The following is a 72,089-nucleotide window of genomic DNA, read 5'->3' as shown; positions in this document are numbered from 1 at the left end:
ACCCACAGAAATATTAGGAGAAACTGACTAGCTAAAAGACTCTGGGCTTGATTACCAAGCTCTGTGGCCTTAATGTACCAAAACAACTAAACATGTGCTTAACTTTACGCATATGAGTAGTTCCATTTACTTAATTAGGACTATTCACATGCTTAAAGTTAAGCAGGGGCTTAACTGCTTTGATGGAGTAAGGTCAGACCACTCGGCACTTTGCAGGACTAAACCCCATAAGTGGAAACAGTTGAACTGACCATTCACAAAGTGGTGTCAAACACAGAAGATAGATAAACTGAAAATAAAATATTTTCTCTCTAATCATTTTCAGTTAAATAATCTAAGTAACTTGTAATTGTATTAGTAAAAAATATTCAGACAATCTTTTTAAGCCGTGTCACTTTAAACAGTTAAGCATACAATTGCATGTGAAAAATGTGCACATAATTTGCACATGCAGATCATTGGTTGTGTAAATTGGTAATTATGACAATACACAGGCAATTATGTCACAGGTAATTATGACAATACATAGTGTCAATAACTGTATGTCAGATTGGTCAAGCAATTCTCTGGCTAATGTTTAAAACCTAAAGTTTTGATATACATTTGCCTTAGACCTATTTTCCTGTCCCTAGAATTTTTTGTAGGCCCAAACAGTTTAGTTAAGTTCCTGAATAAAGTTATCGTAGATTTTTTTTCAGCTATATAAAGTGATGGAAGGAGAGGGCGGAGAGGAGCGAGTGGGAGGCGGGGTCTTGGGGGAAAGAGGTGGTGCAGGGTGGAACCTCTGGGGAAGTGGCAGTGCAAGGGCTGGGGCTTGGGGAGAAAGGGCGGCACAGGGGTATAGGGCCACAGTTCAGGTGCCAGTGGCCCCCCACTTTTAGGGAGTGTCCATTGCTCCTGCCCTGAGAGATGTAGCTATGCTGATATAAGTTCCCAGTGTAGACCAGCCCTCAGTCTAGAACACTCATATCCCAGGCAACCAAAGTTATGTGGCTTTGCCTAATAAGAAAATGTTCTATACCATGAGATGTCATATTCATGTCTACCTCATGCCCTTTATACAATTTGAACCCACATCTCCAGAGACATCTTGTCTTGTCCAGAACCTCAGGTGTGGCCATTTAGCAGAGCCTGGGGTCAGTTTGTAGGTGACCTTTGCAGACTTTTCATCCTCAGGCCAACAGACACTGGGCCAGTTGCAGGAAGAAACTTAGAGCCATCTCAGTACTGTTTGAAGTCAGACCAGATGCGATGGCAACTAAGGATCACCGGAGTGCAAGGGTGTTCCAGCCATGCCCCCTCGCCATGTCCACTACACCGTGATTGGGTGGAGGTCTAGCTCTACCATACCAGGGAATTATAGAAGGAGAATCCTCAGCTGGATGCTTAAGCCAGCTTTCAGTCTGTTTTGCTTTACTGGAGCGCACAATATAGACTTAACAGGCTAAAGGATCTGGCCCCGCTAAATCCAGTTTCCAACACCCAAACAGCTTGATTTGGCATCCTAGTGAAAGGAAATACTCTCAATCTGAGCTTCTCAAGAACACTACTGAAACAGCCTCATGTGACTCTTGTGGATTCACTGGACAGAAAATAACTCCTTGAAATTAGTGGGTCCAAAAGAGGAAAAACACTTTCTTTGCTGTTCCTGTTATGGAAAAAGTTTTGCCTGAGATGCAAGAGAAACCCTGAAGGTTATAGGGTAGCCAACATAGGATTTGGGGCCTATCCTCATTTAACTAGCACAGAAATGTTTAGCACAATGGATCTCAGATTTCTTAACCACCTCAAAGACAGAAAGTCCTCTTGTAAACATTACCGTCCCAAACTGTTGACCTTGAGGACACATAGCCTGCACTCCAAGGGAATTGGGGAAAGGGGATATAGGTAACAGGATAGCATGGATCCTGCAGGCACCTAATCACAGTAGCTCCTCCAAAATCCACATGGATCTTGGGAACCAATCACCCCTACATATTCCACTGGGAGTAGAGAGGGTTTGCAATCTCCTTGCAATGGAAAAATCAATAGAGAAATTCCTTTTCCAAGCCTACATGTGGGGGACAAGCATATGATATTGCACATGGAGTGAAATCCAGGCCCTACTGAAGTCAGTGGGAGTTTTGTCCTATGGAACCTCCCGTTGGGGCACATCCTCCGCTGGTGTAAATTGTCGTACTGCCTTTCAGTGGAGCTATGACATATTACATTGTCCTCAGCTGAGTACCTGCCCCAGATCTTTAAGACCTTGATCCTGAAGTCAGATCTCCTCACCAATGTTGCGCTCCATTGGAGGTGGATCCAGTTAGTGGAATGGGGCCTAAAATTAGGTTGGACAAAGCATTAGTAAATATATTGTAGCAAACAATCCTATATTGGCACAGGGCTGCATTAAATAGCACCTAATAGGTCTTTTCCATCTCTAACTTCAGTGATTCAGTCACTTTCATTTCTCCAAGAATAAGTAGGGAACTAAAGAGCCTCAAAAGACCCTGCTCTTTAGCTAATATCCAAAATGGTCTGTGTATATGTAGAAACAACGTAGAAAGATATAAAAATAGGTCTAAATTAGCATATTGCCAAATTGGCCTACTGTAACAGTGCTTTGAAGTCTAGCATGCTGACTGATTCCCCAAAGGAAGTTGAGCACTCTGAAAACAATTTAAAAAAAAGAAGAGTACTGTTGTTAAATTAAGCAGAGAGTGTCTTGGAATAGTCTAGGGACTAAACAAGCCATTGAATCACTTAATAACCGCTCTTCCTCAACACAGGACACAGCAAGTGCCAACCAGATTCCTCCAAACTGAGACAAGACTGGTTTAATAAAAAAAAAAGAAAAACAAAACCAGAATTATATAAAAGAAAATTATTTTTGGAATGTAATAGGAGATAACAAGGCACCAAAACTGTCAGTAGTTACTGTAGCTAACCCTGTATTTTAAGATTGATCCTAATGTAAAAGTACTGTGCAATTTAAGAAATAAACATAATAATCCCTGCCATTTTACACAATACTTTTTAACTATGCTCCCCATTTGTATAAAGCATTGTATTAAAGCAATTTTGGGTGGTGCAAAAATCAAAATGTTTGTTTCCCAAAGATGTTATTGTGATACTGAGAAATATATTTTAAGGGGGGTGTGTTAAAACATATTTTATGAGCAATACTGAGTAAACATAATTATATCCTGAATCTGTACGTACCACACAAAGAAAGACCTTCTGTATATTAAACAGTAGATATATTATATTGTGAAATGTATACTGTGTGGCATTTAAACCATAGTGAAATGCATACATTGTGTATTGACAAAGTGTCATTATTGCTATTTTATTAGTAGTATTATGGTAGTACCTAAGAGTACCATTGTGCTACATATACAGAAAGAGTAACTGTACCTGCCTCACAGATCTTATAATCTAAATAGACAAAAACAAACAAAGATGGTGGGAAAGAAGTATATTATCCCCATTTTACATAAGGGGAAGCGAGGCACATACAGATTAACCCCTAAATGAACGGGAGTCTTTCCATTCTCTTCGATGGGCTCTGGATCTGGCCTGCAGTCACTTGTCCAAGGTCACAAATGACCTTGCTGATGCTTGTTGTTTAAACACACACACCCCTATACAACAACAAAACACCCACACAGTTCAAAAAGAGGAAGCAAAACATAAGCAATCAAATAACTTTATTTTATATGCATTCCTGCTTGATATTAAGTGTCCCTCTCCTGGGTAGCAAGTGAAAATATAGGGGATTTTAAATGCTTTCTCCTCTCAAAAGAAAAAAAATGTCTCCTAAGCAATCAAGCCTAACTGTGAGAATTAAAAATATCTCTTCCATATGTTCAAGTCTCCAAGTAAAGTAATATTAAGTATGTATAAGAAAGTTCAGCTAGGAACAGCAAATGATTAAAACAAAATCCCTAGGGTTGAAACGCAACAGGAGTGGACATAGATAAAGTGCCAGGGAAAGGAGATGAAATACAAACAGGATGTGCTGTGGTGTCCAAATGAGACACATTACTTAAAAAAGGTTGCATCATTAACCACTCCATCAACCAGGTCTGCTAGGGCTGCAATGGACTTTCCATTGCCAACACCAAGTTCACTGGCAGCAGAGAGTCCTTGGAGAATGTGAGGATCTTAGTGCTACTGTCCAGCATGCTTGCTATTTCTCATGTTAATACTTTAAAACACTTGAGAGAAAAAGTTTATAGTTCTTACTTTAAAAGAAAAAAACCTGCTACATTAGCAGTTAAGAAACTACTTTATATCAAACATTTGGGCATGGGCCCCTTGTTATACAGATCCCATTAAAGGACACCTGAAAGGCAGTCAGATATTGCTCCAGAACAGAAGTGGCAGGGGGCGTTAAATTCTATGAAGAACCGGCAACAATTTGTGCACTGATTGTGCAGCTTTTGTCATTAGTACTTGTCTGGCCATTCTCTTCTACCCTTATTATTCCGTCTGCATGCTACCTCGCTAGCTTAGGGTCTGCGCTTTCAAAGTACCACTGTCGCAGGGTAGATACACCCCATCACGGGTGTCAGGTCATGGACGGTCAAAAACAAGGGATGTGCTGGTGCAAACTAGATTCTATACTGGTGACCCTGACTATAAAGCGGGTTATTATGGTCTAGTGGTCAGAGTCCCTTGGACTGCCCTCACTCTCAGGGCAGAGTGGTGTGACAGCCCAAGTCACTAGACGGCCCTTCCTTACAGGGCTGTGTGGCCTATTGGCCTCAGTCTATAAAGTTGCCCACCTGCATGGGGCTGTGTGGCCTATTGGCCAATCAGGGAAGTAGGACACCACCTAGGGGTGTGTGACATCCGGGATAGGAGGACTCGGGCCCTCCCTACTCCTCTGAGTCCCAGCCCAGGGCCCTGGCAGTGGCAATGGTGCTCACCACTGAGTCAGCAGAGATCCCCCAGAAATATGCTGACATGTTCCCAGGTTCTACAACCAGACAATCTCTAAGTCCCCAGGGCTGCTTCCTACCCTGTCTTCAGCTACGGTGATCCATGGTTCCCCTGGGTCTCTGGGGTCCTTGGCTTGCGCAACTCCTGATGGCTCGGTCCCCTCTGTGAGTTCCACAGGCAGCCTGGGATCCGTCTCAGGCTCAGCATGCCTTGGCACTGTCGTCAGGGCCTGTAGCAGCTCCCAGAAGAGAACTTCCAATCTGCATCCTTCCCCTTCAGCAGCCTGCCCAGACTGAGTTGGGCTGCTTTCCTTTATATCCTGTCTCCAGGCTGAGCATGCCCTGGAGGGGCAGAGGGGCGTGGCCTCCTCAGCCTGCAATGTGCAGTTAACCCTTTCTGGGCCACAGCAGCATAGGTAAACCCCATCACAACCGCCTATATTTAAGAAAAGAAAAGAGTCATCTGGAAAACTAGAGGCCTGTTAGTTTGACCTCAGTTGTATGCAACATCTTGAACAAAATTTTGAAAAGAGAGTAGTTAAGGATATAGAGGTAAATGGTAATTGGGATAAAATACAACATGGTTTTACAAAAGGTAGGTTGTGCCAGACCAACTTGATCTCTTTTTTTAGAAGACTTCTGCATTTCCTTAGTCTAGAAAATCAGCTGATCTAATCTATCTGGATTTCAGTAAAGCATTTGATACAGTTCCACATGGGAAATTATTAGTTACCTTTGAGAAGATGGGGATTAATACAAGAATCTAAAGGTATGTAAGGAACTGGTTAATGGGGAGATTGCAACAGATCACGCTGAAAGGTGAACTGTCTGGCTGGAGGGAGGTTACTAGTGAAGTTCCTCAAGGATCAGTCATTTTTCATTAATGAAATTAGCGCAAAAAGAGATGTGTGCTAATAAAATTTTCAGATGACACAAAGTTGGGAGGTATTGCCAATACAGAGGTGGACCAGAATATCATTTAAGAAAATTTCTTTGACCTTGAAAACTAGACTAATAGATATGGGATAAAATTTAATAGTGTAAGGTCATTCACTTAGGGACTTACTACATTATTTTTTGCTATAAGCTGGGAATTTGGAAATGACAGAGGAAAAGAAAGGCCTGGGTATAATTGTTGATCACAGGATGACCATGAGTTGCCATTGTGATGCAGCCATGAAAAAAAGACTACTGCAATCCTAGGATACAGTAGGAGAGGTATTTCCAGTAGAGATAAGGAAGTATTATTATCTTTATATAAGACACTGGTGAGACTTCATCTGGAATACTGTGTGCAGTTCTGGTCTCCCAGATTTAAGAAAGATGACTTCAAACTGGGACAGGTGCAGAGAAGGGCTACTAAGATGATTCAGAGGAGTGGAGAACCTACCTTATAAGGGGAGATTTAAGGAGCTTGGCTTGTTTAGCCTAACAAAATGAAGGCTGAGGGGAGATATGATTGCTCTCTATAAACATATCAGAGGGATAAATACCAAGGATAGAGAGGAGTTATTTAAGTTAAGGGCCAAAATTGTCACAAGAACAAATGGATATAAACTGGATCACAGGCTTCGGCTTCCAACTTTCCCCAAGGGTGTTCAACCCCTGCTCAGCCCCAGACTCTGCCTCATTCCATATCTTCCCTCAAACCCCCACCCCCACCCTGCTTCTTCCTGCCCTTGCTCCACCCCACCCTGCCTCCGTTTAGAACACTCATATCCCAGGCAACCAAAGTTATGTGGCTTTGCCTAATAAAAAATTAAGAACTCAGAGACCAGCTTCCATGATGAGCCCCAGTACAGATCTACAGTCTGACTCAAAATGGAGCTTGTAGAGCTACACCAAAGACCAGTTTTGAGTAATCTTGAATGCTTCTGGATGCACCCTGAGCTCCACTGCACATTAGAATGCACAGTTATCTACAGATCACAGTTTGGGAGCTGTTACAGGAGTTGTATATCTGAGAGACAGAGAGAGATGTAGAGATATGTGACTATATGTAGACAGTAGCGAGGTACGTATAGCACAATCAACTGTCATGTTCATAAGTTTGTAGGACCAATAAAGTCTTGGTTGTACAGTGCAAATGGCTTCCTGATTATATTGCTCCTTCCAGGAAACATCGGGTAACAGTAAACACATATAGGTAGGAGAGGTAATATGGAAGACTCATTAGAGCAGACTCCAAAACTTTTCCATCGTGTTGACCACCATTTAGTTCCAGTCTTTTCAATCTCTCTCCAAATGCATGTTTTTACATACCTCTATCTTCTTGCTCATCACTGAACCATCTTGCTAGACCAGCTCCTCTCCCAACCTCCAATCACAATCCAGTTTGCAACACCACAGTCCCCAGTAAACAAACCCATGCCCACCCTACACTCCATCACTTCACCAGCACACAAATTCAGTTCCCCCACAATCCATTCTCTCCCTACAAATCATTCTCTCCACACACCATTCCAGACAATTTAAACCCATGCAAGCTTCCCAATTCCCTGCCTTGTCCTACTTCTCCATCCCTCAAATCCTGTCTCTCCTGCTTCCAGACTCCTACTTCTTCCCCGCCCTACCCCATCTTACCCCTTCCCCAGCTCCACTGTCTACCTCCAGTTCACTCCTCAGTTTCTTCTCTAACTCCAGGTTCCCCAACTGCCTCACGTTAGTCCCTATCTCCCTACAGACATTATCTTCTCTCGCCAAGCCTCAAGCCAAGCTGTTCCTCCGATCCTCCCCTCAGTCCTCAGTGACACTGGTCCCTGCCTTTGTTCCACCCATCCACTCTTTTTTCACCTTTTCCCCTGCCCTGTCTTCCTGACTTCTCATGACAGCAGTCTCTCAATGGGAGGGGCTAGCCACCAGAGTATGTCCCTGTCCTAGCTATACTCAAGCAGCTCGCTCCTCCTGTGGCTTGCACCACTGCAGCTACATTCTATTTTTAGTGTGCTAGCTTGATCAGAGCTAGCATGGGTATGTCTACTTGAGCCAGGAATCACATCCTCAGTTTGAAGCATAGACATACCCTGTGTCTAATCAGATTCAATTTCGCCTCTCAGGTAAGTTAATTCACACAACACCTTAGTCTTCCAAGCATTGTAAATACTTCGGTCTAATTTCAGTTGGTGGGTTTAGTGTGTGGGTGGCTGGGTGGTGTGGTGGCCTGTGATACAAGAGGTCAGACTAGATGATCTGGTCTTAAACTCAACGATTCCACGAATGAGTTAGTCTCCCTTTTAGCACGGTTTGTTCTTGCACCTAAAAATAGAGGAGAGAAAGAAGCATTTAAAAAAAATTGAAGTATCTGATTGCAATCCCATAAAAATTGGCACAAGGACTCAGGGGTAGTACCTGAAACTACATTTGGCTTGTTGTTAATATCAAGTTGAGAGTGTCCCTGTAACATTGTACAGAACAAAACAGCTCCACATGACCAGAAGGGTACATTTTCAAGTGGCAATCTCTCCTGACCCCTGCTGAGATATGCCCCATCAGTAACATGAAGCCAAAGACCACTTGCTGAGATCAAAAATATGAAAATGGACTGGACATTTCTAGTAACAGCAATTAAAACACAGGTAAAGCTCAGAGGAGTGGAGACTCCATGACAGGTTTCAGCTGAGATTTCACAATATAATATCTTGTCCGTGCGATTGCTGTATGTGGTAAAGGTATTTTAGCATTATGTAAATAAAGGGAATACTGTACAGCCTAGAATGCTGGGCTAGATCCAAATCTCATTGAAATCAGTGGGAGTTTTTTCAATGAATTAACTGGTCTTTGAATCAGGTCCATGGCGAAAACGTCCATGGTGATGGGAACTTAGCTCAGTTTTGTATTTTTTCAGTGTATAACATATTTATCATGGTAAAATGTGTGATTTTTTTTTGCATGTAGTTATTTGCAGTGTTGTAGCTGTGTTGGTCACAGGTTATGAGCCAGACAAGGTGGGTGAGGTAAATAAAAAGTATTATTTCACCAAACTTGTCTCTTGCATAGAGTGACACATTTCTGGGGCACGCTTCTCTTCTTGAAAGCACATATGCATGGGGCTCAAAAAAAATACTACAATTTCAGCATGGATTCACCAAGGGCAAGTGATGCCTGACTAACCTAATTGCCTTCTATGATGAGATAACCGGCTCTGTGGATGAGGGGAAAGCAGTGGATGTGCTATTTCTGGACTTCAGCAAAGCTTTTGATACAGTCTCCCACACTATTCTTGCTAGCAAGTTAAAGAAGTATGGGCTGGATCAATGGACAGTAAGGTGGATAGAAAACTGGCTAGATGGTCGGGCTCAACGGGTAGTGATCAATGGTTCCATGTCTAGTTGGCAGCCGGTATCAAGTGGCGTGCCCCAAGGGTCGGTGCTGGGGCCGGTTTTGTTCAATATCTTCATTAACGATCTGAAGGATGGTGTGGACTGCACCCTTAGCAAGTTTGCAGATGACACTAAACTGGGAGGAGTGGTTGATACGCTGGAGGGTAGGGATAGGATACAGAGGGACCAAGACAAATTAGAGGATTGGGCCAAAAGAAATATGATGAGGTTCAACAAGGACAAGTGCAGAGTCCTGCACTTAGGACGGAAGAATCCCATGCACTGCTACAGACTAGGGACCGAATGGCTGGGCAGCAGTTCTGCAGAAAAGGACCTAGGGGTTACGGTGGACGAAAAGCTGAATATGAGTCAACAGTGTGCCCTTGTTGCCAAGAAGGCTAATGGCATTTTGGGTTGTATACGTAGGGGCATTTCCAGCAGATCGAGGGATGTGATCATTCCCCTCTATTCAGCACTGGTGAGGCCTCATTTGGAGTTCTGTGTCCAGTTTTGGGCCCCACATTACAAGAAGGATGTGGATAAATTGGAGAGAGTCCAGCGGAGGGCAACAAAAATTATTAGGGGGCTGGAGCACATGACTTATGAGGAGAGGCTGAGGGAACTGGGATTGTTTAGCCTGCAGAAGAGAAGAATGAGAGGGGATTTGATAGCTGGGCTGCCCCAAGGATATAACAATAGCTGCTTTCAACTACCTGAAAGGGGGTTCCAAAGAGGATGGATCTAGACTGTTCTCAGTGGTAGAAGATGACACAACAAGGAGTAATGGTCTCAAGTTGCAGAGGGGGAGGTTTAGGTTGGACATTAGGAAAAACTTTTTCACTAGTAGGGTGGTGAAGAACTGGAATGGGTTACCTAGGAAGGTGGTGGAATCTCCTTCCTTAGAGGTTTTTAAGGTCAGGCTTGACAAAGCCCTGGCTGGGATGATTTAGTTGGGTTTGGTCCTGCTTTGAGCAGGGGGTTGGACTAGATGACCTCCTGAGGTCCCTTCCAACCCTGAGATTCTATGAGAGCTGCATGAACTCAGGATGCTATTTCAAATGGGAAAGCTCTGTAGAATTTAATAGAAAATTACAACTAGTCTGTAGGTTGCTTTTTTAAAAATCTCCTCTAAAGAATTCTATTACGCCTATTGAATGGATGTCATTCTTTAGTAAATGTGTGTGTTTTTAGAATAGTATCCATAGACCCCTATCTGTTTCATTCTGTACATTCTATGGGACTTCCCCATGAGGTAGATCCATACTAGAGTTGGATGAACTGGTTCAGAGCGGGGGACGGGGGGGAAAAGCCCTCCATGATCCTTCTTCCCTTTCTAGAAGAACTAAAAATGAACCTTTGCACTTTTTTATTATAATTTTGTTCTCTTACAGCGAACAGGTAATTGTCCACGAAAAGTTCAAATCCATTAAATAAATAACTCAATTTTAGATATTTTCCCTCAATCCAGCCAGGTCCTATTCATTATCTTGACACTGTGCTGCACCCCTCTGCCAAGTAGCTCACTCAAAGATGCCCCCAGCCACTTTATTTGGCATTTGGTGTGACAGGTAAATCTGCTACACATACACTATATTAAAGGGCAGCTTCGTTTTACAAAGACTCAAGTCATTTTTTTTACATTATCTTTAAATTCTCCTGCTTGAACTCTGTGTATGGCCAGATTCTTCTAATGAAACCATTATAGAAAAGAGTTTTGCCTCCTAATCTGGCACTAAAAGCCAGGGAGAGGGAGGCAGAACTCCTGGGTTCTATTTCTGACTCTGACTTGCTGTTGGATTTTAGACAAGTCCTTTTTTCTCTATGTCCTTCACTTTACCCCACTGCTAAATATGTGCCATATTTATTTATCTCTCAGAGATATTGTGAGGCTTTTTACTTTTTTTTAATAAAGATTTGTACACTAAGAGCCTCAGATCAAAGAAGTTATACTTTTCAGTTACTTATTATTTCACTCATTTAACGGCAAATTTAAAAATTGGTCCAGAGCTTCAGCTGTAAATTAAAAATATTTTTCCATTTTTTCCCCACACAAAAGCCTTCTCCTAAGGTTCTTCGGTATAACGCTACTGTAGCCAGGCACCAATTTGCCTTGACGTCTGTTACGAATTTGTTCTTTGCAGCAAGCGAAATACTTGTTTCCTACAACCCAATCTGCCAGGACAGCAGAACAGCACTGTTTCGCTCTTTACAGATTGACTTCTGTTGCAATTCTGGTTTCCAAAAGAAAAGCCAAAGAGGGACATCTAGTGGCTATATAACATCAGCAATTGACACAAAAATAACCATGTAGGTAGCCAAGGGGAGAAAAATGGTTGTACCTATGGAACGGTGAGCAAGAAGAACTTCATTTGTCCCTAATAATAAGAAGAAGAAGGCAGGGAATTGCTGTAAGTTTTTTTTCAAAACAACTGCTTATTTTATTATTTTCTAATGGACACCTCAAGAGCCCAGGGGAAGTGGTTTGAAATTAGAACAATATGTCTCCTGCCAAAGGTGATGGCCCATAAAAAGTGAGCCAGCCTAATGAATTTAAAAACAATCATACAAGACAAAGAGGAGAGCTAGTGAAAAAAGATTAAATCTGGATAAAGGCAGACAAAATGGACAAAGATGAACTGATGCCAGGTAGAAAAGTCTTAAGCACAACTACTGGACGGGGGAACTCCAGCAGACGGTGAGGAAGGGATTCCACAGTACTTGAGATGTCTGCCCCCAGACTAATCCAGTGGAGGGAAGGCCAGCACAACTAATTTCATCTGCTTTGGAGCAACATAGGTGAGACACAGCCGCTCAAGTACCTCAAACCTAATTAACAGCTTTCTGGAATACCAGCAGGACCTTTGATTACATACCAGATTGACAGGACTTTCTAAAGCCACAGAGAGCGCAAAATCGAAAGCATGCCTTAAAATATGCACTATGAACCCTTCATCAGAGGATCACAAAGTGCTTGACCCATGTTAGTGAAAATCCTCACGACACACTGTGATCCTGGTAAGTATTATTAGATCCATTTCACAGATGGGGACATGGAGAGGTTAATTCCTACCTTTTCTTGCTGAAGACATACTGATCAGGGCTAGCTCCAGGATAACAGGGGAAATGCATAATGGGGTATGGATATTTTAAAGAGGAACAGCAGGCACCCCCAAGCTAACATATGATGTGCCACAGCATCTATGCTAACCCACTAGGTCCCACCTTTACCCCTTTGCAACAGAAAATAAACCTTGTGGGATTCTGCTGGGTCAGCAGCTCTACTAGCTGGTTTGCCTCCCAGCACTAGGTGGCCCTGCTGCCACATATGTATGCTTCTGAGGGCTGAGCGTGAGAGGAAAGGGGAGCCTATGCCCTCGTCAGCCTCTAGTGCATTTGCATCACATAAGGAAAATTGTGCCCCTAAATGACAAGTCCACATGGGAGCAGAACAAAATCCAGGATCCTGACTCTTAGTCCCCTGCTGTAACCACTAGCCACTGCTTGGCTTTCCATGGAACACCTTGAATAAGGGGACTGGGAGTAAGGAGAGTTTGGCTCTCTTCCAGACTCTGCTACTGACCCACTATGTAACCTTGGTCAAGTATCAACCTCTCTGTATCTCACTTCCCCCATTGTACAGATAGAGATCATACTTGGATTCCATCGAGAAACACTATGAGATGAAGGTATTCTACAAATATTAAGTATTATAAATTCTACAGAATTGCCTTTAAGATTTTAGGGCAGGGTCAAGCACACTGTCTGCACTTAACAAATAATAATTAATAATTAAGACTTGACACAAAGTAATCCACATTGCTGACCTGCGGATCTATGACCTATGATCCCACAGACAAGGATTCGATGAGGGTTAGTTCTTTGGTCATGCTACCTGGATTGGTCTGAAGTTGTAGCTAGAGCAGGATGATACTGACCAGATTAAAGTCTTAAGAAAGGGTAAGTGTAATGAAGGGTGCCTCCTCCTGGCTGCTCTGGGGATTAGCTCTTTCCAGGTCTGACACCATCTTCCACCACTTGTTGTGCACCCTGCCGCCTCTGGCCAGGTCACTATGTGTCTTCCCCCTTCCAGGGTATCAAAGTGATTCTGTAGAAACTGTCTGCGACAGTCTTCTCATTCACTGCCCAGATGATGCCACCTCCCCAGCAGCTGGTAGGGGAACCCTGGCTTGCCCTGTACTCTGAGTTCCAGCTCAGGGTCCCTCTAATCAGCAGTCAAAGTCTATATCACCTTACTCCTTGCTGCCATTTCTCTGAGCCTCTTCCTACATCCTCCCGCCACCCATGTTTCCCTCCTTCTCTCTCTCTCTAGTGTCCAGAGAGTGGCTACAGACTTCCTCACTGTAGCCCCTTTCTGCTGCCAGCTTCCTGGCTTTATACTAGCCCCACTGTTCCTTCTCAGTTGGGTTCCTTCTCAGTTGGGTTCCATCATCATTCGGGGGACTATTTAGGCCACCTATTTCCCCTCAACTGTGACCTATCCAGTTAATTGACTCCTTCTGAGCCTCATTAATCCCTTCTAGGGTAGTGTGGGTGAACACCCCATCACAGTGATGCTTTTTCCCAAATATGGTCCTGGCCCTCCATGGATTTCCACATGGCAAACACCTGCTATTGAAATCAATGGAACCACATGCAAGTGCAGGGATCCACCCATACAGAATCACTAACCTGCAGGATCAGAGCCCATGAGTACAGCAGCTGGGTTGAGGACTACAACGTTAGGTTTCATTGTTTACAGCTGGCTTTTCTGTGGGCAAAGCAAATGTGTGAATAAACTAAAGGAGAACTTAGATCAATGTGTAATAAACAATTCTGACTATGCATAGCCCCTACGGAGTCCATCATTTTACTATGAAAGTCATTGTGGTGCACTGGAATGAGCCCCAGGCTGGGAGACAGGAACTATGCTCTAATCCCAGCCCTGCCACACCGACTTGCTGTGTGTGGTCTTGGGCAAGTCACATCAATACCTGCCTCGGTTTCCCCATCTGTAAAAATGCAGACAATACTATTAACCATACCTGTGCATAACCCTGTTGTGAATGTAAACTAGTAAACGACTGCTCAGTATTTTGAACATCATAAGGAGTCAATATTATAATTATAGACAGTAAAGGAATGTATTAAAAACAGCTCCACAGCATGCTTCAGTTGCCAGAAAATGTGCACATTTTTATGCCCCTTTCCATCCTGATGCACGCTTAACAGTTATATATATATGGGAGTCATGGCATGCGCCTAGACTATAAGGAGATCTGCCTCATCTTAGATACTTATATGGCCTCTGTAACCATAGTACCTGAGCAGCTCTGCACAATATATTAGTCTTTACAAAGCCCCTGTGAGCTTGGAAAGGATTATCTTCTTTTTACAGACGGCCAACTGAGGCACAGAGAGACTTTGTCCACCATCCTTCAAGGAGTGTGGTCAAACGGGAATATGAACGTTGATCTCCCACATCCCCAGGTAGCATCCTAATGCCTGGGCCATCCTTCTTCTTTGAAGGCCTGTCATGTGTCACTTGAAAGGCAGTTTTCCATGAATTTGCAATAAAGTCTCCCATTCTAACAATATTCTAAATGTCCTGCATTAATGGTTACACTATACAATAATATGTCAGTGATCAGACTGGCGTGGCAAAAATATCTCTTTTAATTAAAAGGAATAAAATCATTTAGTAGAACTCTGCGTCTAAAACTTTGGTTTCTTTGTTTCTTTCTCAGATAAGTAACTCTACTAGTCTATAATTGCCATCTAGCACTTTATCAAATTGGCCATTTGCTTTTGGGCTGAGTTATCATTAATATGTTTTTTTTCCCTTCTTTTCTTAGTAGTTATGTTTTCTGAAGACCTGCCACTACCCTATGAATTAATTCCTTCTGAGCGGAGCCACAGTACCTACAGTAACAAGCAAAACTAGAGCTCATAGGATGCTTTTTTTCAAAGCAATGCTAACTTTATGAAACCTTTTCTACTTACATTTTCCCAAAAGCACATCAGCATGTCCAAGACACAAAATAAAGTGGCTACTAATTGACACTAGTGGTGATGCAAATTGGGATACGCCAGTATAGCTGGGCTAACAAGCTAAAGCATTAGCTTGTGATCCTATCCTGCCCATTGTTAGAATTGTTTCACCTTTAATGCAATAAAAATAAATGGCTCCCAAATCTGACAACCCTCAGAAAGGTAGATTGTGGCTGTAGAAGCAACTGCCATGTAAGGGGCTATGGCCCCACCCCAACACCAATTTTTGAAGGTGTTCTGCTGGGGAAGCTAGTTGTTAATCCTTTAAAAGGATCCAGCATGTACAGCCTCTAGCACACGAAGGCATGTCCTGCACCACTCACTACACAATTACTCGGGCAACACACGATATGGGATGCTGGTTGCCTCATGTGCAAAGAAAAACATAACATGGGCCTGTATGAGTGCGTAAATACCCACATATGCACTTCCAAATGCTGTACTGCATTAGCAATGTTAAAGGTTTAAAACTGAGATGGTATACCTGAAATTTCTCCTGTCTGCTCTTAAAGCAGAAGTGTATTATTTCTGCAAGTGTGGAAGATTCCTCAAAAATCTGTTCGGCTGGTTTTCATTTTTCCAACAGAGTGTGGGGAGGAAGGGACGCGCGGTAAGAGAAATGTGTCCATTTAAAATGTTACCGAGTTTTTCTTGCACTCAGACTTGTTTTTAAACGTCAAACCTGACACACATATACACCTGAAAGAGAGCTAGTGCCTTTGTCTCCTTGAAAGAAGTGGTGGATTCTCCATCTCGGCTGTCTTCAAACCAAGACCAGCAGCCTTTCTGGAACATATGCTTTAGTCAAACACAAGTTATTGGCTTATTACAGGGGTAAGCATGTAAAATTCTATGGCCAATGTTACACACACAACAGGTCAAACTAGATGATCTAATGGTCCCTTCTGGCCTTAAAATCTATTAAGTTTGGAAGTCACTAACAAAGTTTTGGACATCTGAAACAATTATTCAGAGTATATTCAGTGACATTGTACTCCCTAATTTAAATGGAAGTACGAAGGGGAGTTTTTCAAAGTGTTCATGCCTGAAGTTGTTTGATCATATGGTTATTTTAATGTGCAATCAGTAAAAGGTTGTACTGACAGCCTGTAGCACATGGAAAACCACCTCCTCAGACTGCACAATATTTGCACTGCAACAGATAATAGAAAACATCTTCTAAATGAGAAGCATTGACACATTTTTTACTTCAGCACTTCTTGTTGGAATTCTGTCTAGTTTTAAGAAATGCTAGAGTTGATGGGGGTATATTTGTGGAATCTCTTTTTCAAGTTATACTTTTCCATTTTCAGTTTGAGAAAGGCTTTGAAATTTCTACTGTGAAATAAAAAAATTTCTAGAAATTGTTAATGATGCAGGCGTAAGTTGCTACTGTGAGTAACTGGGCAAAAATATGGTAAATGCTGAATTATTCAAGAGCAGGTCTTTCCAGGAAAGAAAGCTGTGAGAATAATTGATTTTTTTCGGTTCACTTGTTGTATTAAAAAATAATTTTGGGTCAAGTAAAAACAAATGTTTTTCAGTTTTTTTCAGCAAAACATTCCCCTCCCCTCCACCCCCACCCCCACCCCCCCTCCCCCAAATTCAGGTCAACCAAAATGTTGTGTTCATCCCCAAATGAAATGCTTTGTTTAGCTTTCAGGTTTAACCCTTTTAAAATAAATTAGTTTTAGTCAAATTTCAAAATGAAATGTAATTTTGAAATGAAAAACCAAAATATTTTGTTAGAAAAAGTCGAAATGATTTGAGTTTTTCACATAAGTAACTTTTTTTTCAAGCTAAAACTAGTCACTAAAGGTAAGTCTACACTACAAGAGTAGTTCGATTTAACTTAGGTCGAATTTGTGGATTCGACCTGATGAATTCGAATTTGTGTATCCACACTAAGGACACTAATTCGACTTTGTGAGTCCACACTAACGGGGCAAGTGTCGACATTGGAAGCAGTGCATTCTGGGCAGCTATCCCACAGTTCCCGCCATCCCCGCTTCCCATTGGAATGCTGGGTAGAGCCCCCAATGCCTTCTGGGGGAAAAATGTGTCGAGGGTGGTTTTGGGTAACTGTCATCATTCAACCGTCACTCCCGCCCTCCCTCCCTGAAAGCGCCGGCGGGAAATCTGTTAGCGCATTTTTCTGGTCAGTGACAGCGCGGACGCCACAGCACTGCGAGCATGGAGCCTGCTGCGATCATCGCTGCACTTATGGCCGTTGTCAACTCCTCGCACCTTATCGTCCACCTCTTCCACAGTCAGCTGCTGAGAAATCGGGTGAGGAGGCTCCGGCAGCGCGTTGAGGACATGAAGTGTGAGAGTGGCACAGACCTCTCACAAAGCACGGGATCCCGCGCCGCGGAGATCATGGTGGCAATGGGTCACATTCATGCTGTGGGACAGCGATTCTGGGCCTGGGAAACAAGCACGGACTGGTGGGACCGCATAGTGCTGCAGGTCTGGGATGAATCACAGTGGCTGCGAAACTTCAGGATGCGTAAGGGCACTTTCCTTGAACTGTGTGACTTGCTGGCCCCTGCCCTGAAGCGCCAGGACACCCGGATGCGAGCAGCCCTGAGTGTGCAGAAGCGAGTGGCCATAGCCCTCTGGAAACTTGCAACGCCAGACAGCTACCGGTCAGTAGCGAACCACTTTGGTGTGGGCAAATCTACCGTGGGGGTTGCTGTGATGCAAGTAGCCCACGCAATCGTTGACCTACTGCTGTCAAAGGTAGTTAACAGGTAGTTAACGGCCGGGGAGGGTTGGTAGGGGATCTCTGTGAGGGTGATGAAGAGATCCTGGCTGTCGGGGAAATCAGTATTGTAAGCGCTGTCGCCTGCCTCGTCCTCCACAAACCCTTCCTCATCTTCCCCATCCGCGAACATCGCCGAGAAACCGCCCCTCGACACTATACCATCCTCAGAGTACACGGTCACTGGTGGGGCAGTGGTGGCAGACCCACCGAGAATGGCATGCAGTGCCTCGTAGAAGCGGCATGTCTGGGGCTGGGCTCCGGAGCGTCCGTTTGCCGCTTTGATTTTTTGGTAGCCTTGTCTCAGGTCCTTGATTTTCACGTGGCACTGCGTTACATCCCGGCTGTATCCTCTGAGTGCCATGGCTTTGGAGACCTTCTCGTAGGTCTTTGCATTCTGTTTTTTGGAGCGCAGCTCCGAAAGCACAGACTCATCGCCCCACACAGCGATCAGATCCAAGACTTCCCGGTCAGTCCATGCTGGGGTCCTCTTTCTACTCTGAGATTGCATGGACCCCTCTGCTGGAGAGCTCTGCATCGCTGCCGGTGCTGCTGAGCTCGCCCCGATGTCCAACCAGGAACTGAGATTCAAAATGGCCAGACAGGAAAAGGAATTCAAATTTTCCCGGGGCTTTTCCTGTATGGCTGATCAGAACATCTGAGCTCGGACTGCTGTCCAGAGTGTCAACACAGTGGTGCACTGTGGGATAGCTCCCGGAGCTACTAAGGTCGATTTCCATCCACACATAGGCTAACTCGACATAGCCATGTCGAATTTAGCGCTACTCCCCTCGTCGGGGTGGAATACCGAATTCGAACTAAAGAGCCCTCTAGGTCGAACTAATTAGCTTCCTGGTGTGGACGGGTGCACTGTTAAATCGAACTAACGCTGCTAAATTCGACATAAACTCCTAGTGTAGACCAGGCCTAAATTTGATTCAAATTCACAAATAGCATTGGTGGACCTGAAACTGCCTTTTTCAGCAAATAAAATTTGTCTGAAAAATTTCACTCAGCTCTGCTTCCAAGTTACTATGGGTAAAGTTTTCAAAAAATACTTAAGTCAATTGGAGTTTAAATCTGCCCTCTGTTGAGACTTATATGTCCTCACTGCACACTCCTTACAGTATCATATAGAGTACATACACTGCACCGCCACCTTGCACAGGTACATTTAGCAGTGTAGACAATAAGACACTCTTAGGTGAGCAAATGCACCCTTGAACCCTTAAGTGATCTACCACCCAAGTGGTGTCCCCTTCACCCATCTACACTAGCAATATAGTATCCTGCTATCTTTATCACAATGAAAGGCTCTGGCAGCTCCCTGTTGCAGAAGCCTTTCCCCCCCTCTGGGACCTGCCAGAGTTTCTCCCTGCCAAAGCCTTTCATTGCATCATGCAGTGTGGGAGCAGCCTGGTTTTCACTACAGCATGTAGCTATGTGTACATCACAAGCTGCTGCCAGTGCACTGTAGACATAGTCTTGGGTGCCTAAGGGCACATCTACACTACAAACTTTTGCCAATGCATGTTACTTCAGCATAAAGCTGACACAATTAGTATATCACTTGTGCGAGTTCATATTTGGCTCCTTGCATCGATGCTGTGCTTACTCACCAGGAATGCTTGTCAATGCACAGTACAGAGCACCAGGGGTAGGTGTCCCAGTGTGTATATTGCCACCAACCAGCACACTCTCTTTTGGGAAGTTTTGGTAATGCATGGTGGGGCAGAAATGAGTTACATAGGGGGTGACTGGGACTATGGGATCAAGTTCCCATCATGCAATGTTCTCCACCCCATAATGACATCTCTAGCCCATAATTTTCATGTCTATTTTGAAAATCCCATGAACCCACAATGGACTTGTCAGTGTCCACCATCTCTGACAGAAGCCTGGAGCCTGCAAAGCTCTGCACTATTGTCATGAGCACGGAAAGCGCAGGTCACAGGATCTTCCCATATTTGCAGAACTGCAAGAAGAGGTGTAGGAAACATGATGATTTCCAGGAGGTCAGATTGCAGTGGGACATAGTGAGAACCAATTCAAGATCATTAGTGGCATTCATGGAGCAGCTGTAAATAGTGGGCCATTTTCATGCAAGTGTGCAGGGCCATTAATCGGCTCCTGGTACTCAGGACTGCAGCTCTCAGTAATGTGCAAGATATAATGGATGGATTTGCAGCAATGGGGTTCCTGAATTGTGGTGGAGCACTAGATGGCAGAAATATCTGTGTGTTGGCACCAGAGCACCTTGCCACATTGTACAACAAAAAGGGCTATTTTCCAAGCACTGGTGGATCACTGAGTACCTTTCAATGACGTCAGTGTTGGCTGTCAGGGAAGGTGAGTGACACACATCTTTAAGAACACAGGACTGTTCAGAAAGCTACAAGGGATTTTCTTTTCTGACTGGTGAATTAAAATTAGTGATGTTGAAGTGCCAGTAATGATGCTGGGGGACCCAGTCTACCCCTTACTCCCCTGGCTCATGAAGCCATAGACTAGGCACCTGGACAGCACCAAGGAAAGCTGGCGCAGAATTACAGTTGAATAATGCTTTTGGTAGGTTGAAGAGGCGTTGTTCACTCACAAGATTGTATTTCAGGGAGAAAAGTATCCTAATGGTTATAGCTGCCTGTGTACATAAACAATCTTCTCCATGTGCCCCTCCCCCCCAGTTCTACATAAAGCAGATAACTCTACGTCTTTGTTGTACTAATACCTCTTCTAGTACAAGTAAATTAATGAAAAGGCAATAGCTGTGTCCTGCTATGTTGGGGGCACCATCACTGTAACAGGAAATACATTTATGCACTTGTTTGAGGTTTCTTCCCCTGCACTGGTCTTGCTGGTGCTCGAATGCTGGGACCGACTGGAGTCTCAAACAGGTCCTGCCTCACGGAATAACTGTTCCCTCCCATACACATTGCAAGTTCCCTATCCTCCTCTTCTTTCTCTTCCCCCTCTCCCTGGCTGTTTATGCCAGGTGCCTGTATCTCAGGCTCCTCTGAGGTATCCACTGTGGTCTGAAAGGTGGTGGTGGGATCTCCGCCAAGTATAGCATACAGATCTTTGTAAAGTGTCAAGTCTGCAGCTTGGCACCAGATCAACTTCTGGCCGCCCTGGCCTTCTGGTATGCCTGCTGCAGTTCCTTTGCTTTCATGCAGCACCGCTGTTCAGCCCTGTCAACCCCTTCTCCTGCATCCCCCAGTGCAATCTGTTCATAGATGTTCACATTTCTGTTGCTGGTCTGTAGATGTGCTGGCAAAGCCTCTTCTCCCTACAGGCACAGGATACCTGTGGGGGGGCCGGGGTCCTATCAGCTCCTCCACAGGCCCAGCTTCACGTCCTTCAATGTCTTTCTCTCCCCCCCCCCTCGGCCCCCAGCAGACACCCAAGGGGTTCTTGGAGCAAACAAACCAAAGAAAAGTCCTCTCCCCTCATTCTTCCCTGTTAGGAGAGGGGAGTCCATGGGAAATTGAAAAGAAACAAGATTGACCTGAACTCAGGCAGTCTTCCTGGGTCAGCTCTTAGGGCTTAGTCTACACAAGGTCCACCTTCAGCCCCTCCTCATGGGGCATGCTGCCCTGAGGCTGGGTAGTACAGCTTCGGAAACAGTGAGGCTTGTTGGTCTCTCTCTCTCTCAGGTCTAGTCTACACTGGCAATGTTAAAGCGCTGGCTTGGCTTGTGTAGTCACAGCAGAGAGCTAGGAGAGAGCTCTCCCAGTGCTCTGAAAAACCCACCTCCATGAGGGACCTAGCTAGTGCACTGTCTACACTGGTATTTTACAGTGCTGAAAATTGCTGCGCTCAGGGGGGTGTTTTTTCACACCCTCCCCCCGAGCAAGAAAGTTGCAGCACTGTAAAGTATCAGTGCAGACAAGCCCTTAGAGAGCCCCTATCAGCAGTCTGAGGCAGGGCAGCCTCCTCCCTGGTCATCACCCCTTCCTGTGGCAAGTTTTCCCTTTTAAGTTCCCCCGTCCAGGCAGAACAAGCTTTGAAAGTGTGCCTGGTTAGTGTTGAACTGGCCCAGAGGTGCTCATTAGTCTCTTCTCTGTCAGTGTGATGGTGTGCCCCAGCCCCTTCACAAGATCCCATGCATGTAGCCAGCATGGGCAGCTGTGCAAACAATGGAGAACTGCTAGATGTGCTTGTCAAACTGGACAATCAGGAAAAGGGATTTAAAAAATTCAGTGCTTTAAAGGTGGGGGTGCCTTCTAGTATCCATGACTCCTGGGCAGTGGAGTTCACAATTGTGGCCAGAGCGGTCAGTGTTGTTAGGCGTTGTGGGACAGCTGCTGGAGGACTGTTAGGGTCCAGTATAGGTAATGCAGTGTTTACATTCATGCTGAATCAACCTCAACACATCAACCATGGTTCAATGCCATTCAGGGAGGTGGACTGACTGCATCGCTGTAATGGGGTGCTTACATTGGTGGGAAACAAATTTAAGTGTAGACACAGGAACAACTATGTTGACACAAGATGGCTCATGTTGACCTAACTTTGTAATGTAGACCAGGGCTAAATTACTTGGGGTAAACATTTCAGAAATACCTAAGTGCTTGAGAAAACAGCCTGTGTCCAAAAGGAGGATTTAGGCACCTGAAGATGAAGACAGGTGCTGGTGTGATTTTCAAAAGCAAGAAGGCAGTCATGAAGACAGAAAAGAAATGACTTCCATGGAAGTTAGGCACTTAAGCCCTTTCAAAATCCCACCAGCCACCCATCTGTATCTGTAGGTGTCTAAATACCTTTAAAAATCTCACCCATTGTGACTGGACATCCTGTCACACCTTTATAGCAACTTTCTTGATTGCATTTTACAAACAAGGTAGGCATGTATCATCCCATTTTACAGATGTGGAAACCAAGACACAGAGGTTTAAGCAACCTTGTTTGAGGTCACAAAGGGGGTCATCACTGAAGCTGAGATCAGAGTGCAGGAGTTTCCAGCTCTCTGGTCGTGAGCTCAGGCTACTAGTCCACACTTTTAAAATCTGTGCAGCATAGCAGCTTCAGTGGGAGTTGCACAGCTCAAGTAAATAAGACTTTTACTTTTATTCCATACCTGAGCATGAAGCAGGGCTACACCTCAAGGATTTGCCCAAGCTCTAAGCAAAGGCAAGTGCCTAAGATGCCATGAGAAATTTGCACAGAAGAGACTTCTGGGGTCCATCATGGCCCTTAGAGACTGGCAGGGGTTTGGGGCAGCAAGAAACTTTCAATGAGAATTGGCTTTTTTAAGCCAGCCAAATGGGTGAGCAGTTAGCTGCACCTTTTTCCATGCAAACCCAAGAACTGCATTCCAAGAACAAGAGTATGTTTAGGCCAGCCAGCCCTAGCCACTCCCATGAGCTCTATGCTTATCTGGCTGCACAAAATGGCTAGCCTTGCAATCAGAGATGCAGGTATTTCATGAGAAGACAAGAGTGATAACCACAGTGCCCTGTCTCGCTTCCAATACAGGAAGTTGCATTGTCTACCTCAATCCTAGTATAGTGCAAACCCTAGCAGCACCAACCTCAAAAGCCATCTCTGCTAGATCCCCAGACCCACAAGCCCCACTCCTTCCATATTTTCAGATGTTGCAACTTTTTGCACATTTGGCTGACCAAAGAGAGGCAAATGATCTAAGCCAGAAGCAAGCCTGAATTAGTTTTATCCTTCTTGCTTTATTGTCTAATAAATTGGTACAGGAGCTAGTCATGTTGCTTAAAAGTAATGGATAACTTCAAATGGAGTCCTTCCCAGATGTCTTGCATCTTGCACTGAAAGACACTTGTCTGATATTTGAATACATTAATAGAAACTTAAATAACAGAATCAGCTAAGATCTGACCTATCTTACAAGTGACCAGTTATACGAACCATTTTTCGCTGCAATTGTGGGAGTAGGAGGAGTTACATCAATGAAGAACTCAACATCCCAATGCCTTCAGTGCACTAGAAGTCACTGCAATGTGGTTTTAAGGACATAAAAACAATGCAATATACCATATGGCAACTTATGCACCTTATCTACTGTGATTTAAAGATGTATGGTTTTATGAACTCCTCGGTCCCCAATAAGTCAGTAAAATAGATTGTATCCCAAAAGGGTTAAAATTAGCTCACCCAATTACTACATTTGTCTATCATAGCTTGTGATCTCTTATCTTTAAAGGGATCCATATTGTTTTAATATCTTCCCAGTGAAAGTGACATGGGCACATCACATATCCTAAAGCAGAGACCTTCCCAGAAAATCTACTCAAGGTCCTCCCATTGAGTTGGAAATAGGAGTTTCTTTGAAACTGATACAGCAGTAAGTAGGTTTTGTAGGTTAATCATGGCTTCCAACTATGTGTACACAGATTTTTGTTTTGCTTTTTATGGGGAGAAAGGGGGAGAGGAAGACAAAATATACTTTTTTTAGTAATCAATTTTAAGAGAAAAAGAATATTGTACAACCATAAGTATCTAGTTTCTCTTATTTCTTAGCTAAGAAGCATGTGTTCAGAGCTTTGATGCTGATTAGCAAAATGGAAAGGACTCAAAACTAGTTTTTTTGTTTCAAATGTAGGATCACAGAAATAAAGTTGGCCCTAAGTATTTATCTTCAGAATGTTTCACCTCGGTACAGGAATTTGATGCAGATGCAGTTAAAGATCATATTCCTGAATACGATATTGTTGCTTTTTTTCTCCTTGCCAAAGTGTAACAAAATGAGACTAGCTCAATAGCCTGGAAGCTGTAGGATACACCGCAGCAAGGAACACTCCAATTCAGAAGCAATGCTGCAACTCTGTCACTTTGCAACTAAAAGAACACAAGATAGGGCGGGGACATGGGAAAATGTCAATTGGCTGCAAGAGTCACTCCTGCCTGCCAAGCTATTGATTTTCTTGAGCATCCATAATTAACATGCCTTACAGCACTGCAACCTCACCCATGCAGAAGGGAGGGGAAATAACAGTCTCTGGAAAGGGGAAGCAGAGAGAATGTTCTCAGGACACTGCCTGGACTGCCTTTCATAGAATCGTAGGCCTGGTCTACACTGGGGGGGGGGGGGGGGAGAGAAATCGATCTAAGATAGGCAACTTCATCTACAAGAATAGCATAGCTGAAGTCGATGCATCTTAGATTGTCGCGGCTCCCCACTTGACTTTGCTTCCGCCTCTCGCCGAGCTGGAGTTCAGCAGTTGATGGGAGAGCGATCGGGGATTGATTTATCGTGTCTACACTACACGCGATAAATCAAGCCCTGACAGATCAATTGCTACCCACTGATCTGGCGGGTAGTGTAGACATACCCAAAGAATATCAGGGTTGGAAGGGACCTGAGGAGGTCATCTAGTCCAACCCCCTGCTCAAAGCAGGACCAATCCCTAGACAGATTTTTGCCCCAGATCCCTAAATGGCCCTGTAACCGGGTCCTTTCCTGGGCCGCCCCCCCTTTCTGAGCTCTGTGCTCCCTCAATAAAGCACTGTGAGGCTTTTCTTGCTGCAGCACCCGTGGCTTTTATTTACATACAGTTCCCACCACCAGCGATACTATTTACAAATACACACAGGTCTTCCTATCTCCTCTGTTACAGGGAGTCTCCCTTCAGCCTGGAGACTGTCCCTTCCCTGGCCATTCCCCCTTTGCACTGGCTGCCAGCCAGCCTTTATAGCTCTTCCCCTAGCAGGCCCACAGGTGCAGCCAGTTCCAGAGGCCAGGCACCAGACTTCTCCCCAGCCCCAATCTATTTCTCCTGATTGGGGCTGGCTGAGCAGGGGCTAATTAGGTGCCTTTGCACCAGCACCCTGCTACAGGCCCCCTCTCTAGTGGGAGAGAGACCATATTTTGGGGGCAAAGCAGCAGCAAGATTAACTAATGTAACTATTAAAGAGCAGTTACATAGTAGGCATTGGCTTCTGATGCTGGAACTTATGCTCATTCTTGGTAATGACCTATGCACCACACACCATAGGTTAAAAAAAGTAGCCACTTCTTCAAACACATCTGAATGTGAACCCAGTGATCTTAATTGAGTAAGACTGACAGAGAATAGACATGAAAGATTCAAGCACTGCTTTGGTATTTTATGAAACATCTGTGACATTCACACATTCAAATTAACATCAGCAGCAAGATCTTCCATTATTGATCTATTTTTGAAACACACAACATATGCATTCAGTAGTCACCTATGTATCTTCTGGGAATACACATAAGCGAAGTCTAGCTCTTTCTCTTATGTGGTTCTTTCCCATCATGAAGAAGCCCCTCCTCAAAAGGGCTGCTACACAGCCATAAAACTGGAGTAACTCCAAAAAGTTAATTAAAATTTTCACCTGTGTAACAAAACAGAATCTAGCCCAGAAAAAAAATATATATATATATACACACACACAATATATATATTAAATATGCTATTAGCCTGAGAAAATTGATCTGCTGGAATTTCATTTTGTAATCCCATAGTGGATTACACCAATAACAATTTCATCAAAAATTCTTTGCAAGGCCTGGCATTACTTGCTATATCTTATTATTAAGGTAAACGTTCCTCAAAAGAACAGTCTGATTTGAATCGCTCTCTGATTCATTGTGACATCCTATTTGCTGGCTGCAGTTAGAGGAGTCAAAACAAAAACAAAAATTCAAACACACTTATTTTTTTTTTCTTGTCTTTATTGATTTAGGCTTCGGAGATACAGCCCAAAAGAGTGCATCTGTAGAAAATCACCATACATGCTATAGATACAGCACTGTCGTATGTTCAGAATCTTAAGCCTTCAACAAATCACAGAGAGAACATTCAAACTAATGTTTTTTGGCAGAGCAGACTGTGAATAGAGAGGACATGGGGAAGGAACTTTTTTGCTTTGAAGAGAAACATTTCAAACAGGAATGAAGAGCCTCTGCAGCCCTAGTCACCAAGTAAAAATTGTTACAAAGATTTGACAGTTCATTTAAGATAGCCATGTTTAATCTAGTGTACTATTGGAAACTTCATGTGGAATGTCGAGGGGGTGATGAGGCTGTGTTCTAGTTACAGGTACAATCCTGTTGTCAGCACCCTGTATGCCATTGAGATGGTAACTGCATACCCAGCTGCCCAAGACAAGCCTCTGCTGGGCTGGGGGAGAGGTGTCAAATACGCAATAGTGTGAAAGATTCTAGCCCCAACGAAGATCCTGAAGTGCAGCAAGGCTGTGGACAGAGCAGGGCCACTCAGGGCATAGAGCAGACCAATGCCAATAAACGGGACAATGTTTTCAAGGTCATTCAGGTGGCCTCTGGGGAAAGAAAGTTGTACAGAATAAAGCATTGGTTTAAAAAAAGACTTAAAGTTCTACTGCATCTTCAAAGCAGTGCTAACAATTAAGGACCAGATTAACACACATTTATCTTTATGTACCATCAGTGGTTCTCAAGCTTTTGTACTGGTGATCCCTTTCACATAGCAACCTTTGAGTATGACCCCCCCTTATAAATTAAAAACACTTTTTTATAAATTTAACACCATTATAAATACTGGATGCAAAGCAGGGTTTGGGGTGGAGGCTGACAGCTCATGACCCCCCCATATAATAACCTCGCGACCCCCTGAGGGGTCCCAATCCCCAGTTTGAGAACCCCTTATGTACAATCAATAAAGTGTTAATATGAAAAACATTTTCTACCATTGCATGTCCCTCAATTCCCTTCCCTTTCTCCTGGCTTTAATTTTGTATTTTAAATTTTATAACTGTCTAATTCCTGGAGTGCATTGGAGGTACAATTTAACTGAAAAGCACTCCAAAATATTAAAGCTGTATTGGATAGTCAGTCTAATGAATTCTTTAGAAAGTACTGTAATATGCATTATTTCAGCTATCCTTGATAGTCTGCAGCATTGCTTTTATGAATTCATTTTCATGACAAACTTCAACGCACAAATAGTTTTATTCCTTCCAATCAAAGTGCCTGACGGTCAGCCATCTTGCAGAACATTCTTTTTGAGCACTCTGGCCTAATGAGTGTCCCATTTGTTCCTCTGGTTTTTTCTTCTCCACTGGTAGGCCACACAGTTTTCAGCTATTGTTATTTTGATGCCATAAATCAAATTATCTGAAATGGGCCCAAACCAAAACCCCAGATCTGAAAATGCTCTTCCACACCTCCCGTAGAACTCTTCCTCTGCTTCCACAACTTTGGGAAAATTTAATTCAAGCAAGAGCTTTGCTGTTTGGCACAACCATTAATTATTTTAGGTTTCCCTGCTAGCCAGTAACAGATTAGGAACTGTTTGCATTGCTTTTTATCATAAAAGCAGAAACGCACTAAAAATATACATTAAACATAGAAATGTCATTATGCCTCTTCTTACACTAATAAATCCAACTGAAACTAAATCACTCTTACAGTAATGCTTCATTCTTCACAGTTGTCATGAAGTTTGCAAAAAAACAACCACCCATAATAACTATTTGCCAACACCATATAAAGTTAACCACTGCTGTAAAAAGAATGTGTGTTGCAATGTTAATTGAGTAAGTTGAACTGGGCTGAGTTAACTGTTCTGTGGAAGCATCAACACTGGAATCAATGGCCAGGACCATAACCAGGGTGGGGCGAGCGGGGCAGCCACCCAGGGTGCAAAGCTGCCGGGGTGGAAAAATAATGGGGAAAAAAACAGTAGGGGGCATAAATATGCTTGCTCACCCCGGGTGCTAACATGCCTAGTTATGGCTCTGTCTATGGCTTTAGGGGAGGAGGGCTTAGAACAGAATCTTAACACTGATTTGTGTGTGTAATTCTAGTAGGTTGTTTGTGGGGTTTTTTTTTTGTTTTTTTTGTTTTTAAACAACAGTGTATCCTACATGGACAATTTACTATGGTAGCAAAGTTAATACTCTACTTTCACATGGCCCTTTTCATCTTTTTGAAGCTATACACGTACAGGAATGACTTCTCACTGAAATGCAGCCACTTTGGTGAACATAATCCAAGTGGACACTAGCAAACAACTCACTGCACAACAGGGGGGGAGATGGGGAACTTTTGGCCAGTATCCTCAGGGAAAGCCCTCAGGCTTATAAAGAAGTGCCCTGGACTCCTTGATAGCCACTCAGAACAAACTTCAGGGAACTACAGTAGATTCCACTTATCAAAAATCTCTACGTGGCCAGCAAAAAATTGCTACCATCCAGCAGTTGCTAATAAGTGGACAGTGAGTTTGCGAGGCTGCAGCCAGAGAAGGTAGTGCTAGGACATGCCTTTCCTGGCTGCAGCTCTGCAGGCCGGACAGTGGTAAGAAGAAAGGCTGCAGCCCAGATGTCAGGGCTTTGTACATGGAGCAGAGGTACTGGGGCTGCACCGTACTTCTCCCTGAGCTCTCTCTTAGGGCTCAGCATATCACAGCACTTCCTTCCCTGCATGCAGCTCCCTGCAGCAGGGCGCAGCTCGAAGAATTCAGGCACTCTGCATCTCTGGCATCCAGGCTGCAGCCCCTCTCCCCACTACTGATCTGCCCACAGCCTCACTTCCCAGCCTGCAGCATTTTACTGCCTCTGTGCAGGCAGGTTTGCAGGAGGAGGAGCTGGGACAGCTGAGCACCAGCCACAAGTTTGCAGGGCTGCAATGAGGGAAGATGTCCCAGCACTTCCTTCCTTGGCTGCTGCCTCACAAACCTTCCCTCACCTGGGGGCTTTCTTCCCAAAAGAGTTGGTAGTAAACCGGTGCCAATATCCAAATCCTATTCACAGTGATGTTAATGGGATGGGATTGGTTCCCACCAATATGTTTCCATTAACTGGAAATCAGGATATATGGAATCCTCTCTACATAACTCTACCTTTGCAAGGATGCATTTGATTCCTAGCGATGGCTCCAAAGAGTCTTGTTGCTTATGTTAAAAGAGTCTTCCCCATCACTGACATTTGGTAGCTTGCTCCCCAGCAGCGGGAATAAAGATATAACTTCATATTAAAGCCATTAGGAGAAAGAGTTGTGGGCCATGTTTATTAGCCATTTTTATATTGATAAAATCCCTTTTGCTTTACTTTTTTTTTTTTTTTTTTACTATATCACATTAATGAAGACTAGTGACTTAAGTTGAATGAAATGAAAAATTTCCTTTTTCGGGGGGACAGCAGAGGGATTAGTAATGGTTTGTCAAAAAGTATCTGTAAGTAATATTTTTGTGAGAGTATAGATGAATGTCACTGCAAGCTAAATAAAAGCAAAAAAGAGTTTCAAACCAATATTCAGCCCTTAGAGAAAGGCTCATGGCAGAATGGAAACACTTAAATTCTAATACACTGCTAAGTGACACATCACCATTTTTTTTTTAAACAGAATATAGGATTACATCTTCCTGTATGCATCTTCCTGTATAACTAGCACAACAGTAGGGAACCTGTGGATTCCATTATGCAAAGAGAGAAGAGGCCTCAACTCCCACTCAGTACAACACCTTGCCAGACTGGGCCCTGTGATACTATCTTGAATTCCATGATTTGAATAGGTAATACACCTATTCCTCTTCCCCACCATTTCCTTTGCATTAGCAAGCGTTGAAAAGGAAAGGTCAGTAATCACAGCTGTTCGTGTGCAAGTTGCATAAGAAGCTTATTTATACTTACTATCACCCACTGAAGTTCAGTCCAGTTTTTAAGCTTGGTTTACAATCTTCCCCACGCCCCCAAGTCACACACACATTGGATATTGCTCAGGATCAGGCTTTTATTCACAGTCGGTCCTTGCCCACTCAGATAAATAATATTTAAATACATATATAAAATTAACTAATACATATGCTGATCAGACTGTGTTCTTTTTAGACACTTGTTCCATTAGATTACCACATAAACAAAATAAATTATATATGGGACCTAGAGAAAATGGGCTGTAATTCATTCTCTAAAATAGCTTTATTCTGTTACCCAAGAATCGTTCCGATAGACTTCTGTGGTATTACCTGCGCACACGTTCAACGTCTGGGTCAGTCCGCAGGTACTTCTTAGCATTCTCACCTTTGCCAAACGCTGCTGTATCTTCTGGGTTACTAAACGCCTGTTCAAACAAACACACACCCCAACCAAATGCATTAGAAGAAATGCAGCTCTTCTTGCTAAGATATAAAAGCTTCCTGCAGCTTGGTGCAACTGTTCTCTTAAAGAACATCCCTAACATCCCAGTAATCCTAACCGATGTTACATACGTGCACCAAAGCCTTGTAAAATGCCAAAACTGAAAAAAATCAAGCCTACGCTACATAACAGCTTTTGTTCTAGTAGAACTACGTGAGTGAGGGGTGGGATTTTTTTTCCTATGTAGTTATAATGTTACATGTTCTAGTGTGGAAGCAGATATACTGGTAAAAAAGGTGCCTTATATCAGCATAGCTTATTCCCATTCGGGAATAGTCATATTGGTATAAAGGTGCTTTGTATCAGTAGATCTGTGTCCACACTAGTAGAGCTGTACTGCTCTAACTATAACAGTATAGCTTAATGCAATACAATCTGCGTGTGTGGACGAGGCCTCAGTTATAGTGAGGGCTGGAAGCAAGTGGAAGCTGACTGAAACTCAACCTTGCCAAGATAGAAGTGGTATGGTTGGTCTGGGAAGCCATCTAGAAGAGATGGTAGGTATAATTGCTGCCAGCTTGCTTGCTTTCTTCCCTCAGATTCCCATGTGGCAGCAGTAGCCAGGTGGGCTTCTCCCCTCCCATCTGCCTTTAAACTAGTTAGGAGGCCGTTACCTCTCCTCTCACATAGCTATATAGTCCTTTGTTACTTCCAGACTGAAAACTGCAATACACACTGCTTGGAAATCTGTGCATTTCCTCCCCACCCTCCCACCCCCAATTATTATTTGGTTAGTTTGACACAAAAAAAATCACACAACATCTGCTTTATAAGATGTGTGCTCAAGAGACAGCGCGTTCTGCGCAACAAGAGAGAATCCACCAGTGAGAAAGGATTTCTATATAGAAGAATGGAATAGTTTCAGGAGCAGAAAGATACAGTAACTCAAATGTGTGTGTAAAAGAGACAGCCTTGTAATTACGGTGGTAGGCATTTTCTATTAGTGACATTAAATGAAGCACCACCAGACTAAGGAAAGGAACCGAATATTATTAGAATAATAATAATCATCAGTATTTAAAGCAGAAAAGGGAAGAGATACTTTTGTATTTTAATGTGAATCTCAATCGGTTCTGCCACATTACATCCCTGGTTTTTTACCTTTCTTGTCATTCTGAAGAATGCTGTTGTAACACTCATTAGCATCATTTTTAAAAGGACAATGGTTGTGTAGGTAGCATAAGCCAGGAACACCTCGCTGTCAATTAGCTGGGCAAGTTCAGCCATTTCTGCGTATCTCACTGAAGACCTACAAGAGAAAATTTAGGCCAAGAGTGTAACAAATGGAAGTATGATAATACATTCACTAGAACAGCTTTCCTTAGCAGCGCTGTAGCAACGCCATAATTAAGGCTGAGACTTAATAACTCTATGCCTAAACCCTCTATCTTCACTAGGCTGCAACTCTAAAAAGTCCTCTTGGTGCCCTATAGTTCTCCTTTTCAAGGAATTGTTCATTGAGTCATGAAAATATGCAGCCAAAACATTTAACAAACAACCACACAAAGAAAAACAGTTTAAATTACAGAACATAATACACCTTCAGTCATCAGCACTATAAACATAGTCAAGACTTTCCCCTAGCATGAAGTTAGACTGACTTCTTCAACGTCTTTTCCCTAACAAGTTCGGTGGGTACGATGAGACAGTCCTAGGTTTATCTTTCCACTTAATATCATATAATGAACTTTTATTACTAGCAGCATAATTAAAGTTGCATGCATTTGAGCCTGCTCAGGATATAGATATGGGTTATCAAAAGTCTCCACCAGACTATCACTGGAAGAAAAAAAGACAGGAGAAAAAATGTATCTAATCTGTCTTGTTTTCATCAAGAACACACCATAGAGACTTATGTCTACTTCAATTGGAGGCACTGAAGAACACTCTTATGTGTTGGGGATTCAGTAGGTGGTACTTGAGTCCGAACAAAACAGATACCCCAACAAGGCATTACAGGGCACTGTAGTGGCAGATCGGGACTAAGCCACTCTCTTACAGAAGTTATATAGTACTAAATTCTAACCACTTCTTGTCAGAGATTCCATGCTATTTTGTGTGTTTAGATTTTTTTTAAGACTAGGAGTGGTAAACCAAGTATCCCAGGCAAAAAATCAGAACTATATCAAAGCTATATATTTTCTGGTGGAATATTTGACACTTTAGCCACTTCTGTTTTGTTCACAAACAGGATGATTGAATTTATTTGTTATTCAAGATTATTCACCAAACAATTTCTGGAAATAAATCAAAATATTTTGGTTTGCTATGGCTGGTTACATGGTACTATCTGTTACCTGACTGAGTGAGTGTAACTTATTGCATGATTTTTCTGGGACAAGTTCTTACATCCACAAGTTCAAAATATGCTTCCCAAAAACACTCATTTACAACTTGTTTTCCCCATAAATATCCACAAGATCATAAGAATGGCTGTAGAGGGTCAGGCTCATAATCCATATAACCCAGCGAGGCGTGCCAGATGCTTAAGAGGGAATGAACAGAACAGGGCAATTATCAAGTGACCCATCTCCCTGTTGTCCACTCTCAGGTTTTGGCAGTCAGATGTTTAGGGCTACCCAGAGCATAGGGTTGCATCCCTGACCATCTTGGCCAATAGCCATTGATGGACCTATCCTCTATGAACTTATCTAATTCTTTTTTTGAACTCAGTTACACTTTTGGCCTTCACAACATCCCTGGCAATGAATTCCACAGGCTGACTACGCACTGTGTGAAGCAGTACTTTCTTATGTTGGTTTAAATCTGCTGTCTACTAACTTCATTGGGCGACCTCTGGTTCTTGTGTTCTGTGAAGGGGTAAATAACACTTTCCTATTCACTTTCTCCACATCATTCATGACTATATAGACCTCTGTCATAGCCGATCTCTTTTCTAAGCTCAACAGTCCGAATCTTTTTAATCTCTCCTTGTATGGAAGCTGTTCCATACCCATAATCATTCTTGTGGCCCTTCTCTGTACTTTTTCCAATTCAAATATATCTTTTTTGAGATGGGGCAACCAGAACTGCATGCAGTATTCAAGGTTTGGGTGTATCATAGCTATATACACAGCAGCATTATCATATTATCTGTCTTATTATTTATCCCTTTCCGAATGGTTCTTAACATTCTGTTTACAGCATTGTTACAGCCATGTAAGTATCTTTTAATGGACCAGTTTCTATTCGTGAAAGAGACAAGCTTTGAAGCTACACAGAGCTCTTCTCCAGGTTTGAGCATTCTGTAGTTTTGCTGACTGGTGCTGCAAATTGAGCAGATATTTTAAGTAAACTTGCTTGCTAGTACAGTCAGGGCCGGCTTTAAGAACTGCGGGGCCCGATTTGAATACCCGGCGGTCCAGGTCTTTGGCAGCACTTCGGTGGCGGGGAGTCCTTCACTCGCTCCAGGTCTTCTGCGGCACTGAAGGACCGCTCCCGATGCCGAAATGCCGCTGAAGAACTGGAGCGAGTGAAGGACCCCCCGCCAAAGTCCTATACCACCGCTGGGTATGTAAAAAGAATTACAAAATTTAAAAGGTGCCTAAGGCATGGGGCACAATTCCGGGGAATCGGCCTAAAGCTGGCCCTGAGTACAGTCATTACATTACAAAAAGCAAAGGTAAAGAGTGTGAACACTGGAAGACGAGGCCTAAAGGAAAGCGAAGAGGGGACATAATATTTTTCAAATATGTGAAAGGTCATTACAAAGAGGACAGTGATCAATTGTTCTCCATGTTCACTGAAGGCAGGACAAGAAGTAATCAGCTTAGTTTGCAGTAAGAAAATGTAGGTTAAATACCAGGAAAAACTATAAAATTAGTGAAGTACTAGAACAGGTTAGACTAGGGAGGTTGTGGAATCCCCATAATTGGAGATTTTAAAGAACAGGTTAGACAAACACTTGTCAGGGATGGTCTAAGTATATTGAATCCTGCCTCAGATGAGTGGGATGGACTAGATGACCTCTTGAGATTCCTTCCAGCCCTTCATTTCTGTGATTCTATTTATATTTTTTTTGTTTGTTTTTGTTTTTTAAAAGGGCACTAAAGCAGTCCCCCCCCCCCCCACCCAAAAAAAAAAAAAAAAAAGAATTGCAGTCTTTGGTATATATTGCAAAGCAGGGTGCTAATCCATTCCTCCCACTTGGCTTTGTTGGTGACCTTTAAGTGTGAGCAGGGAAGGCATGGGTAGCTGCCAATACACTCTTAAAACACTTATACATACAAATGAACATTTATACTAAAAAACAAGTATTAGTGCTTTTAGTGATTCACTGTCGTGTGTGTGTCTCTCTCTCACTCACACACACCCTTCCTCTCCCCACGTATAAATTGCTTGTACCCTGTAAAGAACAGAAGCATTAGATTTGGTATTTTTGTTTATTTTAAATTATTTAGGAATCAGAACTGGTTACAGGGTACATGATGGTAGCCAGAAATACCATATATACTCGATCATAAGCCGGTTCATTTATAAATCGACCCCCCCCTCCCAAGATGGATAAATAAAATGGAAATTTTTTATAACCCTTTCATAAGCCGACTCTATAATTCAGGGGTCAGCAAACTTTGGCTCCCGGGCCATCAGGATAAGCCGCTGGCGAGCTGAAATGGTTTGTTTACCTCGAGTGCCCGCAGGCACGGAGGTAAACCTAAGTAAACAAAGTGTCCCGGTGCGCCAGCTGCTTACCCTGATGGGCTGGGACAGCAACTGGTGGGGAAATTTTTTAGGGGGGAGAAGCTGGGAGCCAGGGGAGTAATCCCTGTGACCACCCCGACCCCTACCCTGGCACCCCCCCACTCTCCCCATCCCATTCCTTCCCACCTTATCTGCGGAGGGCCAGGGGAGGATGTCTCTGGCCCGACTGCAGTTGCTCCAGTGGATGGTGTGGCCACAGCATGTTCCAGCGGGCTGGGTCAGGTGGCACGGCTGCAGCGTGCTCCAGCGGCGTGGCTACAGCCTGCTCTGGGGGTGAGGCCAAGCGGCACGGCTGCAACCTGCCAGCCCCGGAGCTGCAGCTGCTTCGGAGGCTGGGGGGAGAGCAGTGTGGCCAGAAGGGGAGAGACCCTGGCCCCGCCTCTTCCCTTCTGGCTGTGGTGCCTCTCCTTGCTCCCTCTGTTGGGGAGAGGGGCTGTGTCCCACCTCTCCCCCTCTATACCTGTTCATAAGCTGACCCCCTTCTCTGGTGCTTCCCTTTTTTACTAAAAAAAATTCGGCTTATGAACTAGTATATATGGTAGGTCTCTTCTGGGTTGAAGAATGATTTTATTTTTACTTAAAAGTATCAGCAACATACTATATGTATTAGTATGATATTTAAATAATAGACATGAGTATCTCATTTTTTGCAATAAAGCTATTCACATATTTGAGTGCATTATCAGTATTTGAAGGTAACCGCTACATTTTCATCTACTCAGGGACACAGTGACCCTGCTTTGTAATCAAAGCAAAACTTGCCTAAGTATTTTACCCCTTTAGAAAGAATTTTTAAGAACAGGGTTTACCACCATTTGCAGGAAAAGATTACACTAAAAGAAAAAAAAAAGTTGGTTAATGAGAAAAGAATAGGCAACTGTTAATTCTTTTCCCAAGGCTTTTTAAAGGAGTTCCAAGGAGACTGTTCTCAACAGCATAATGCTCTGGAGAGGATGGAACTTTATGTCAGAGCTATATGTTACATAAAATAATCAAGACTAAATAAAACATTTGTATTGCAGTAGTGCCTAGGCTCCTCGGATGAGATCAAAGCCCCACTGTGCTAGACACTGTACAAGTATTCTGTAAAAGACAGTCCCTGCCCCAAAGAATAATTTGAAGAGTTAATTTGCTGTAGGTTTTCTGTTCATAAGTCACAAGAGCAAAGTCAGGTGGCTTATAATATCAGGGGGACCCTGGATCGACCTATAAACCAAACCAAAAACAAAACAAAAAAAACCCACCACCAACAAAAACCTACATTAAGGCCACCGTTATTTGGGTTGCAAAGTCATGCACTTGAAAGTTAGTAAAGGTTAAATTTGTGGTTGCCCATGCAGCCATAATTCCGACCCCTCATGCAACCAATCTATGCATTGAAGGAGGCAGGGGTCCCGTAGAAAAAATAGTATGTGATCCTGTAATTAGAGACTTTATCATAAAACACACACATAAGGGGGTCGAATTAAGGTTGCTCGGGCAACCGTAAATCTGGCATTTCCTAACTTTCAAGTGTTTGACTCTGCAATTATTATTTTTTAACACAGCTCTTTTGTAGGTGATTTCAGAGGGTCGGACTTTCTTTTTACAAAAGAGAGAAAAACAAGTTCTATCATGCGTAACCATCTTGACCTGACCCTTCAGCATTGCAGCATAGACTGCTTCTACTTGAACTACAGGACTGCATTAGCTAGAAGCAGAAGGCGGTTGTTATCCCCAGTTTTGTGGGACATGAGCAGCTGTGTCCAAGGGATAGTCGGTGGATCCAGATCAGCCAATGTCTGTCCATTGTCCCACACATTCACTAGGTGGTGGTAGGGCCTCTACTCCATGCAGTGCTCCCAGACTGGGGCACAGATCACTGGGGCCAAGTGCTAGACGTGGAGGTGAAGGAACCAAGCCCATTCCAGCTCCCTTCCCCAACATGCCACTACAGCCACTCTCAGATGTGCCCAAGGCAATGTGGCACACTCGCAACAGTCGCTTGAGAAACGTTGGTGAGAGAAAGGAAACAGTGATTCTTTAACCATTTCTCTCAGCAAAGATTAACAGAATTTCATGGGACCATACAAAAAAAAAAAAAAAAAAAAAAAGGGGGCACTTCTGCAGCCTGAGAGAGTCTGCCTGCTGAACAGCCAAGGCCTGTCAGAGAAAGGGTCATAATAGTCCTAAATATAGGAGTCACAACCAATGCTCACTATAACATTGTATTTACCTATTTTCCGTATTTGTGAAAACTGATCTCAGAAGCTCCAAGCTTCTATTAAGTTTAGGCCTTGTCTTCATGGGGGGGTTGGGAGAGATGGAAGGAAAGGTGAATTCTTATGTGTTAAAATCCTAGTGAAGACAAGGCAGTTTTCAGTTTTCACATGTGTTATCAGATCAAAGAAAACACTATGGAGGAGTTTAGGGTTGACCTGCTAACTTGTGGTAAAACTCCAACTGCCTTGTCTTTACTAGGATCTTAACACCTTTTTTTCCTACTGTGGACATAATCTTAGGGTACATCTGCACTGTGATAGAAGACTCACAGCACAGCCATCACCAGCTCATGTCAGCTGACTTGGGCTGCATGACTATAAAACTGCAGGGCAGATGTTCAGGCTTGGACTGGAGCCTGGGTTCTTGGACCTTCCCCCTTCACAGGATCTCAGAGCCCAGGCTCCAGCCTGAGCATCTACCCTGCAGTTTTACAGCCCCACAGCCTGAACCCTAGTCAGCCGACATGGGCCAGTCGCAGGTGTTTTATCACAGTGTAAACATACCCGAAGAATTGGTTGGATTCCACAAAGCTCAAGTGAGAAGATCTCAGAGATCTTGTCCACGCATGTAGCAGAACCATGTTAACTCATGCCAGTCTGTCACAGTTCCACAACAATTGTGATAAACAACCTATTGCCCATATTGTTGCAGCCAGAGGCTTTAGCATCAGTATGTCCAGTTTTTGTTTGGTTTAAATCTTGCTCTCTGCAATTCTGCTTTTCTCTGCTGTGCATAGATGCAAACTGCGGGCCTGATGCTTCAAGCCTGCCATGCATAGCACTCCTGTTAAAGTCCAGTGGGGTTCAGTACAGGGAGAAGCTACAAGAGGAGGCCACTCTCTGTAGAAAATGGTTTCAAGTGCTTTGTGGAATGGCCTTGTCTATACTCTACAGGCATGTTAATACTACAGACTTGAGTTGACCTTTGTTAGGTCAACTTAATGCCACTGCAGTAATTACTGCAGTGGCTGATGTCCACGCTACCCTCCTTCTGGTGGTGGTGCATGTTCTCACCAGGAGCGCTTCACCAACTCAAGAGGGGCAGTGTGCTGAGAGCCAGGGCTCTCAGCTCCATGCAGCACACTGCCAGGAACCCAGCTGCCCCCCCAGGCTCTCACCTCTCTGTTCCCCGTGGGGAGCAGGGAGCAGCCACCTGGGCTTCTCGCTTTCCTGAGCAGAGAGCCCGGGGCTGAAGCCCTGAAATTGACAAGATAACCAAGAGCCAATGTAACTAACGCAGTGTCAACACTGTGACTACACAGACACAGCATCGCTGTAACTAAATTGACACGAGCCCTACGCCTCTCGCGGAGGTGGAGTTACTATGTCGGAGTCATAGGGCACTTATATCAGCAGGAACAATGCTGTAGTGTGTATACTAACATAGCTAGGTCCATGTAAGCTGTGTCATGTAGATCAGGCCCAAATTGCACTAGTTTAACTATGTGTGTTCTTTTAAAGATCATTTAGTTCAGTGGTTCTCAAACTTCTATACTGGTGACCCCTTTCACATAGCAAACCTCTGAGTGTGATCCCCCCCCAATTAAAAACACTTTTATATATTTAACACCATTATAAATGCTGGATGCAAAGCAGGGTTTGGGGTGCAGGCTGACAGCTCGTGACCCCCCCATAATAACCTCATGATCCCCCAAGGGGTCCCGACCCCCAGTTTGAGAACTCCTGATTTAGTTAAACTAGGGCAAAACCACAGTGTGGACACATTTAAATTGGTTTAAAACTGGCTTATATCAACTGATCTTGAATTAATAAAGAATCAGTTAAAACTAGATTGAGATAAACAAATTTATTGATTTAAGAGTATCCGCATGCGGGTTTTATATCTAAATCAATTTAAAAAACATTTTAACATGTAATATCAACATGTCCTCAGCATCTCAAGAGCAGTGGTTCAACCTTTTCCCCTCTTGCAAACATGGATAAAGATCTTGTGGTCTCCCTCAACCCCGCAGTTCCTCATACCACCTATTTTGATTCTCAATCTTTTTTCATTCTGTGGACCCACAAAAAGGACTTTGCATACCTCACTACAATTACCATCTGTCTAAAGAATTTCACAACTCTAGCACAGTACTCCTGCTCTGACAAGTTCCTCTTATCTCCAAAGGGGCCAGTTCACCTGCTCAGGGCCATGACTCTGCAATTTCATCCTTATCAGCCTTTTCCTTGCATCACCCCTGTACACAAGGGGCACAAGGATAGGTCAATTTACTCACAATCATGCTGACTTGGTTGATTTTTTTTTTAAATACACAAGTAATTCATTCATGGCAAAAAGCATTGAGAAGAATTACTGCCTTACCCTGCACCTTGACAATATCCTAAGCACTGAGTTCTTCCTCAGGTCAAAGTTTTACATGTAATTACACTAACTTTCAAAGTTAGTTTAATTAATTTGGGGGTGGGGCAGGGGAGTAATGAATCCTCAGTGGAGGGTTTTGTTTTTTAAGTAATTTAAATCATTTGGGGCCCTGTTTATTTCAGAGCTGAATATTTGTAAGTAGCTTGCAATCGCCTTAAAATATTTCAGGTTTGTCCACACAACCTTAGGTGTTTGTTATGTTTTGAAATATACAAACATGAGTCCCAATCCTGCAAATACCTAGGGAAGGAAGCAATTTTGCCCATGCAAAACAGCCTCATTAAAATTATCGGACAAATGGGTGGGGAGAGTTCCTTCCGTCTCAGGGGGAGTCCCCTTCATCTGGATGGGAGTGCGTGCACAGGGAAATAAAGCATTACTGGCAGTCACAAGAACAACACGATCATCCCTTAAGAAAACAGCAGCCTGGTTTGCGGAACACAAAGCCAATCAGTGTCTCGCGACGGCACAATTCACTGATCGCTGCTCCCTGGCCCCTTCTCTTACAAACCTCAGCCAAAAAGGATCCACTTTGGGGATCCACTCGCGCCGGGCCGGCGGGAGCCCGAGCCGACGCCCCGCCGCGCCCGAAGGAAGTTGCGCTCCGGAGCTGAACTTTGCGCCTGGGGCCCAGCTCTGCCTCTCGGGCGGGAGCGCGGAGCCATGCGGGGAAGCCGCGTTGCTGGGCTTCCGTGAGCCCTGTAGCCCCCGCGGCACACAAGTGGCAACGGGGAGACACCCCGCACCCCACAGCGTCTGCCCGCCCCGGCCCAGGGGGCGCACTGAACGCACCTGGTTTCCGACCGGCTGGGCAGGCGAAAGGTTCACACGCACCGGTCCCGCTCTGGCTCTGCGCTCCCAGCTGCCGGCCGGCCCCCTGGAGCAGCTCGCCCTCCTTCCTGGCACGCCCCTAGCTAAATTCCCCGCCCCTTCTGCCTGGCCCTTCCTGCCTGGCTTGTTCCCTTCACTCCAGCCCACTTTTCTTCCCCCCCGCGGATACTTTCCTCGGGCGGCTCCCTCCTACCTACCTCTTTCCCCACCACTCTGATCCGATCTTTCCCTACTCTCCTGCTATCACCTTCTCTCCTTCCCTTCCACCCACCTTCATTCTCCTGCTGCCCTCCACCCCGCTCCCTCACTTTGGAGCATGATCACCCCTTAGCTCTGAGGATCACACTCCCCTACAAGTGTAGGAGTGTGTTGCAAGTAGGGAAGAGGCAGGGTTTGGATCTTTTGTAACAGCTCCAGTGTTTCAAGGTTAGGAAGGAACCTTGAGGCGGGCACTTGGCCAATAGCATGCAGTGCACCCTTCCTCTCTGGGAGTTTGTTAATGGTGTTTTGAGTTTTCCTTGCATTTTAACAGGCCTTGGGAATGTTTCCATTATGCTTGGGTTACAAGTCCATGCCATATGGTGAACGAACCCCTTACTCCCACTGGTGGGCAGGTGCCTACACAAGCAGTCTCACTGACTTCAGTGTAACTATACCAGCTAGTGACATCTTTGCAGTGTGAAGAAAGGGGTTCACAGTTTGTTTCCTGAGAGCGATGCCTGAATCATACCCTCTGAACACCAGTCTAAACCCCCCTGGATTTTGGGAGAGTGTTGAAATCGAAAAGGTGCAATTTGGGCTCACCTCCATTACAAATACACAATGGACAATGTTTTCAAAAGACCCTGAGTGAGTGAGGAGCCTAATTACCATTTTCAAAAGTGACTTAGGCTCCTAAGTGACTTAGGTGCTTTTGAAAATTTAGCCCAGTAGCAAAAGTTTCCTTTACAAAACTGTGAGCAGGTTGCTCACAATTAACTTTTGCAGGAAGTGAAAGGCTTGTACTAAAAGAGAGAAGAGAGATTCAGTACGTGCCATGGATTTTATCAGCCAGCGCACGACTAAGACTTGAAGAAGAAAGAGAGAAACTGGACTTGGAAACTTCATTTCCGTTTCTCCCTCAGCATCAGTGACAATGATCCTGTGACTGTGTCATTCTGATCATCATTATGCCAAAGCGATCAGACTAACCAGGTCAGAACAAGGAATCAAAACTGCAGTCTATCCAGCTATCAAGAACTAAAAAAAGAAAGAAGAACTAACTCTGGGAGAAAAAGATTTCAGAAGCAGCCTCACCACCATGTGGCAGATCAGAAATAGGTACAAAATGGATACATTACATAAAATGCCAACACTGCTGTCAAACTTGTCCTAGGCTCATAGGGGCTGATTTTAAAGGGATTTAGGTGTTGCTGGGCTGAGCAGACCAATGCTTACCTCCTAGGAAGCTTGCCACCTAGTGAATTTTCAGCCCCGAGTTAGGCATCTCCATGCCACCAAGGCTCCTTATAAAGTTCATGGGAGTAGTTAAGCGCCTAGCAAAGGGATCCTCAGAAGTCAGCCTGATGAGCCGGGAGCTGTGCAAGCTAGCCAGGAGTGAAATGCCATGGAAAGGGGCTTATGCCTGGTGCGCCTGTCTAATGGACCAGAGATAGGCACCTCCCCCTTCTTGTGACCCTCAGCCACAAACCAGCCTAAACTAGGTAAGTATCAGAGGGGTAGCCGTGTTAGTTTGGATCTAACGAATCCGACGCATCCGATGAAGTTAGTATTTACCCACGAAAGCTCATGCTCCAATACGTCTGTTAGTCTATAAGGTGCCACAGGACTCTTTGCTGCTAAATTAGGTAAGTCACTTAGGTAGCTCATGCCCTAGCAGCCAATCCCTCCACTCCCATATTTATCTCCACCTCCTGCTCAAACTTGACTCCCCTCTCACACTCACTCTATATTTCCCTGAGCCCTGGTTGTCTTTTGTGGGGATGCTATGTTGCCCCAGCACCTATCAGTAGCCTGCATCTGGCCCCGGTGCTGCGAGGTCCGACAGATAACAGAGCATGCCTACAGGACAGAGTCCTGCTGGCAAGATAAGCCACCCTGTCTAGTTTGAGAATTCTGTTTCTGGGCCTCCGGGCTTTGGCTTCTGAGCAGTTCATTAGTTGCGCGCTTAAGTTGCTTTGAAAATGCGGACAGAGGGAAATCTTGGGAGGGTAGGCAGCACCTGAGCTACAACTTTGAAAATGCTAGTGGTGCCTATGTAGTGGATTTAGGCATCTACCTACCTGTTTAGGTGCCTAAAGACCTTTAAAAGCTGGTCTATGTTTTCAGTGATTCACTGACCTTGCAACACATGTATACCTCATTACACCAATAAAATACCTGCCCTTGCAGCCCTAATGTGACTACCCAATCAGGGAACTATTCACTTGAGAAAAGACTGCAGAGTCAGCAGTCCTGTTGTTAAAGTTGATACGCAAGGGTGAGTTTTGCCATCTTCATTTACATTGAGTAGCACCTACTCTGTCAAGTACTCCCTTTTGAAGTCAGTGGAAATACTCAAGCCAGTAAGTGTCACTCAGCAATAAGTAAAGGTAGCAGAACTGGGCCCACAGATCTAAGAGTTCCCGCCCCACCCCCCAAGAATGGAGAAACAAAAATACATAGAATTATTTTCACATTCTTAGAATTAAATTTGAATGGAACATTTTCTATGCTGGCAGAAGTCTCAGAGTGTAGACATAGCCAATGTTTCCTACATTTTAAAACAAATAGTTTACAAAATAATATGAATCATGAAAACTGTATGGTTCAGTATTTCAGATCTGAAGTCAAAATATTTACTAACTGTAATTCCAAATGAGTATAAAACTGTTGCAAAAATATTTGATAATGGACCAAATTCATCCCTGGCACAACTCCATTTACTTGAGTGCACAGTCCTACTCCCTCTAGTTAAAAAATACTTCCATCACATAAGATGTTGAAAACTATGTAATTTCACTGTGGTTCACACACCCCTATTTCAGAGGCTCTCAATCTGCCATCCAGGTACTCTGTGGAGTTGCTTCTGAAACATTGCTGATGTATCTGTCTTCAATTAATGATGCTTCTTATTAGTCATAGTCTGGTCCAGGCCTGTTCTTGAGTCGAGAGGCTTTTTGGATCAGTTTATAGCTCAAAAACAGCCAAGTGACTCTCTACTCCATATGTGGATGCTTGATGTATTTGTTCAGGGGTTTCTTTTCTTGTAAGTTCAATTATGATAAAATTTGAGAACAACATCGAAACTGAAGAAATCACCAATACACTGGAGAACAGAACCAAACTGCAAAGAGCCCAGTAGAGATGAGAACAGTGAGACCTGCCCACAATGAAGGCGAAGCTCGGTACAAATAAATGTAAAGCCAGTCAGACAGGAAACTCAGGAAGAGGAAACACCAATACAAGATGAGAGAACATCACCAAGAAGCTGCACTAATATTAAAGCATGTTCATATTCAGTCTGTCCTATTCATTTTCCATGTCGCCACACAGCAGGGGGAGTGAATACTGCAAAACGGTATTACGTAGATTGTAAGCCCTTTGTGGCAAGGACCAGCTGTTTGTACAGCACCTAGCACAATGGAGACCTGCTCCATGCCCAGAGCTTCTAGACACTACCGTAATGCAAAAATAAACAATAATATTCACAAATGTTTCTTCTGATCCCTAATAGGCATTCAGTTTGACCACGTTTGTGCCCTTGTTTGCTTTTCAGCAAACATTCATTCATTCAGCTGTTTAGAGAACCTCTCGCCTTATGATATTCACAGATGAATATGGATATTTTCTATTTACACTTCTCAGCTGGCTTATAAAGTTTCACTCATCCGACCATGGAGCAGAAACAATACTCTGATTTAGGTGAACAATCACACACTGCACATAATGAACAGCAAATTGTAGAAGACAGAATGATAGCAAATAGTTTGCAAAAAAACACAAAAGCTGAAATATGTTCACAAACTGTTTATCTGTTCAATTATGAGTAATGAATACATTCATAAAAAATCAAAGCCTGTTCACTAATCGTTTGAAAACTGAAAAGGGGCTAAACTGAAAAAGAAATATTCACTACAAATAGTTTGCTCACTTCTAGCAAGCTCTATAGTTGCTGTAAGGAATGTCTGGAATTGAGATCAAGAACCTGGACAGGCAGGTATCCAGAAGAACATGGCTATCGTAAGAAGCAGTCCACCATATGAAAACATCTGTGAACCATTTCCCTATAGTACTTGACCCTTGTAGTCTTGATTGAGCAATAATTCAGAAGGCAGCTTCAGCTTGGTTAGTGCAGAACATTTCCAGATAGAAGATCCTTTGGTTCATGTTTCTCCTTGCCACAGCACTCACATTCCTACCTTTCAATTGCTATTCTCTCCAGGAATTCCCAATTTCATTGCAAAATGGGGGGAGGAGGGGCCATCAGCGGTGCTGTGCGTGATTGTGGCGAGTGGGAGGATGAGCCTTCTCTGTATGTATGCATGTTTAGGATGCTGTTTGACTTGTTTAGTGGCTTGCAGAGTGCACATTCTGCAGTCATTGTGTCAATTCGGAAAAAATGCATGTGGTCTAATGTTATCTTTGCAGCTGACAGTAGCATTCATGGAAAGATATATTACAGGCCCCAGAAGACCCAAATTACATTGGGGGGTATCAACCACAGCTGTCTGCAACATTATTCCAACGGAGCAGTCACTTTTAGTTGGAGTGTGAGAGTTCTGGGAATATATTTAAGAATATTGAAGGCCATTGGAAAGTCAATTTAGGCCAAATTGTTAATAAAACAGGTTTTACACACACTGAGATTATAAGACGTTTCCTTTTTTAAAAAAAAAAATCCAATGAAAAAACCTTTTTTAAAAAGTTTAAATACACAGTGCTTGCAGGCCAAAATGCTGCCACACCGTGATAATGCATACCAGGCCGAAAGCAAAACAAAGCAGACGCTTAAGCATTTCAGTGCCTAGAAAACCATAGGAACACACTGCAATCCACAAAGCCTGAGTTAGGTGTCTAGGTTTCCTATACAATAAATGGGGAGACACAGGTCCCTTAGTCTGCAATCCATAAAGCCTACACACCAGGTGGGGAGCTGCCTCAGCTAGCCAATGGAAGGTGCCCCACTGGACGGATGTGTGCTAAGCCATCAACCCCCCTGAGATCAGGGTGGCTCTAGGCACCAGCAAAGCAAGCACCTGCTTGGGGCAGCCCATTTGCAGGGGCGTCAGGGATCTAGCATGGGAGCTGAATACCAACAGGGGGCTCTGGGAGCTGTAGTTCCTTGGTTAGCTCCCTGCCTACAGAGCCAGCCCTGGAGCAGGGAAAGAACTACATTTCCCAGCATTCCCTTGGCTAATACCAACTGGAAAGGAAGGAGGGGGACCTCATGCGGCAGCGTGCTGTGAGTGGGGAGTTGCACTGTGGATGGTAGGGAGACCATATTTTAACATTAAAAAAAAGAGGACACTCCATGGGAGGGAAGCTCCACCCTGCCACCATCCACTCCCTTCGACTGCCCCCCACAGAAACCCCAACCCATCCAACCCCCCCTGCTCCCTGATCACCCCCTCCTGGGACCCCTGCCCCTAACTGCCCCCCAGCACCCCACCCCCTATCTAAGCACCGCTGCTCCTTGTCCCCAACTGTCCCCTCCTGAGACCCTCCCCCCCCCCCAAGTTCCCCCCTAGGACCCCACCCCCTAAATGTCCCCTGACAAACCCCTGGGACTCCCATGCATATCCAACTGCTGCCTGTCTCCTGACCCATCTAACCCCCCCCTTCTCCCTGCCTGACTGCCCCCCCGAACCTCCGCCCAATCCAACCCCCTCTGCTCCCTGTCCCTTGACTGCCCCCCCCAAACCCGCTACCCCTTCTCCAACCCCCTAGCCCCCTTACTGTGCCACTCAGACCAGCGTGTCTGGCTCCGTGCAGCGCCAGACACGCTGCTGCATACATGCTGCCGTGCTTCCCCCTCTCCCCCCCACACACACACCCAGCACCTGCCTTCCAGATTTGAACACCTCAAAATTCAGAAGTGCTCAAGTTCAGTTTGGGCAGCTGTTACTTCATTTCTCCCAAATCAAATATATGATCCACTGTAACTTGCTGTAGAAAAAGTAGGATAAAATTGAGCAAGAAATGCTTCCCAGTGGTTATTAGGACTGGAATTGCTATTTTCAACAGCCATTGCCTTTTGTTTGTTTGTTTAAAAGGAAGACAGTGATATTGCATTGGCAAATTCCCCATAGAAACAAAGAGTGGAACAAAAGAATAACAAAGGCACCTCAACTTTTCCTCATTTATGGAGGACAGTCTTATAATATGCATCCAGATATCCTCCAATCACACAAGCTGAAAATTGTTCCACTTTACTGCAGCTCTGTAACCATATGGGAACCAATCCTGTCTGTGTTTTGTGCACATCCAAAATTCCTGCTGAATGACCTGCCCTGGGAGCAAGTTACCAGTGACCCAGGGCTGCGGCGGAAGGAGGGTGCCGGTGGGGAGGGGAGTGCCCCCAGTGCTGGGGCAGCAGGGGGTGCGGGTCAGGGTGGGGGGGGGAGCGCCCAGGGCTGGGGCAGCAGGAGGGTGCAGGGGGGAGCCCAGGGCTGGGACGAGGGGCAGACAAAATTTTTTTTGCTTGGGGCAGCAAAAAATCTAGAGCCGGCCCTGCCTAAGATAGACATCTAAGTCTAGGGTGACCAGATGTCCTGATTTTATAGGGACAGTCCTGATTTTTGGGTCTTTTTCTTATATAGGCTCCTATTACCCCCCACCCCCATCCCAATTTTTCACACTTGCTCTCTGGTTACCCTATCTAAGTCTAGGCTACAGGGAGGCACCTAGTTCAAGGGGAACAGAGGTGTTTGGTTGTGTAAGTCACAAGTGGTGCCCAGAACAAAATAGCTGGGGGGCAGAACGAGGGAGATTCCCAGTTCAAGTCTCTCCTCCTGGGGAACTGATCAGTCTGTTTTCATTGTTCAGACTGAAAGAACTGCAAAAACTAAACAAAATGGTAAAAAGTAAAGGAGATTTAAAAAAAAAACAACTTTCAATTTTAATCATCTAAGATTGACCCCAACAAGGAATCGTTTGCCCTGTTGCTGTTCTGTTGCTCCATTCCAGTGGCACAAAGAAGCCACAGAGCCCATTTCACTGATTTCATGAGGATTGTTTCAAACAGTTTCATGGACTCCCCAGGTGCCCTGGAGCGGGCCCAGCAGCTGGGGAATTACTAGGGGAAGGAAGCATGGTCAGAGAAAACCCATGCCTTGGGGATTCCTGGGGGCCATAAGCCATATGGCCTTGTGGCTGCTGGGAGAGGTTTACCTGCCTGAGAAATGGCTGCCTCCTCCCCTTTCTCAGGTGGGTCATTAGCATATTCACTGACACCAGGGCTATTGAAAAGGCTTTTATCCTGCCTTAAAGAGAAAGTTAGTTTTCACAAGTACAGCAGGAACAACATTTTGCAAAAGTGGAACCTGGATTGGGGCACCTCTCTCTGTTGCAAAGGGGTCAGCTGTATGGTTGGTCCCTTTTGGGAGAACAGTTACACAGTTTCCTCTTAAAACCTGAGCCACAGGTTGGGTGCCTGGGAGCACAGATGCCATTCCAGTAAAATCCTCCGGGGCAAACCCTTCCCTGTAATTAGTGAGCAGACATTCCTGTACTCCCCCCACATTCCTCCTTAGCTTCCTCTAAGGCACACACCTCTGTGCTCCCTAGAGAGGAATCTATCCCCTGTTCAGCTGTGGTCTCACAGCTAACAGCCAGAGCAGACCCTTCACTGGTAAGCATTTTACCCTTCTTCTTTGAATTGGGTTTGCCTCCAGTTACAGAGCTCATGGAATCCACACCCACTGCAGAACTTCATCACTTTTTTCTGGGCTTTCCTCTAGGACACATTTTTCAATGCATTTTAGAGTGAGTTCTGTTCCTTGCTTAACTGCAACTTCCTGGCAGCCAGCAACCTGAGCAGTCTTCCTACTAGCAGGCAAAACATTCCCATCCTCTGAGGGAAAAGCCCCAGGACAGGAGCAGTTCTCAACCATCCCAGCAAACTCCTTTGCGCGGCTGCAGAGGAAATAAAGAGAGACTCTCCCATTTCCTCAGCAGTTTTTGTAGTTTAATCTTTCCCACTGGGGCTTCAGCATAAGATTCCTCCTTGCTGCTGACAGACCCCTGGACAGCCAGAGCCACATTAAAAAAAGTCATTACCCAAAATAATTTTTGTAGGATTATGAGCGAGCCACAATGATTAATTCAGCTCGCAAATCCTGAGCTTCCCTGTGCACTTTAGCCAAAAGCACAAGGATTTTGTGACCTCGTCCTAACAAAAGCTCTACCATCTGTCCTGGAAGTATATCTTTCTCCTGAACCAGGTCTCTTCTGACCATAAAAATTTCTGCACCAGTATGTCTCCATGCAGGGAGCTCTTTGTCATTTACTCTGATTGTCTTTAAGTGCTTCTTGCCAGGTTCTGCAGTAGCAAACTTTACAAACCCCTTAAAATAAGTGGCAATGACCTGAGGATCCTCTGTGCTCTGGGAAGCAGCATTTCTATGAGTTACCTGCTGCCTGTTCCTACTCAGCGCAGGGCATTTATTCCTCAGGTGCTCAGTGGAATTACAATGATAGCACCTTATGGGCTGTTCTGCTTTTACAGATTTGAGATGAGGACAGGAGAAGTGAACTTGGGGAAGTGAGTGTTCAGCCTCGTATCCATCCTCCTTCTCCCCAGCGGTAAAACATGGACCTTGCATCTCACCAAATTTAAACCCCTCTGCCTGTGATTTATTCCTAATAGATGCTTGGGATTGTTCAAATTTATCTGCAAAAGTTGCAAGTTCTTCAACCATCTCTACCTCTTTATCCCATAAACACTGTTTTACATCATCATTAGACATATTCAGGAACTGTTCCTGAGCAAACAAATCACACATTGCTTTAAAGCTTGTAATACCTTTTCCTGTTACCCACTTATCCAGTAGGTCTCTAATTTGGTTCACATAAGCCACATTACTTAATCCAGCCCCTCTCTTAAGGCTTCTAAATTTTATTCTATAAATTTCAGGTGTAATCCAAAACTGTTTTAAAACCAATTCCTTAAATTTACCATAATTGGAAGCATCATCAATTGACATCCTATTGAATATCCAGAGCTCTCCCAGTCAACTTTGCAAACAAAGTGGTCATCTTTTGATCCTCATGAATCATATTGAGCATACACAGCCTCTCAAAGGTGATGAAATATTCAGTAATGTCCCCAGACTCACTGTATGCTGAGAACAACCGCTCCCATTTGTGGATTTTTGGAGAGGTGGAGCCCCAGTGTGGGGTTCGGTCTATTTCACTCCATTACAGCCCGTTGATGCTTCCTCTCTTTTTCCTCCAGTTCTTTGTCTGTCAGTTCCAGGGCTAACTTCTGTTTCCTTATCAGCCTCTAGTTTTCTCCATTCTTGGGCTTCTTCAGCCTCTAGCTGCCTCAGTTGCATGGCTCTCTGATGTGCAGCCTTTTGTTCATCAAACAAAGTGGTCATCTTTTGATCCTCATGAATCATATTGAGCATACACAGCCTCTCAAAGGTGATGAAATATTCAGTAATGTCCCCAGACTCACTGTATGCTGAGAACAACCGCTCCCATTTGTGGATTTTTGGAGAGGTGGAGCCCCAGTGTGGGGTTCATCAATTTCCATCTGTTTTAATTCTGTCTGTCTCTGGTGCATCAATTCACTCTCCTCTACTTGTAACCTGGTAGAGCTCCAGCTTTTTGGTAGCTTCACTTTCACTCATTTTCCTGCTTTCCCTGTCCCTACTTCTCTTACCCAAAATAAGCAAACAGAAAATAACAAACTAGTAACCACTTTGTCTGTTCTCTAGCCACCACACTTAAAACTCACTTAAAATCACCATCAGTGTTTAAGAGCAAAAAGCTGTGCATATTATCCTGCCGACTATGCCACTGTGATGGGTTGGACCCTTCCTTTTGGGATGCCACTTGATGTATGGGATTTCTCTGAGCCCACCTGCTCTACTAGGCTGATCCCCCTTTCCCTGTTTTGCTGAATCAGGCTCTCTGGCTGCACACACCCACAGGTAGGGACGCACCAGCTGTAGAATCACACAGTCTGCAAGCAGCTCTCTATGGGAAGATTCAGCTAGGAAATTGCCCAGCACTCAAGTGCAGCTCCCCTCTGGAAAGTACATCCAAAATAATATTGTCTTGCGCTATGGAAAAAATCTATATAACTTAAGCTCATAATTTTTTCCCCTCGCTCAATGTGGAGAAAGATATGCACAACCACTTCCCCACCTCCCCCACTTATAAATTGCACAAATTGGATTTTATAACAAACAAAAACAAGTTTGTTAACTATAAAAGGTAGATTTGAAGTGATTATAAGACAGGGTTTCTCAAACAGGGGTCGCCGCTTGTGTAGGGAAAGCCTCTGGCGGGGCGGGCCGAGCCGGTGTGTTTACCTGCCCCGTCCCGCAAGTCCAGCCAGTCACGGCTCCCACTGGCCACGGATCACTTCTCCGGGCCAATGGGGGCTACTGGAAGTGGTGGCCAGTTCATCCCTCAGCGAAGCAGCGACCTCTGTTTGAAAAACCCTGTTATAAGGGATAGCAAACAGAACAAAGCAGGTTACTGAGCAAATAAAACAAAACATGCAAACTAGGCCTAATACACTCAAAAAACAGCTTACAAAATGTAATTTCTCACCCTAAATGTTGTTTTAGGCAAGTTGCAGAGTGTGTGTAGCTTAGAGTTCCAGTTATTTCCTTTTATAGACTAGACTCCTTTGTTTCCAGTGGAAAAGTACCAGCAGTGTCCAAGGTGGACTTTTTACCAGGTGACATTATTACCTGATCTTGTAGTGTCAAAGCAACCATGAAACCAGGTTTATTTGCAATGTTTACAGGAAGGAACTCCCAGAAGATGCGGGATCCACATCTTCTCATTGTCTTTTTCCCAATGGCCCACTAAGGCTGGCCCATTACTGTCTGGTGAGCATCTCCAAGTATAATCACAGTTGTAATTGTTACATAGTCAATATTCCTAACTCCAGATACAGAAAACATACATGCATAAAAATTAGACGATCACATTCAGTAAATTATAACCTTTCTAGTGATATCTTACACAAGCCTTCTTACATAAAATATATCTTAGTTATGATATAATCATAGCATAAGCATATTTCTATAAAGAATATGGAGCATCACATCATACCAGAAACCAATGGACATCTTTCTTTGACTGAGGACGTGCATCATTTCAATGACTGAAATCTTCCTCTTATCAGGTTTTACATGTTCATTGGAAATAATGTCCCCAACAAAAGTCAGTTCTGTAACCCCTAGAACATATTTCCCCCTATTAGTTTGAGGATTGCAGCTCTAGTTTTATCCAGGACTTCCCAAAGTCTACGATCTTGCTCCTTTTTAACTGAGCCCCAGATGATGTCATCCACTGAGGTATCAACATCATTAATATGTTCATAGATCATATGTATGGTGCTTTAGCTATGCCAAAGAGTAAGCATAAGAATCTGTATCTTCCAAATGGGGGTATTAAATGTGCATAGTTTTGAGTTTTCTTCAGTTAATTTTGGCTGCCAAAAACCTGAGGATGCATCCAATTTACTGAAATATTGAGCATTTGCAAACTGGGCCATAATCTATTCTCTGGTAGCAGTGCACCTTCCCTTCACCAATATATTTGTTCCAGAATAACCAGTTACCTTTATTTTTGTTGGTCCCAGTTTTGGTCCTATTTTCAGTCTCTCATAATCTTGTACAGACAGAATATTAACCTGAGCTCCTGTGTCCAGTTCAGTGGAGTAATTGTTCCATTCACTGTCATAGGCAGTATCCAGTCCCTCTCATCAGGCTTGGTAGAACCCAGTACAGCTATGAAACCAGATTGTCTTTAACTGCTGAATGCACTTGACTTTGCTTGCTGCATTTGGGATCTGCAGCATTTTGCAACATGATTATTTCCCACACATTTATGAGAGAGTTTCCAAAGTCACCACAGTGTTTGAGTCCATGCTGTGATCCACACCTTCCACATAACTGTTTGTACCCAATTTTCCTCCTAGCAGTGGTTTTCATACCAAGTGGTTCCACTTTCTGATTTGACCTATTCTGGCTATATTCTTTAATACTTATTACATGGCTAACCACTTCTGGTTTCTGAATTCAGCTCTTTGGCTTGAGTTTTCACAGTTTCTGCTGCCCTGAATACTTGGAGAACTTTTTCTAAAGTTAAGTCTCCTTCACAGAGCGGTCTCTCTCTTACCACATTGTCTTTAATACCACAACTGATTCTATCTCTGACCAGAGACTCTGTCAACTCACCAAAGTCACAGGTTTCACTGAGTTTCCTTAATTCTGTGACATATTACTCTATGGGATCATCAGTTTTTTGCATGCATGTAAAAAATGTGTCTCTCTCAAAGGTGTAATTCCATTTTGCATGCAACGTTTCTCACATGTAGTCAGTATTTTATTTAACTTCATGCTTTCACTGTCTTCAAACTGAAAGTTGTTATAAACATCCAATGCTTCCTCCCGAACAACAGGCAAAAAGATTGATGATTTCACTTTATAATTTTTTTTCCTTCTACCCCTATGGCTGCTAACTACAATTCAAATCTGTTTGAATTTTTTAAATTCTCTGCAACATTGCCTGACAATTGCAGACTGGAAGGAGGTTGCAACACACCAATTCCTGCCCCACCTCCATCCCCCTTAAGGTAGTCAAGCTACTATTGTGCTCACCAAATACATGCAAAAGCTTCTGTGCTTGGTGCTCTATGTGCTTTTAAGGGGTTTACCTTAGTGTCTGCGTTCAATTGCAAACACAGGAGTTAACTTCAAAATGACTGCACTTTCCTTTCCAGTCAGCACTTCTGACACCATGTAACGATTTTGGGATTCATTAAATAACCCACCATATGAATGAGAAAGGAATAAAACTTTTAATAAAACAAACTGGAGAGCTTCTGTCATGATTTGCTGCACACAGCCATACTGTATTCCTAACCCCCACCTACAGGCACATCTCCAAATTCCTATGTTCATAATGCTGTCCCTTATGAGGGTGTGTCTCAAGGGAGTGTCTCTAAATTATAATCTTCTACAAACATATCTCTACAGACCCCAAAATACATTCTAGATTATATCAAAAATATCACTTCTCTATTGCATCACTGAAATCGAGTCAATAGAGAATTGAGAAAACATCAATCATTCTGCACCTCTAACATTATAACATAGTTTCTAGATGGAGAAATTGAGAATATTCTAATGTCTCCAGATGAATAATAAGTAGAATTTCAGGTAGGCAGAATGTAATTACCCAAGTTGGAATTTTGCCAGGGATATTAGATTTCTGCATATATGACTGCTGTTTTTCATAGTACCCATTGTGTAGAAAACTGAAACATGAATACCCTGGGGTATTTTTGGATGCTTGGGTGGGATTAAAGTGAATTTTAAATGCTTGCAATAGATACTTCTAGAAAATTGAAGTCCTCAGTTTATCCATAGAATAGGTCAGCACAAGTACAACTTCCTATAAACTGCTCCCTACCAGCTAAAATTGACACTTTTTTCTCATTATCCAATAGGATAAACTCAACTGTCACGATATGTTGTTATATCACAATAGGTTGTTATGGTATAAATGAATGCTGTGTCAAAACACCACTATGTTGTGTCAAAGGACACAAATTATTTCAGGACTCGTGAATGTTCCGTAATCAGCATTTCCAAGATCCAGAAGCCCAGGGTTAATACATGACAAAAGCAGAATTACCATGATGGGTGGCAATGTTGTAGCTGATGCATCTCTGTCTTGAATTTGCACTTCCAGTGGTGAAAGGCTGGTTTTCAATTTCCATGACCCATTCAGTCCTTGGCCTCTCAGCTGACACAACAAAGATACTAATTAGTGACTGCTGTGACAATGGAGCTGATTCTCCACTGCCTTATATCTTGTGTAGTGATTAGCACCTGTGCAAAGGGAGTTTAAAATGCTCCCAAGTAAGCCTGTTAGTTTCTGACATCTATTTTGCACAGGTGTAAGTGATAATGCAAGACAGTGGAGAAGCAGGCCTGCAAGATTTGTCAACTGTCAATTAGTTTGAGACTTTTGAGCTCATTTCGCATACGGCACCAAAGAGCATCCTGACAGTAATGATCTTTGGTCACTGCAGATCTGACTTGGATTCACATCAGTGATCCAGTGGTGAAAGGCTTTGTCTCTTATTATAATCCCTTAAACCATCCAGCCCCTTCCTACACCACATCTGAAAAGAATTTCACAAGACAAGTGCAGCAAGTTCCCTTCTGGGAGCAACGGATCCCAAAAGTCCTATCTACCCTGGCAAATAAACAATGCAAATCCAGTGTCCACTATAAGGGTTAAAATTAGCATAATTACACCAGTTACAATTATTTTGGTAATTTATTTCCAAACACCTTTCAGCAAGTATGTCTGTAATAATACACACACACACACAAATTCCCCCGGAGTAGAGAGTAAAAGAAACCCCTATGACAACCCAGTTCCTGTTTCTCTACCCCCTCCTCCTCCAGAGCCCATCCGGGGGCCAGACACTCACAACCCCTCTCCTGCCAGAGCCCAGCCACAGGCCTGCTCCTTGCTTAGATACCCGCACCTCCTCCTCGCCCCAGAGCCAAGCTGCAGGGTCCTCCCAGCCCGGACACCCCCGCTCCCACTCTAGAGCCCAGCCATGCCCCCCCCAGCACAGACACCTGCCCCCCACCCCTCAGAGCCCAGGGACCCAGAGCCTGATGCTCAGTCCCAGGCTTGCATGGAGTTTCCTGAATGCTGCCTGCCATCTCCTTCCCTCAGGGCATGCGGGAAACTGAAGCTGCTGGGAACCATCTAGCTCTCTTTTCCCTCCCCCGGGCAGTGTCTTCTATTTAGGAGCTGGGCTTTGCCAGGTCTAGTGCCCCCTAGTGATGGCCAACAGCTCTGCAGCCAATTTGTCTGGGGGAAAGGAAATTCTGTGCACACAACATTAATTTCTGCAAAATTCTGCATTGTTCAGTGGTGCAGAATTCCCCCAAGAGTAACCAATTTCTTCCCCTTGTTTACCACCATTCCCTGCTCACTTGCTCATGAGGTGGGAGTATGATGCACTTGGTCACTGCTCTCTCTTGCTCAAGGCTAATGTGGCAGCTCAGCAGTGTAATGGGCACCCTTAGACCCCTGCAAATCCCCTTAAATCAAGGGCACAATCTAGCCCTCTATATTTATATATTCACTTTTACTTTGCCTGTTTATTTTAAAAAATCTTTCATGAAGTTACCTCAGTCATTTAATACTGAATTTTCAGTTGCACTGTGTTTGATTTATAGACTCTGAAAAGCTTCCCTGAAATTATACCCCCACTGGTTTTCAGGACAGTTCAGGGATGATATCAGCCCTGTGTCCCATTCTGTATTCCCTCTGTTTCTCCAATGACACTGCAGATAAATTGATATTAATGCTACATAAGGGAGGTCAAGGGCACATTACGGTTGCCTGATTTACCTGTATACAATCCCTCTGCTAGTGATCTGCCATGAAATATCTTATAAAGCACTCTGGACATTCCATTTGACCATTTGACCATAAACACCAGGGGCAGCTCCAGACCCCAGCACGCCAAGCACGCCAAGCTCTGCCGGCGCCGTGAGGGCGGCAGGCAGGCTGCCTCCAGCGGTTTGCCTGCGGAGAGTCTGCTGGTCCCGTGGCTTCGGTGGACCTCCCACAGGCGTGCCTGCGGAAGGTCCGCTGGTCCCACGGCTTCGGAGGACCTCCCGCGGGAGGTCCTCCGAAGCCGCGGGACCAGCGGACCCTCCACAGGCAAACCGCTGGAGGCAGCCTGCCTGGCGTGCTTGGGGCAGCAAAATCCCTAGAGCCGCCGCTGATAAACACCAATGAAAGTTTTAAATCTTCAGGAGCCTGTAAGAAACTAGAAATTCAGAAATATTTAAGATAGCTAATGCTAAATAGGCAGGGCCTTTTATACTAATCTGGCAGGGTAAAGGGGCCTTTTAGTGAATGGTAGGCCTGGTCTACACTGGGGCGGGGGGGATCAACCTAAGATACGCAACTTCAGCTACGAGAATAGTGTAGCTGAAGTCAACGTATGTTAGTTCGATTTACCTCACATCCTCACAGCGCGGGGTCGATTGCCGCGGCTCCCCCGTCGACTTTGCTTCTGCCTCTTGCCGAGCTGGAGTTCAGCAGTGGACGGGAGAGCAATCAGGAATCGATTTATCACATCTACACTAAACGCAATAAATTGATCTCCGATAGATCGATTGCTACTCGCCGATCCGGCGGGTAGCGTAGACGTACCCTAAGTGTAACTTCAGCTACAAATTAAATCCATTTCAAGGCCCCATCACATTGCCAGAGCTGTGTAAATGGCCCTCAGGGTAAATGAGAATTAGGCCCTAAGTCTTTAGTTTAGTAAAACTGAATGCATCAAAGTTCATTAAACTAACAAGAAACAAGGCATTTTTGTCCCCTAATAAGAGTATCCATTCATGGAGTTAATCAGGAACAACTCTACGTGTAGACAAATCTTTTAAGGATGGGCAAACTAAACCTTTCCAACTCACACAAATGCTGAAGTCATTTGTACATTTAAATGACAAGATCCAAATGTGTCTGAAAAACTAGTTGTCTCCTGAGATCTCTTTGCCTTTATTTTCAATTTTAAATGAACTTGCAGTTCGTTAAAGGTCCTGGAAGGAGAGTGCTGGAGAGTGAATTCCTCTGTTTATCTACAGAAGAGTTACAGCGACTACAGCAACAGTTTAATTTAATCCAAATGGGCCCAAAAAGGTGCCTCAGTCCTGACGCAGTACTCAGAGGATGGGAGGTCAGTTCAATCTGTGCCTATTCAAGCCTCTTGACTTGGACTGATACAATTTACCTTTTTGTCTATAGTTTTCTATGTGGAAATGTGTCTAATAGGATCTGAATTCAGGCCACCATGTCACTTCACAAAGACCACAGAACAGCTATCAGCTATCAGCTTGTAGCTAGTTTCAGGGCTTGTCTACATTGGAAAAGTTATAGCTGTGTGCATAAGCTGTGAATTTAAACTCTTATAGTTCTATTGGTATAACTCACAACGCTGACACTCTTATTCCAGTATAAGAGTGCTTTCTTCAGTTTAGTCTGCCACTTAAGGAGGGGGCTAAGCTAAACTGAGGGGAGGGGGAACCACTTAGGGCCTGTCTGCATGGGAAACTTGTACCAATTATACCAGTATAGTTACACCGTTATAATGATATCCGTGGAATTCCCCATATGGACACACTCATTCTAGAGTAAGATTGGCTCTTCTCAGTTTAGCTTAAACCCTTTCCCAAGCAATATAAACTGGCTTTTTTTGGTTTAGTTTATACCAAAATAAGCATGCACATATGGAGGATTATACCTGTATAACTATATTGCATTGAATTCACACTTTAGCTTATATTGGTATTATTTTACCAGTAGATAAGCCCATGTATTGAAATAAGTGTGTCCATATGGGGAGTTTTACCAGTACAGTAACTCCTCACTTAAAGTCGCCCTGGTTAACGTTGTTTCGTTGCTGATCAATTAGAGAACATTCTTGTTTAAAGTTGTGCAATGCTCCTTTATAATATCGTTTGGCAGCCATCTGCTTTGTCCACTGCTTGCAGAAAGAGCAGCCCGTTGGAGCTACCTGGTGGGGGCTTGCAACCAGAGTAGACCAGCAGCCCCCCTATCAGCTCCCCGCTCCCCTACGTTCCCTGTGTGGCAGCTGCCCAGCAGGTTATCTATTGCCCGGCAGTTCAGCTGTCCCTCCCCTCACTGCCATGTGCTGCTCCTGCCCTCTGCCTTGGAGCAGCTCCTCAGAGCCTCCTGCTTGCTGTGCAGGGTGGGGTTGGGAAGAGGGGGGCTAATATTGGGGTGTCCACCTCCTCCCTGCTCACCCCATCTTCCATAGAGCCGGGGGAGAAGGGGACACAACAGGGCTCAGGACAGAGGGAGCTTCCTGGCAGCACCTGCCATCTCAACTTGCTGATATACTTAAAAAGGCAATGTACTTAGAGTGGGGTCAGCATAGTTAAAGGGCAATGTGCATCTCTCTCTCACACAGCGTGTGCGTCTCGGTCTGCCATGCTGTCTCCCCTTCCTTCATTCATGCTGCCTTGTAAAGTGTGAGGCTACATTAACAACAAGTTAACCCTTGAGGGCTCAGCCAATTGCTAGTTCATCATTTAGCAGTAAGGCATTCCCTGGGAAATATCCCACCCTCTGACTTCACCACCTCAACCAAGCTTCACAATCATCATTGCTGTGTACAGTATTAAATTGTTTGTTTAAAACTTAGTTTGTGTGTGTGTATTAGTCTTTTGTCTGGTGAAAAAAAATTCCCTGGAACCTAACCCCCTCTATTTACATTAATTCTTATGGGGAAACTGGATTCACTTAACACTGTTTCGCTTAAAGTCACATTTTTTAGGAACGTAACTACAACATTAAGTGAGAAGTTACTGTATAATTACGTTGATTTTACTATACAGGTATAATTATACTGGTAAAACTTTCCCATGTAGACAAAACCTCAGTCAGTAGTGACTTGGATTTTTGGAGCCTGAGCTTTATTATGCTAAGGCCACTATACACCATTCTCACAGCATAAAGCAGTCTTCATGTGAGAATAAATTACATTTACACCCACCTTAAAGCCTTCTTGCACTGCTAGAGTGGTGTAAAGTGGCCTTTGTTTAAATGAGAATCAGCCTCTTAATCTAAGGATATATCTACACCAGAAACACTACAGTGGCACCACTGTAGTAAACACTTTCTACAGCAATGGAAGGGGATCTTCGACTGCTGTAGTAAATACACCAAGTCATTAGCCGGTAGCTAGGTCAACAGAAGAATTCTTGCGTTGACCTAGGGTGGCCTCATTACATCACACAGGGCATGACATTTTTCACAGCTCTGAGCGATGTAGTTAAGATGACCTAACTTTGTAGTGTAGACCAGCCCTATACATAAAACATTTCAATGGACTCTATTTTTTGTAAAATTTCATTTAGTGGGAAAATTCAAAATTCTTTGTTTTCCTTCTGACTCAAAACAAAAACAAATTTCAAAATCGTGTAATATCCTGTGAAATGGAAATTCTGGTTCCTGTATAGGTCTACTCCTAAGAGCCTAAGTCACTTTTGAAAATAGGAATTAGGCTCCAAAGTCATTTGGTTACTTTTGAAATGTTTACCCCAGGTGCTGAGGTACTTTCAGGAGCGGCGCCAGGGTTTTTGGCGTCCTAGGCGCAGGGTCGGCTATACCCATTTCGCCGCCGGTCCCGCGGCTCCGGTGGACCTGCCGCAGGCATTCCTGCAGAGGCTCCGCTGGTCCCGGGGCTCCGGTGGACCTGCCACAGGCGTGCCTGCGGATGCTCCACCGGAGCCGCGGGACCAGCGGACCCTCCGCAGGCACGCCTGTGGGAGGTCCACCAGAACCGCCTGCCGCCCTCCCGGCAAAATGCTGCCCCCCCTTCCAAATCCTGGCGCCCTAAGCGACTGCGTAGGTCGCCTAAATGGAAGCGCCAGCCCTGGGTACTTTTGAAAATCCCTGTATAGAAGCATCAACCTTTTTTTCTTATGCTTTGTGGAATTATAAATTTTATTTGTGAATTTTAGTTGTGAATGCAACTGCTTGGAAATCATGAAAATATTCACAGATCCTGGATGTTTCTCAAATTTGAGCACAGATGATTCTCTTCAGAAATTATACCTGAAGTAAGATAAGCTATCAATGAACAATGCAAAAGCTAGGTATTATTTATCTATTATTCATAAACTATAGGGTTTAGCTGGGATTTAATAAGCATTGGGCAAGCCCTCTGCAGGGATGAATTTAACTTCATGTAAGTACTTACCACTATAAATCATCATCATGTTCCTATTATACCTCTGGTGTTTAGAGCAGTGACAAAGCTCCTCCACTCCTGTCTGTTTCTGGCAAGTCTTTCAATGGTTCCCCAGCTGTGCCCCAGGTTTTTCAGGTAGGCTTCCACAGCTCTTTGCCATGTTGTTTTTGGGCGGCCTCGTTTTCCAGGTTTCCATCTTATTGCTACTCTGGTGATAGAATCAGTTTCCATCTGAATCACATGGCCAATCCAACTCCAACGCCTCCTGGCAATGATGGTGCTCAGATCCTCTTGGCTGCACTGTGTCAATAGATCTTGGTTTGAGATTGTTCTGGGCCAAAAGATACGGAGGATTTTTCTGAGGCAGGTTGTATGGAATGAAGACAGTTAAATAAGATAATAAGATAATAAATACTTTGATGAAATTAATGATCAGTCTGATGTGTGTGAACAAATTGCTATCCAATTTTGGTGCTAAATCCATAATGGAAGTTTTTCATAATGACTATGTAATGTATATACACACACTTGTGGGCATCACCTGGCTTTTTTAATCTTTTATTTATTTATCGTGTTGGTTAATATTTTAAATCATATTTATGTACAGTAAATTATCTAAAAGGTGGCCTATATAACTTCTGGAATTAAACCTTTCTACCTTCAGAGCATGTAGGTAACCTGATCAGGGATGCCATATCTAATGACAAAAAGTCCAGTCTAATCAAACATTGCTTAAAATGGGGTGGTCAGAGATGGGCTTGAACTACATAACCCCAAAGGTTTTGCAATCTGAATTTGGGTTCAGATGTGAATTTGACACTGGGGTGAAATTGTGACCCCAGTGAAATCAAGGGCAAAACTTCCATTCACTCTCATGGAATCAGGATTTCACTGCTGCTGTCTAAATTCTATGAGCTTGTCTACACAGGGAAGTTAATGAAAAAATAAGTTAGGGTGTGAATTTAAAGACCAATAGCTATTACACACTAACTCCACATGTAAGGATTCTTTGGGCTTGTCTACACAGATGTTAGTGCACAGAAAGCCAGGGTGTGAATCTATAGGGCTTGCTGTGCAGTAGAGTCCCATGTGGACATTCCCACAGTGTCCTAAAAATTCCATTGTGTATTTTGACGTAGTCTCATTTCAAACAGCAGTAGGTCAAAGTGCAGCACAGAACTTTTAGTGCACAGTAACAGGGCCCACATACCGAGTTAGTGTGTGGCAAGTTTCTATGCGGTAGATTCACACCCTGGCTTGCCACACTCTAACTCACTGTGTACACAAGTCCTGGGTGTGAAATAAGAGTGTCCACATGGGGAGCTAGTGCGGAAGAACTAGTCTACAATAGCTATTCTGGACTACTTCCCTGTGGAGACAACTCTTGAACAATTTGAACTGAAAAAACATAGATCTGAACACCCAGGGATGTTCAGATCTGGATGTGAATTCTATAGCTTGGGATCATTTCTCCTTGTTTTGGTAATTTCAATACTTCCATTTTCAAATCTGAACTGGGAAGTACAGATGCTCACAACAACAAAAATAAGTAAGTTGACAGAACTTTTCTAAACCTTAAAAAAGGTTTGTTTTGAATTTCATGTGTCTTCTTATTTTACCTATGTTACCAGTCTCCTACATTCTTGAGCACTAACAAAATCTCCTTGTTGTGTATTTGGTTGTCATGGGTTTTGTTACTATGGCCTTGTCTACACTACAGGACTATTTCGAATCTACTTAATTCGAATTTGTGGATTCGACCTTATGAAGTCGAATTTGTGTATCCATACTAAATACACTAATTCGAACTTCTGAGTCCACATTAACGGGGCCGGCGTCGACTTTCGAAGCGGTGCACTGTGGGAAGCTATCCCACAGTTCCCGCAGTCCCCGCTGCCCATTGGAATGCTGGGTAGAGCCCTCAATGCCTGCTGGGGGAAAAAATGTGTCGAGGGTGGTTTTGGGTAACTGTCGTCATTGAACCGTCAATCACGCCCTCACTCCCTCCCTCCCTAAAAGCGCCTGCGGGCAATCTGTTCGTGCACTTTTCTGGTCAGTGACAGCGTGGACGCCACAGCACTGCAAGCATGGAGCCCGCTGCGATCCTCGCCGTTTTCTCCTCCTCGCACTTTATCGTCCACCTCTTCCACATTCAGCTGCTGAGAAATTGGGCTACTTTTCAATGGTTCTGCAAGCACTGGGGGACCATAGGGGCCTTTTTACCAACATGAACGTCATATGGCCGGGCAAGGTTCCTGATGCGTGTGTTCTCAGGAACTGTGGGCTGCTCAGACGCCTGCTGGAAGGTAGTTTCTTCCCGTACCACGAAATAACTGTTGTGGATGTGCATTTGCCTATAGTGATCCTCGGTGACCCAGCCTGCCCGCTAATGCACTTGCTCATGAAGCCCTATACAGGCGCCTGGGACAGCGACAAGGAACTCTTTAAATACCAGCGAGCAGCGAGCAGCGTGACCTGTGACTGTTCAGTTTCTTTACAGAGAAGCTGAACCTGCCCCTGTTTCTTTACCCAGTTACTGTTGACTCTCCTCTTCGGTTAAATACCCCGTTCTCCCTGTTTCCTCCACTTCCAAGACACGTGTAAAAATAAAATACATGTCACACTGTTACTGAGGAGAGGTTTCTTTATTCATGACTTTTCGTTAAAGGGTCGAAACTGGAACGCAGAAAAACGGTGGGTAGGGTGTGCGCTGATGTAAAGACCGCCTCTAAACTCAAGGAATGACAGGCTCCTGCTCCTACAGCGGTCCGCATTGCCGGACTGCTTGTTTCAACGGAGCCTGCCATCCCTCCTTTTTGGGATTCTGTGTGCGGGGGGCTATGTGGCCTTGTGGCGGAGGAGGACGGATACAGATTCCTCTGCTGCGTGACTCAGCGGTCCAGGACAAGGACCGTTGTATAAGATCTGTAACCGCCCTCCCCCGCTAAAAAGTCACATCCCCACCGCCCACACAGAACCTGGAAACCACCTCCCATACCGACCACGGTGCCTGCTGACTGCACTGTGTGTGTTACCCGCTGCTGATCCGGCCCCCGTGTCTGTACCCTGGGAAAGGTGCCTGTCCTATGCAATTAGCAACGCACTTCCCCACGCACCCCATTCAAACACAGTCTTCAGTGAAAAAACATGACGGAAACAGTACTTAACAGCAAAGTATTTTTATTACTTAAGTACACAGTTATGGGATGGGACTGGGATTGGGACTTGTTTGAGTCCGGAAGGGAAGGACTTATGCAAATGTAGGGTATGAGAGCTTTTGGTTACTTGAGCACTCTGCTGGGGTGCAGTGACAGTATTCATGGCCCAGGGCGGGCATCCTCCTGGTTATTTAGGGTGAGGGGGGTATGTGACTTTGTGGCGGGGGAGGGCGGTTGCAGAGATACTGCCGGGGGCTCTGTCCTGCAGCGGTCCTGCAGAACATACACAAGTCGCCGGAGCGTGTCCGTTTGCTCCCTCACTAGTACAAGCATTGCTTGAGTCGCCTGCTTGTGTTCCTCACGCCACCTCTCCTCCCATTCGCTGTGTGAGCGCTGGTACAGAGAGACTTTCTCCCTCCACTGCCTCTGCTGGTCCGCCTCGGCTAGGTAGCAGCCCACACATTCATCGAAAATCGTGTCCCTTGTCTTTTTCTTTCGCCGCCTAATCTTCGCCAGCCTCTGCGAGGTGGATGCTGTGGAAGGTCTGGAGACAGTGGAAGCTATGAGATGGGAAACAGTTAGTGCATTCCTTGCAATGATACTTTTTTGCGAACAATTAACTGAGTCTAGGCTGTCTCTGGGAATTTTTTGTTGAGACCCCTGTGCCAGCTGTTGCACAAATCATTTGCGCGGTGGATTCTGGGTAAATGTCGCCAGTCATTCCTTCCTCCGGGAAAGCAACGGCAGACAATCATTTCGAGCACGTTTTCCATGAAATGCCCTGGCACACGCCATAGCGTGGCAACAATGGACCCTATTTTGCCTTTTGTGTATGTCACCGTATGTGTACTGGATGCCGCTGACAGAGGCGGACCAGCAGCGCTACACAGCAGCATGCTTTTGCTTTTGCATGACAGCAGCGATGGTTACCAGGCATACTGCACCGTCTACCATACCATGAACTGGTAAGAAGACGGTAATAAGATGGTCATGGTTACCTGTCCTTTTGCACTGCGCCATTTGGTGCTGTCATAAGTGCCCCTGGTCGATCAGCCAGGGGCACAAAAGCAAAATTTGGGAATGACTCCCCGAGTCAATCCCTCCTTTTTGGGTATCTAAAAATAGAATCAGTCCTGCCTAGAATATGGGCAACTGTACTAGAGAACCACTGTATCATAGAACCAGAGACCACAGCTGCTCTCTGTCCAATCCTGCATAAATTTTTAGCTGAACGCTATTCACAGGGTGTGCTCCTGAAACAACCCCAGCTGTTCATTCCGTTCTTCCCCCAGCCTTCCTGGGTTCCAATACCATTGTCCCCCCACTTGTGTGATGAAGTAATATAGAATGCATGAATAAGACACAGGTAGTCGTTTGTGAGAAATGAGTGGAAGGAAGCCTCCAGCTGCAATGATAGTCCAGAGATGACATTAAGGGGTGTGGAGGAGGGAGCCACTCATCCCTCTGCTAGTCCAGGGGCAATTGAATCTTTTCTTTACAATGAAGGGTGGGGGCTGATGGAGCTCAGCCCCCTGTTGCAATGATGAGGACGGTTACCAGCCATACTGCACCATCTACCATGAAAAATTAGCACCAGGCGGCCTTGACCGACCTGTCCCAAGCAAGTTGTTATGGTTGTTATGGTTACCAGTCCTTTTGCACTGCCCCATGTGCCAATAGGCTGATGATGAGGATGGATTTCCATCTTATTGTACCATCAGCCATCCATAGCGTGGGGGGAGCAAGGATGTTGGTGTTGAGTGCTGCACCATCGCGTCTATCTGCAGCATTCAGTACAGATACGGTGACATGTAAAAGAGTCAACAGAGGATTGTTTTCCCTTTAACTTCTGGGGGTCGGGGGGGGGTGCGTAAATTGCCGAGCTATGCCCCGACCCACCGCGGACACTGTGTTTGACCCTAGAAGCATTTGGAGATCAGCCAAGAATGCAAATGCTTTTCGGAGACAGCAGGAACTGTGGGATACCTTGCGTCCTCGTTCCCCCCTCCCTCCATGAGCGTCCATTTGATTCTTTGGCTTTCCGTTACGCTCGTCACGCAGCTGCGTGCTGAGTCTGTGCTATGCCGTCTGTCCGTTTATTTATTAAAAATACTTTGGACCAGGCGTAACGTAACATTTCTTCCCCTACTTAGATGCAGGAGTCTCCCAGCGAGATAACCGTGAGGACGGGCACTGAAGGAGATAGAGAGCGCATGCTGCGTGAAATCTAGCACGAACCACGGACCTATGCAGCCATGCTCTCGGAGGCAGTGCTCCCTGAATACCGCATGAAAGCCTCGTGCGGAAAAGTGTGCTATCACGGAGCACCCAATAAGGCAGCTCTCCCCAGGAACCTCCTGCTGATGCTTATCGATGAACTGCAGGAGAGCTTCGTGGAGTTCTCCCAGGAGGATTTCTGTTCTATCACCATATATACAGAGACCTCCTTTTCACACACTTCAGATTCCTGTTATATTAAGAATAAAAGTTAACATGGTTAAAGCACTTACCGACTGATCCTACCCCTGATTCAGGATCTGGGTTCCTGGCCGGGGAGGGTTGGTAGGGGATCTCCGTGACGGTGATGAAGAGATCCTGGCTGTCGGGGAAACCAGCGTTGTAAGCGCTATCGCCTGCCTCGTCCTCCACAAACCCTTCCTCATCTTCCCCGTCCGTGAACATCGTCGAGGAACTGTCCGTCGACACTGTCCCATCATCAGAGTCCATGGTCACTGGTGGGGCAGTGGTGGCAGGCTCCGTAGCGTCCGTTGGCCGCTTTGATTTTTTGGTAGGCTTGTCTGGGGTCCTTGATTTTCACGCGGCACTGCGTTGCATGACGGCTGTATCCTCTGTCTGTATCATGGCTTTGGAGACCTTCTCGTAGGTCTTTGCATTCCGTTTGTTGGAGCGCAGCTCCGAAAGCACAGACTACTCGCCCCCCACACCGATCAGATCGAAGAGTTCCCGGTCAGTCTATGCCGGGTCCCTCTTTCTATTCAGAGATTACATGAACTCCTCTGCTGGAGAGCTCTGCATTGCTGCCGGTGCTGCTGAGCTCGCCCCGATGTCCAACCACAAAATGAGATTCTAACTGTCCAGAAAGGAAAAGGAATTCAAATTTTCCCGGGTCGTTTCCTGTGTGGCTGGTCAGAGCATCGAAGCTCGGACTGCTGTCCAGAGCGTCAACAGAGTGGTGCAGTGTGGGATAGCTCCCGGAGCTACTAAGTTCGATTTCCATCCACACCTAGCCTAATTCGAACTAGCCATGTCGAACTTAGCGTTACTCCACCTGCCGGGGTGGAGTACCAAATTCGAACTAAAGAGCCCTCTAGTTCGAATTAAATGGCTTCCTGGTGTGGACGGTTGAGCGGTTAGTTCGAATTAACGCTGCTAAATTCGAATTAAAGTCCTAGTGTAGACCAGGCCTATGGCAACTGAGTTAGACTATTAAGGGATAGCTCAGCCAGTTTCAACCGGCTGAGTGAGCTCTCTGTTCCTGTAAATAAAATGGAGGTTTTGGTTAGCTGTCTGCTCTCTGGCCTCAAGTGATTGCTTCCTACACCGGCTGCCCCTAGGACATAACACTGGCGACGAGGGTGGGATCCTGGTGCTGGTCCAGTAACAGAAGGAAGTAGAAGTCAAGGTAAAGACCAAACAAAGAAAAAAAGCTGCTTGTTTGCACTGACTGTGAAAGTGAAACTAAAAATCATGGCTACTCTGACCAGGCCCCTGGAGCCTTTTGATGAGAATACAGAGCAGAGGCATGTGTATACTGAGCGTTTTGAGCTTTTTGGTATTGCAAATGACATTACAGAAGCGAAGAAGGTGCCAATATTCTTAACTGTTGTAGGGGCTAAAACCTACTCTCTGCTACGCAGCTTACTACACCCTGTTAAGCCTGAGACTAAATCTTACAGTGACATTGTGGAAATCCTGGGGTCTCATTTCTCCCCAAAACCACTGGTAATTGCTGAAAGATATAGGTTCCACAAAAGAGACCAAAAGGAAGATGAAACAGTTGTACAATATGTAGCCATTTTAAAAAAGCTAGCAGAACACTGTGAATTTAAAGAGATGTTAAATGATGCCCTGCGTGACAGGTTAGTGTGTGGCCTCTGCAGTGAAGCTATACGGAAGCGCCTACTGACAGAGGCTCAGCTTACATTACAGAAGGCTGTTGATATTGCTGTCTCCATGGAACTGGCTACAAGGGAGGCACAATACATCGGTGCATCCCCTAGGGTGCAAAAAGTGTCACAAGAACTGACCCACAAAACGGTGCAGAGTCAAGAATGTTACCGCTGTGGTAAGCTGGGTCACCAGGCATCAGAATGCTGGTGTAAGGACCTGGTGTGTCGACACCGTGGCAAAAAGGGACACATTGAGTATGCCTGTAAACAAAAGAAAAAGAGGCCTGTGGTCTGGCCGACAAAAAGAGGAACCTTGCATACCCTAGAGCAGACCCAGGATGATCAAGGTGACACCTCCTCACAAGAGGAAGTGCCACTGCATGTTTTGTCTTTGGCAGCGAGCTCACATGAATACTGGGTAACCCCCTTATTGGAGGGCAAACCTATACGCGTGGAACTAGACACCGGTGCAGCTGTCTCGCTGGTTCCTGAGACTGTGTATAAGGAAAAGCTACAGCATTTTCCGCTTAAGGCAACAAAAACTGTTCTGAAGACGTATACAGGTGAAGCTGTGCCCATGTTGGGCACTATTGATGTTAAGGTGGAGCTCAATGGACAGGCGGCTAAATTGCCACTGTTTGTGGTGAGAGGTGACTACCCAGCCTTAATGGGTAGGTCTTGGCTTGGGAAGATTCAGCTGAACTGGGCAGAAGTGCACCGGATGACTAAAGAAGAAACCAGTCTAACCCCTATACTAAGGAAACATGCTGCTGTTTTTGGAGATGATTTGGGAAGTATGAAGGGAATCACTGTGACATTGAACATTAAACCTGGCAGTCCACCAAAATATCTGAAAGCCCGAACTGTGCCATATGCCATCAGGCCAAAAGTTGAAGCAGACCTGGAGCGCCTGGTCACCAATGGAGTCCTAATACCAGTTACCCATAGCTCATGGGCCACTCCTATCGTTCCAATAGTGAAGAAAGATGGCTCTCTCCGGATTTGCGGTGATTTTAAAGTCACTGTCAACCCAGTGTTGTGTGCAGAGCAATACCCGCTTCCCCGCATCGATGACCTCTTCGCAGGCCTGGCTGGGGGACAAAAGTTCAGTAAGATTGATCTGAGTCAAGCATATTTACAGATGCACGTCGATGAAAAGTCCCAAGAGCTGTTGACTATTGTGACTCATAAGGGGCTTTATCGATACTGTCGCCTACCCTTCGGAATCATATCGGCTCCCGCCCTGTTCCAGAGGGCTATGGACCAGCTCTTGTGTGGCTTGTCAGGAGTTCAGAGCTATCTGGATGATATCCTGGTCACTGGAAGAAATGAAGAGGATCACTTAAAGAATTTAGAGGCTACCCTACAAAGACTGGAAGAGTATGGCCTACGAGTTCGCAAAGACAAGTGTGAATTCTTCAAGCCCTCTGTTGAATATTTGGGACACATCATCGATTCTGCAGGTCTTCATAAGGCCCCTGCAAAAGTTAAAGCTATTGTGGAGGCTCCCCCACCTCGAAATGTAAGCCAGCTACGCTCATTTCTAGGACTACTGAACTATTATGGAAAGTTCATCTCACAGTTAGCCACACTGCTAAAACCACTTCATGAGCTCCTTGGGCAGAACAAGGCCTGGAAGTGGACTGAAGCCTGTGATGTTGCATTTAACAAAGCTAAGGATGCATTGTTAAATTCTGAAGTTCTAACACACTTTGATCCATCCTTACCCCTGCAATTGGCCTGCGATGCTTCCCCTTATGGAGTGGGAGCGGTCGTGTCACACATTATGCCTTCGGGAGAAGAAAGACCTATTGCTTTTGCTTCACGCACTCTAAGCAAAGCAGAAACTAACTACGCCCAAATCGAACGTGAGGCATTAGGAATTGTTTTTGGAATTAGGAAGTTTCATCAGTACGTGTTTGGGCGAAAGTTTACTCTTCTTACAGACCATCGACCTCTGACATCAATTTTTGGACCCTACACAGGCATTCCCCCATTAGCTGCTAGTCGTATGCAACGTTGGGCATTGATACTTTCTGCACACACATATGAAATCAAATATCGGAAATCCACTCTGCACGGCAATGCAGATGGCCTCTCAAGGTTGCCTTTACCGGTCAAACACCAAGATAGTGCCCACAAGGAAATCTTCTACTTTGAACAGGTAGAGAATACACCCATCACTGCTACTCAGATAAAGAAGGCAACCCGCGTTGACCCAGTATTATCCCAAGTTATGGACCTAGTGATGCATGGAAAATCTCGACAAACCTCTCCGGTCTCACCTGACCTTGTTCCCTACATGTCCAGGCGGACGGAGTTATCGGTCCAATCTGGTTGTTTGTTGTGGGGGAGGCGTGTCATTATTCCACCCCCCCTGAGATCACAGATGTTAGAACAGCTACATTCCGGTCACTGTGGAATAGTGCGCATGAAGGAAATTGCACAAAGCTATTTTTGGTGGCCTAGATTGGACAGTGCTATTGAAGAGAAGGCAAAAGCTTGTATGTCATGTCAGAGTGTAAGAAATGCACCCCTTTGCCCAGCACGAGCTGATACCACCTCCTCACCTTTTCGTGCTGCGGACCCTGAGCCCCTAGTACTTTCGGGTGCAACAACACCAGAAGTTCGCCGTAATCCACCTAGAGACAGAAGGCCTCCTCATCGGCTGGATCTTTATTTAGGGCGAACCCACGGTTATGGGGCAAAATAATCCCCAGGGTTTAGCCGGGAATGGAGGCAGTCTACCCTCCTTCTCTAGTTTAGTGTGTGTTTTATTTAGGGGATGTTCTTGTTAGGGGGGGAGGAATATGTTGTGTATTTGGTTGTCATGGGTTTTGTTACTATGGCAACTGAGTTAGACTATTAAGGGATAGCTCAGCCGGTTTCAACCGGCTGAGTGAGCTCTCTGTTCCTGTAAATAAAATGGAGGTTTTGGTTAGCTGTCTGCTCTCTGGCCTCAAGTGATTGCTTCCTACACCGGCTGCCCCTAGGACATAACACTCCTCCTCCTATAAAAGGTGTAATATATGGAGATATACCTATCTCATAGAGCTGGAAGGGACCCCAAAAGGAGGACCAAGTACTGATTTTGTCCCAGATCCCTAAGTGGCCCCCTTAAGGATTGAACTCACGACCCTTGGTTTAGCAAGCCAATGCGCAAACCATTGAGCTATCCCTAAAAGTATTAAACAACCTTGTGCACTAAGTTTAGCATGAGTAATGCTTTCTGAATGGTGATTGTAGCAGCCCATTAATGACAATAGCTTGAGAATGTTAGCAAAAAATATTTTGACTGGTGATAGTGGAATCATTTAAACTGAAGCAAATTTCCCCAGGGAATCCATTTTTTTCCCAGCACTTCAAATCATGAAAAAAGATGAAATGCAGCCTGTATTTTACTGTTCTTAATTCTTTGACAACAAGTTATCCCTGTGAGTAAGATGACAATGTAGTC

The 72,089-nt window shown here is 44.6% G+C and overlaps 1 protein-coding gene across 3 annotated transcripts; it reads right to left on the bottom strand.

Annotated features, from left to right (window-relative positions):
- Window positions 1–26,703: 26,703 nt before the first annotated feature.
- MGST1 (microsomal glutathione S-transferase 1) lies at window positions 26,704–55,328 on the bottom strand. Of its 3 annotated transcripts, none has more exons than XM_044992556.1 (4): window positions 55,218–55,328; window positions 32,274–32,421; window positions 31,001–31,095; window positions 26,704–27,335 (listed from the first exon to the last, which is right to left on the bottom strand). In XM_044992556.1, the coding sequence occupies exons 1-4, from the start codon at window positions 55,247–55,249 to the stop codon at window positions 27,089–27,091; spliced, it is 522 nt and encodes a 173-aa protein (XP_044848491.1). In that variant the 5' UTR covers window positions 55,250–55,328; the 3' UTR covers window positions 26,704–27,088. The 3 variants fall into 3 exon arrangements, with proteins under 3 accessions (XP_044848491.1, XP_044848498.1, XP_044848506.1); XM_044992563.1 differs by lacking the exon at window positions 55,218–55,328 and adding an exon at window positions 41,310–41,460; XM_044992571.1 differs by lacking the exon at window positions 55,218–55,328 and adding an exon at window positions 41,029–41,049.
- Between the last annotated feature and the right edge of the window lie 16,761 nt (window positions 55,329–72,089).

The sequence above is a fragment of the Mauremys mutica genome, chromosome 1, assembly GCF_020497125.1.
Source record: "Mauremys mutica isolate MM-2020 ecotype Southern chromosome 1, ASM2049712v1, whole genome shotgun sequence".
NCBI classification, from domain to species: domain Eukaryota; kingdom Metazoa; phylum Chordata; order Testudines; family Geoemydidae; genus Mauremys; species Mauremys mutica.
This window is presented reverse-complemented; position numbering and strand designations above follow the sequence as displayed.

Excerpts from the sequence above, each read along its gene's own strand:
- MGST1 (XM_044992556.1), bottom strand. The coding sequence starts at position 55,249 with ATGCATCAGCTACAACATTGCCACCCATCATG. Across the intron at positions 32,422-55,217 it reads CAACATTGCCACCCATCATG|GTCTTCAGTGAGATACGCAG; the intron begins GTAATTCTGCTT and ends TTTCTCTTGTAG. Across the intron at positions 27,336-31,000 it reads GACGTTGAACGTGTGCGCAG|AGGCCACCTGAATGACCTTG; the intron begins GTAATACCACAG and ends TTCTTTCCCCAG.